Below are 71,265 nucleotides of genomic sequence, written 5' to 3' on the forward strand. Positions count from 1 at the left end.
ATCTTATATTGCAGGCCCAGCGGGTCTGCACACCTGTCGGTCCGGGGATAGGATACCGGGTCAGTGTCACATTTTGCCGAAGAAGGAGGTCGTATGACAGAAGTCATGTGACACACATGGAGACAGGTCGGGGGGAGGAAGGGTTCAAACCTTCCCTTTTTTCCAAGAGTACATGAGAAAACAAGATGGATTTCTTTAAATAAATCTACCCATGTGGCTTTTAGTGGCTCAATTTAAGGCACCTTACTTTTCCTACGTTAGGTGAGGCTAAAACGTGACACTGACACGCTTTCCCGTCGTGGACTGACACGTGTATCAAATCTACATCCGCAACCACGAGACAGACGGATGGATGGATAGATAGATTTATTTTTTTCTTTGACGTCGGCGGGAGTTGTGCATCGTTGAATTCGTCCCCCCCTCAGAGTCAGACTGTCAACGCCGAGTTCCACCGGGACCCCTCCGAGGGGGGAAAAAACAGTCGCTGCAAATCACCTGAACGTGTGGCGCCACGGCAACAGGGAGCAGTCTCCGAGCTTATATTGAACTTCTCCACCGTCTGCAGGAAGCATTTGGAGATAAATTCTTTTTGCAAGTGCACCTTATTTAAGACGCACTTATTGAATGACCCCCCCCCCCCTCCCCCGGAGGCTTTCCCCTTCAACTGAACTGACACAGAGGCGGTTCGCATTTCCCTCGGAAACAGGAACAAACCTATTTGTCTGGAATTCGATTAAAAATGACAAGAATTTTTAAAATATTGGATTTGAAATTGTTCTCAATATATATTGAGATACCATTTTTTTTATTGGTATATTAAAACTCGAGTTTGCAGTAGAATAGAAATGTTTAATTTTTCTGTTAAAGAGAGAAGACTTTTGCACACGCAGTATTAGGAAAAAAAAAAAGAAGAAGATTTGTTTTATCTTTATCTTAATTTTAATAAATCGGAAATGTCGAGAACGATGTATTTAATCTCGCCTTTATTCTCAAAATACCATTTTGAGGATAAGGATGAAATGTTGAGAGTACAGTCAAAATGTTGTATGCCTGGCGCCGACACTAAAAGTTTGACTTTATTCTCGATATTTGCACCTAAAATGCAAAATTAAAAAAAATAAAAAATAAAAATAATGATAAAGAATGTATTTGTTCTTTCAATTTTTTTTTATTGTACCGTTGTTACAACTAAATCTGAACCCGAGTAAACACGACCCGACAGCTCGTCGTCTAATAAACCTTCAACAAAAGTCATGTCAAGTAATAAATACTTTATTTTCACATTAGTAACAAAAATGCAGTCCTCCGCAACGGCCCACTATCTCCTGTGTGCTGTACAGCTTTAAGATGTGAGACAGACATTCATCTTCCTTAACTAGCGTTATGTACAGCAATCCAAAACTGTTCAAGAGAATTATTCTGTTTAAATTAAAAAAAAAAAAAAACAAGTTGCTCATCGGCCACCTCCATTGGCTGCTCCGCCCCCGGCGCCTCCTCCTGATTGGTCCTGGGCGCCGGACATCATCAGGAAGAGAACGAGCGGCACGATGTACATCCACTGGAGGAGAGGAGAGGAGACAAAGAGGAAGGTAAACGCGACAATATCCGTTTTCAACATGGCAAATGAAGTGTAATCACATGACATGTACTTCCAGATTGGTCATCCCAGATTTAGTTCTGAACAGAAGAGAAGACAAAAGGTAAAGTGCACAAACAGGTGAGAGACTGTAGCGTTAAATAAATAAATAAATAAATAAAGATTTCAGGGTCAAACACCAAACACACTGAAAACACGTTAACGCGGACAGTTTGGATTCAGGGTGGACTGACGCCTTAACGTGCAGACTTCCTCAGAGGAGTCGCTTTCATTTGATAAAAGTTTGATCTCTGCGTTTATCAGCCTGAGATGTATTTGGTATTGGACCTGGAAAAAAAGACTAAAACAGAGTAAAAGGCGGGAAAAGAAGGAACGGAGACGGTTTCTGTTAGTCACCAAATTAAAGACAAAGTGCGAAGGACAGAGGATGGAGTGAAGGAGGGAGGGAGGGAGGGAAGGAAGGAAGGACGGAGGGACAGAGGGAGGGAGCCACAAGTAAAAAGACTGTACTTTAGTGGGAATCAGCTCTGCTCTCTGTCGCCCCCTGCTGGGGGCTGTGCCGAATTGGAGACCATGAGGAAGATTGCGCCTCCCACAATCAAATACCACTGAAAACACAGCACAGCGCCGAGTCAGCACACGGTCACAGGAAGCAGCGCAGCGCAGCACACAGTCAACACAAGACAGAGAGATCGTACAAAAGCCCGGACGAGCCAAGTCGCTTTAAAAAAAAAGAAGAAAAAGAAAAGGAGAATCACGATCTGTTCCTCGCTTACGGTGGCGTTTGAAAGTTTGGTACAAATCAGACCAAAACAACATCATCAGGACTTAAAAATACATCAGGAGCCGAGAGCTGATTAGAGTTCGCTGGTGGAACTCGGAATTCATTGCTGCATCAGCGGCGACGGACCGACCGGACCGGACCCCGACCGGACCGGACCGGACCCGACCGGACCCGAAACATCGGCGTGCTTCAGACAGGAAAAAGCTCTCATGCGGTCCTTTTTTTTTTCCTTTTGTCCAAACACAACGCTTCTCATTTCAACCAAAACGTTTTGTTGTTGTTGTTGTTGTTTTTTTTTGTCTCATCCATCCAAAAAACATTTAAGAATCCGAGACTGTCGGCGAGAGAAACCAGCAGTTGAAGTGGACGTACTGTAACGAAAGCCCCAAATTATTACACTACGCTCCTCTCGCTCTGTAACGGACTGATAAACAACAACAACAACTTATTCTCCCTATTTGTCACTCGGATCCAAAACGATGGTGAAACTCGGCTCCAGGTTCACTTTAATATTTCAGCACAAAATGCAGCTTTTTACATTTTTTTTGTTAAAGTACCGTTTGTCATTTTATAACTCACGAATCGTCTCAATTCATAATATTCAGAATCAGTTCGTTACTTCTTGAGCTTTTTTTTTTTTTTTTTTTAAAGATAAATAAACACAAGCTGAACAGGTAACTGCGAGTTCTCGAGTCTGAACCGGCGTCCAGGTGGGATTAAAGAGAAATAAACAGCGAAGCCCACGTAGAGCAAAACCAAAAGGAGCGACCGTCATTTAGACCCACGAATGAAATAAATCCCAGGACTGACGTTCCTCCCGTTTCTTAACGTTTTTCAACTATCCGTTAACCGCGAGGGGGAATTACGATCGTCGCAGCACCGGTTACGGGAGGCGGAGAAGCAGATGTCACCGGCGGCTTTCGGCGTGCGTACTCACATATTTAGCGAAGAAGGACTTCTGCTCTTGTGGATTCTTCCCTTTCTTCTCCGTCTCCAGCTGTATTCGCTCGAGGAACAGGGTCGTCTCGGGCCTGCGGGGAAGCACAGGAGTTCAAACGAGGAGGCGGAGCTTAAACCGAAGCCGTCTTCGAGGATACGTTTCGGGAGGGGGGGGGGGGGCACTGACCCGGGCGCGTTGACCGGCGCCACGATGCTGAGCGTGGTGTTGAAGACCTCCAGGTCCACTTCGTCCTCGACCTCGGTGCCCCTGCAGGCGCCGGGCAGCGTCACTATGGAGATGGCGATGAGGTAGCCGGAGACGTCGGTGTGCAGCGCGATCACGTCGCTCAGGTGGGACTCGACCATGGCGCACTGAGGACCAGAGGTTCCCGTCGCTCAGCGTCAACTCAAACACGTTTTATGATCTCCGAACTAACGCTTCTTAAATATCTTTCCGTTTCCTTAAAGTGATTATCTGCCTACACAATGCCTGGAATATAATTCTCGTGGAAACGTCGAATAACTGCAATTATATTTTTGCACAGAAGTGAGACAAACACAAAGAAACGCAGTTAAAAAAACAAAACATCTGGAAGAAGGTTCGGTCAAAAACTAAAATCCAGATCCATCACAGATCCTTAACAAGTGCATCTGGAAGTTGAAACGTAAAACTCCTCAGACATTTTGCTTTTCTTTTTTTTAAATAAGCAATAATTTAATCTGGTTTAGCCATTTAATTCACCTCACTGTAAACCCAACATTTTTTTAAATTTTTTTTTATTTTATAAAAGAACAACAACGTTATAAATGTATTATTAATGAAATAAAATCACCCCCCCCCCAAAAAAAAATAAAAATTCAGTAAAGTGGAAGTGAAGAGAAACTCACGGCTCTGACGAACGCCGTGAGGTGACCGTCCACCTGGCGCTCCGTCTGCCGGTCGGCCTGCAGGAAAACACGCGGCACCCGGACCCGGTAGAGGCCGTCCACCGCCGCCACTTCCTGCGGAGTCACGACAAACGAGGTTCGATGGTGCGATTACAGTTATCACACTTTTATAAATGACCCGCTGACTTCACGTTTTAGGGCTCGTCGCTTCCTTTCAACTTTAACACCGGATGATTAACTGTATTTGCTGTTTTGTTTTCCTTTGACACCTCGCAGCTCACCTTCAGCTTGGTTCTGTCCTCCTCCGACAGCTGGTTCTGAGTCAGCGAAACACTCGGCTCCCTTCCAGCTTTCAACACCAGCGCCCCGCGCACCCGAAACTTTGCTATATCATCTGAAAACAAGAGAGAAGACGGAGAAGAACAGACATGAATGGATGAATGGATGGATGGATGGATGGATGAATGAATGAATGGATGGATGGATGGATGGAGAGCAAGCATCATATCTCCACTTTAAAATAACATTTTCAAAAGACAAATCCAGGAATAAAAAGAGTATCGCATTGGCAAAAAGTTTTAAATGAAAGTTATTTGGAGCCCACGTGATATAGCTATAAACTGTGTGTGTGTGTGTGTGTGTGTGTGTGTGTGTGTGTCGTAGCAGGTTACTGTGCACGCCGGATTTCACCGAACACGATGGCAGATCTCTAAATATCCCCACATACGTCGCACGAGGTTAACAAACGACCGACGCAGCAAACAAATGTCGAATTGACAGATTTTTCAATGGAGTCCGGCGGGTGGACTCATCCGTTCGGACACGCCCGCTCGGTCAGCCGGCCCCTCGCATTTGGCAATGACGTTTACACGCCTTTACAATCGCGGAATAACAGCGACGACACTTCCTTACCGACTTCAAACGAGTGCTCGAGGGGGACGGAGAACCCGCTGAACTCAGCCTCCGAGGCGTCACCGACCTGCGGAGGAAAAACACAAATCTACCGTCAGCCTGGAGCCGCTCACACGCTGCTAATGCTAATCACGCAGCTAACAGGTCCAGCTTTTAAAATGCGTTTTTTTGGGTTTTTTTTTTTAATTCACCACGTGTCACGCTTACCCGTCGGCCATTATTACAACGTGCAAAATCCGTGCACACGACGAACAAAATAATAGAAATAACAGCTAAATTAAAAGGCAGTAGACGAGCCATTTTTAACAGGAAGAAGTACCGGAAATGTCGATTGGACCACCCGTAAAATGACCACTTCCGGGAACAACAAAAGCATTTCCGCCCTTTTCTTTTCTTTTCTTTTCTTTTCTTTTCTTTTCTTTTCTTTTCTTTTCTTTTCTTTTCTTTTCTTTTCTTTTCTTTTCTTTTCTTTTGTTTTCCCGCTTTCCTTTCCTTCTTTTAGTAACGTGTTTAATTTTTATTCAGGATTTTTTTTTTTTTTTGTTCACACCTAATTATTAATGATTATTTTTTTTTACATTTCCTTTAATTACCTTTAAATTTTAAAGCCGTTGAACAAAAGGCTCATAATGTTTCTGACTGTCATTTTAAGCTGAGCCGATGGCTTCATCACTCATCATTCAGAGCAGCTTTGTTTACAACATTCCTGTAAATGATTGGCAGCCTTGCACAGGTGAGAAATGTTAGTCACACACACACACACACACACACACACACACAACAAACACACGGTGTTGATTTTCTCATGCTGAGCTGTTTAAGTTATGTGCTGACCTACTTGCATGCATGTTGTTTGTGCAACCTCTCATCAACTTTTCACTCCTGCTGCACAGGAACACCGTCCACTCTTTGAATTCATTTTTTTTTTTTTTTAGCTTTCTGTTATTTACAGTATAGTTCCCGTGTGTGTTGACATAACGCCGCTGATGAACCAGGTTTGTTACGTGTGCTGCTGTCTTGTAACGTGTCAGCTACAATTTTCTTGGCAAATGGAAGCGCTTCATAATTTTTTTTTAACATTTTGGGCTGTCAACATTTTAGCTTCGTTTCTTTATATTTACGACATATTTAAATATGTGCTGCGTTGACGGCTTCACGCCGGCGTATTCGTCAGTTCATGGCACAACATGTCAAACACCATCTCACTCTCCTTTGCATCCCTGAACAGAATCACTGAAATAATCATGATGCAGATTTGTTGTGAATATTCATGTAGCTCTGTGAATATTCATGTGATGTGCTTCTGCGTGCACCGACACATCCGCGGCCAGCAGGGGCTGCTAACAGACCAGAAAAGCCCCCTTCAACTTTCCTCTCGCCCCCCCCCCTCCACCCTCTGAAAGCCCCTAAAAGTGCCATTTTTATCAGCTGAATAATAAATATTTGTGCTGTGATGAAGAGGGTAATTCATGTTTCTAAATCCTGTAGTCAGCATTCTGTGCTCCACCTCAGCCAGCGTTGTGTTTACCTAAAAGTCCCTTTTTTTTAAGGGGTGAATCTGCGCCCGGATCAGTGTTTTTACCGTCTTGTGTTTACATCAAGCTGGAATGAACAGCTGTTCACATCTGAGATCAGAAGGCGACCCGAGTGACCATGTGTGATCAGATTTTATTTCTTCGCGAGACTTTCTTTTTTGATCTGTGGAAGCAGAGACTTTTTCTTTTTTCTTTCTAGTAGTTAATAGTGGCTTTAAAAGTGGAGAAGAGGATTGCAGGGGTTATTTGATACCTTACATCTGGCTCTGAAATGGCCCATATTGTTTTTGTATAGACACCTACTGTATCGTACTGGGAAGCTCGTAAAACTGTCCCGCAAACAGCGGCCTCCTGGTGGGTTCGAGACTCTGACCGTGACATCACAATGTCCCTGGTTTGACAGCTGGGTCCTTTGATTTATTTCTCAATTTTAAAAAAAAGTATTTATTTATTGTATTTCTAGGATGTGTCTTTTTTTTTGGGCTGTTTTTGTAACTAACAAGTAACACCAAATTCTATTCTATTCTATTCTATTCTATTCTATAAAGGCAAGGATGAAAAGACAAAAGATAAATATAGGAAGAGCGATTACATGAATGCTATACTGATCGTCTGTTGTAACGTATTTGAATGCACACTTACAGTATTTAGTCTAAATGAAGCATCAATGATTTGACCTCTGTGTTCTTCATGGTTTTGGGTTCAGTCACACCCTCATTTAACGCTCCCTGTAGGTGATAATTTAACATTTTAATGCTAAACTGGACAAATCCTTTTGTTTTCCAGAGTGAATGCACATAATACAGTTTTTATTATGGAAATGAATTGTTAACTCTCGGTTGCAACGCGTTCGTTTTTGTACCCATGTTGTATAAACCCGCGGTTCTCGATTCGGTTTGTTGTGTAGTGAACAAAGACTACGATATGTGGCACTTCAAAAACAGAGTTTATAATTTTTGTTCTTCTTCTTTGAGTCTGCATGCACTGGATCCAGCTTTGCTTGCTAATCTAAGTTGCCAAACTGCTGATAAACAGTCCACGAGCCCAAAAATAAAAGTACCAAACTTAAAGAAAAGAGAGATCAGCTGCAGGTTTCTGCCAAATGTGATTGATGTGATTTATTTCTCAATGCTTATTCCTGGCTGAAGAGTTCTGCTGACATGCAATAAACCCTCAGTGGGTACAAGTGAGAGGCATCCATCATTTTAAACTTCAACATTTCAGCCCCGAAGTGCTGAAAAGGAGTTTTGAATCCAGTGTTAATCCGTTAAAGTTTAGAATATCAAGAAGTCAAGACTATTTTATTGGGACTATCTAACTTGTTTTAACCTTTTTCTGCTAAAACAAAACAAAACAAAAAATCAGTTATTCCAGCCCAGTCGTCTATTCAGACTCTGTAATCAACCAACACAGTATCACGGCAAAGCGTGAAATAGACACGCCTGTCCACTCCGGTAAAGCATTTTGGTGCTGTCCATGCGGGACGAAGAGGTTCAAATCCAGAAGGTAACAACTTTTTCTTCAATCGCTTTTTGCTGCCGAACCTCAACCGTGTACTTCTTTAGTAACCCCAACTACGTGGTTTTGCTAAAAGTAAAATTTTCCTGTGAATCATGTGGCTCTAAGCATGCAGAAGGTTTCATTAGTAAACGTGTAACTTTCACGCCTAGACAGCCCAAAGCGTTTCTATTTCACGCTTTGCTGTGACACCCGGGTTGAATCAACAGGATATATGTTACTTTAATGATGATAATTTAATGATAATACCTCCGTTTAAAAAAAAAAAAAAAATATTTTTAGTTATTGTATGACTGTTTGATGGAAACAGTGGGCCTTTTCTCTGTGGGCTCCTCTTCTCAGTTTAAAGGTGGCGGAGCCGTGCATGGAGCATATGGTGAGTGAGGCATGTGATTCCCCCGGGCTACAACTCTGAAACTATGCAGGCCAATGCAGTATCTGCCCCCCCCACACACACACACACACACACTTTACTGGGAAAGCCCATTACTCTCTGTCACCGCCCTAAACAACAGTGTCACCTTACTATTCTTAGTCAAATATGAAAGCATGTGTATATATGTGAGCTGACAGCAGGACTTTCACTTTGAAGGAAGACGCTGTCGCGAAACGTCTGCCCGCGTTAAAAAGGGAGCATCGTGAAAAATGAGACAGAAAGTCAACAAAGTGTTTCGAAACACATGCAAAGTTTTTAATATGCTGCCGCAGTTTGGGGTTAATGACAGGAAAATAATTTTCTCGTAAGCCTGCAGATAGTCTGAAGTTTTTCTAAAATAAATAAATATTTCATGATGTTTCTGATCAAACAATTGCAGCAAATTGTTTTCAGTCTTATTGTCTTATGACCCCAATTCCAGAAGGAGGAAGAAACTAAACTTATTGAAGGATGTAAGACAACATTTTTATCTGAAAAACATTTTTGCGTAACACCTGCTCCAGAGTACAAAACTGACATCCACCTCTCACTTGATGAAGTAAATATTTTAAGCACACATTGTTCTTCGCACATCAAACATAATTTCATCACGTAGAGCGACAACAAAAAGTAAGTAGGAGCAGATTTACAGTCATTCAAATGAAATCTCTTTTTTTTATGTTGGCGTAGGGAGCTTCTTTGTTAACAGCTCGTTATTTATACATCCGATGAATATAAAGCAACATCGCCACTCGCGTATAGAGTAATGATTCGGTCCACCTGGTGTGTGTAAGTCCTTTTTAGCTTCTGATCTATCGTGAATATAAAACACTTATTAAAGATGCTTTGCAGTAAACCCAGTGTGTGTTCGCGGATGCCGAATAAAAAAAACACGGTTTGACCTCGATCTTTGGAAACATGCTCAAAGTGATATAAGCTGAGGCCTCACGGTTAAGAGGCTGAGCTCGACACCAAAGGGTTGCCAGTTCGATTCCACTGCTCCAGAGTAGCAGAGCAGCCAAAACCAGGCCGAGTCGTTCATTAAAATGTAAGAAATGCAGAGAAAGAGTGTCTCATTGTATTAATGCAGGTTTTTAGTTTCTTTCTTTTCACTGCCACAATCCGTCAAAACTTGTTCACGCACTACATTTAGTCAGTTATGCTCCAAAGCTGTGGAACGAGCAACCTGTGAAGCTCCGTAAGTACTTTAAAAAAAAAAGAAAAAAAGGTTAAAACCTTAAAACTTTAAACTAGCCACACCTGAAGCTCGCTCGCATTTGCCAAAACCTCTGCACTCCTGCACCCTTAAAAACGACATTTTAACTCCATTGTATTTTATAATTTTCTTGTGTTTATCTTTATCTGCTCTTATGGATTTTATTTCTTTTTTTTTAAATGACATTTTATCTTGTTTTCGTGTTTCGTTTACGTTCCTCTGTTTATACGTGAAACACTGCATGTGATATTCTTTGAGCTGCATGTCTCGTATGAAAGGAGCTATAATAATAAAGATTATTATTTCTATTATGAACTACCGCACTTACGATGCATTTTGCTGTCTTCAATACGTTAACTCTTTTGTATTTTATTAGTGTGTTATCTTGTGTTTAATCAAGATGCATTTAGTTTTAATTTTCATTTTTCAATCACATTTGACCATATTTTTATGTTCCTTTTTTATCTGCTACATTAAATGTTCTTGCTGTAAAGCACTTTGAGCTGCAGGGTTTTTTTTTGTATGAAAGGAGCTATACACATTAACTTTATTATTATTGATATTAAATTTTACTTCTGTTAAAAAAAAAAATCTAATTCAGGACACTAAATTTTGACGATAAAAAGTACAGATTGACAGTTTTAATGTCTTAACTGGTGTGCGACTGTCATGTTAAGGGGACCTGCTTCAGTTAGCTTAACGTGTACTTCGGCGAGGCATAACTAATGCAAGCGTTAAATAACTTACTGGATCATGTAGGACACCTATAGTTAGTCTCCTATATCCACTTTAAATCCAAAATATTGGAGTAATTTCAACCTATTCAGAGTTTAAATCACCACTGATGAGCTGCGAATGCATCCAAAAAGATTCTTTAAAGATAATTCAGCTTCAGTAATGTAAAGTTATAATTTACAGTCGGTCTAACAGACTCGAGGACCTTTTATGTCCCATTCAGACGGCTCTCTGTAATCTTCCTCGAGGGTATTTTGTTCTCCTTGAGCATCTGAATCTCAAGTTGCACTTGCCTTAAATAGCCGTTCTTCAATCGCCGCCTCTCTTTCTGACTGAAGTTCTCTCTCCAAAATTAAAGCTTCTAACAATGTTTATTGTCTCGGCCGAGGTTGTGGGCTCCTGGGCAATCTGCGCAGCGGGAAAAAAAATTCAATAAACGCACCACCGTATACAGGTGAACGCGCGGCGAGTGAAACGCTTATTAAATGCATAATTTAACACTGATGTCTTGTAATTTCCATTTGTTGGCTGAGAAGAAAAAGGCCGGTGCCGTGCTTCGATCACCAAAACGTTTTCATTTTGCTCAACATATTTATTCCACCAACACGCGACGAACACCAGAAGGCGAAATGAGGTCGGCGACCTCCCTCCCGCCGAATGCGACTTTGTCCCTGGCATCCCTGAGTGACCTCCCCCCCCGTTGACAGCTCCCAAACAACAACTGCTGCTGCTTCGCTCTCATTGGTCCTCGTCGGCAAGACACTGAGCAAACATTACTGAGCTGAGGGAGGGAGGGAGGGAGGGAGGGAGGGGAAAGGGAAGGGGGTGAAACTTGAGTTCAAAATCAACTGCCACCTCGAGGTTACTGATACACCAAGCGCCGACTCGTCAGCCGTCGGTTTGTGAGCGTTACGACGCCTCCGATTCAGATTCTGTCCGTCACCACTTCCACCAGCCTGCGCGTTGTTGTCATGGCAACACTGTCGCAAGGTACACGCGCCCCCAGCGTAGCTGCGAGTCGACAAAAAAAACCAAAAAGCTACCTGCCCAAAAAGGTCTACTTGCGCGAGAGGTCGTTACTTCGGAGGACGTCTCAGCGACCGCCGGGCCGCTCTTTCACTCCGCAGCTGAAGACTTCAGCCAACACTTGTTCCCCGAAGTAAAACACATGCTGAGCACGCATGATGCCGGCAGTTAACTCAACACGATGCATTTAATGACCGTCGGCGTGTTGCGTTGCAGAATGAAAGCGAGGCTCTTTGGGCAGATCGCGTTTGATCGGTATGAAGATCCCCCGTCTATCGTTTCTCCATATTGACGCATCAGATCGTGACAGAAAGCAGAAGCGTGATTGCGACCCCAGAAACACCATTTCTGATCCGTCCTGATGGTTTCTGGTCTTTTCTGCGACAAATCCAAATCAAGTTTAGATATAAACAAAGTTCGGGTTCTTGGCGCGGAAAGTGTCTCCCGTGTTTTCAGCTCGCTCTCTCACGCCCTTCCCCGGCGAATAACGCCGAAACGTATCGGCAGAGTTCGGCCGCCGCAGCATCCCCGAGCGAAGCTGTCAATCACGGCCGATTAGCATCGGTCACTTCGTTAATGTTCGGCCTCCGGCGCCTCACGAGTTAATCAGCCGGCGACTTCTCCCGAGGGCCGGACTTTTCTTCTTATGGCTTCGAACCGGTTTTACCGCTCACGGCGTCTTCCTTCTGCTCCTCAACGCCCCCCCTCCACCCCACCACCCCTCCACCCCCCGCAGATCCTGCCAAGGTTTCAAGTAACCACCGTTGTCACTCTCGTCCCCCCTTGTTGAGGGGTGTGTGTGTGTGTGTGTGTGTGTCTTGGAGAGGGAGGGATGGGGGAGGAGGGGAGGCGGAGGTTTGGCGGAGGTCATAAAAAGGGGATGAAGGATAAAATGCGGGCAGATTTACTCACAAGCAGGGAGGAGGACGCGTTCAGAGGAATCACTGCAGACAGACAGACATGCCTGAGCCCCAGAAGCCAGGTAAGCCGGTCCATCCCGCCGGATTATTATAGGAAACTCACAGATTAGAAATAAAGAATAAAAAGTGTAAAATTTAAATGTTCAGATGTGTTAAAAACAAAAAAAAACAAAAAACAAACAAACAAAACAAGGACAAACTGTTAACTCGTTCTTCAGTGTTGGATAAATGAGGCTGTTACTGCGTTACTGCATCATGATGCATCCCAGCTGAGCTTTTAGAAGTTCATTAGCAGTTTATTAGTCCACCTGTAATAAAGCAACACAATCAAAACTCTTCAGGGGAAACCATGTCAAGATTGTTCTTTTTACTATTTTACCCCCTCCCCTCCTCCTCCTCCCTCCCGCCAATAAAAAAAAAAAAACCAACCTCTGATGAAGACAGGATTTGCGAAAGCTGTTGAGCAGCAGTAATCTGTGGTACGAGTCGTGGCTTTCATTAGCTGGTGTCTTTAATCTGCTGCTCTCTCTTTCCGTCACAATGTTCTCGAGGAAAGTATTGTTCAACAATTGAGGGCAGAAACGGCAAAGATCACAGACACGTTATTACAGATTAACATATTTATCATGTTTTCAGGGTGAAATATGATCGTTTGTACTTCTCTCTTATTTCATTAGATATTTCAAAATAAAATGATGGCGTCGAGAGGCGAGCCGTTAACGGTCGCGATCGCGGATGTCAGTCGCTCTTAAGGGGGGGGACAAATGTGTTGAGTGTGGGGAGGGGGGGGCGTAGGAGGGGGAGTGGGGTTGGGTTGGGGTTGGGTTATCCTCTCGGGCTTCATTAAGTCGATGAAAGCAGGAATGCTGAAGGGGCAAAAGTCGGCACACTTACGGAGACGTTTTTAATGTTCAAGGTTAGAAGTGAAGAAATCTCTCGTTACGCGTGATCAAAGAGACGAAGTGTGTTTGCTTTGTGTTGATATCTCAATATATTATTATTATTATTATTATTTCGCCGATGAGGTGAAATCTCAGACTCGTCCCGTTTTCATTCTCCTGTCACGCAGTAATTCCATCCCTGCGTTTCATTATATCTCGCCAATGTGTCGCCCGATCCGCAGCGCTGACATCACACATATTAAGTTCCTAACACCACATTACTGTCTTCTCTCGGGCCTCCTCTTGTTCTTGTGTTTCCACCCGTCCCCGAAATCGCTTGCCCCTCTCTTGAACTTCATCGTGCTCTCTCAGCTTTGGTTCCCCCCTCCCGCCCCTCCCGCCGCCTGTCGCTCAGCCGGTGACAGCTTCATGATGTGACTCGCCCGCTGGCGTCTTGCTCTCTGCCGCCCCGGGACTCTAGAAGCCGAGGCGATCAAGGAGGAAGCACGCATCCCAATAAACAGCCACAAGAATAGTCCCGAGGCTTCGTGGAACCCGGTAGAGACACCTCTGGAGACGGGGCGGGGGGGGGGCGGCGAGTTTACACTTTATTAGACCCAACTTTTTAATTACCGGTTGAACTGGCAGCGGCCAGCGTCTCTAATCCAGACGCGCCTCCTTCTTCTGAATTCGATTAACGTGTCTGGAAGAAGATGTTGATGTTCCCGACGGCCTCATCGTTCCCGTCCGTCACGGCCGTCAACGGCGTTGCTGTTGCCGAGCAACGGCGTTCTCATGACCTAAACCCACTTGAACGCCGATCACACGGCGCACACGACTCCCCCCGTGTTGTAACCACGAGGCCGCGCACGTCCTGATTATTTTAAATTGGCACCTTTTTCAAAGCAGGAAAATATGGCCGACTTGTGTAACGACGCCGAGGCGCTTGGCGCCCGCTCGGACTTCTTAAAGTGACTTCTGATGCTCCTCGGGACAATTTTAAACAACGAAGCGGCCTTTCATTTATACGAGCCGTGTTACCGTGGAAACGCGACTCTCAGTTCTGCGTTAGCCTGGGAGAAGAGCGGCTCCTGAAGATTTCCCGAAGCTGCGTATCAACGAGCGTCTCAGGCCGGTGCCACGTCCCGGTTTTATACCGCCAGATGTTTTTTGCCTTTTGCATTTAAAAGATTATTAATATATATTTTTTTTTACATGTAATTGTAACAGTTTTTTTCTGAATTGCGAAACATTTTCTGCTTGAATTTCAATGACTAGAATTCATACAACAAGAGCTCGGCAGCTTTGCGAAGCAGATGAGCCGATGTCTCGCCACTGGCTTTAATTTAAGCCGAGAAAAGTAAGCTTCAGTAAAACTTACATAGATGTGAGAGGCGGACTCGGGACATCTTCGAGGTCCACCTCCTTGTTTTTTTTTGCATAGTCGCAGTTATTTAGTGGAAGGTTAAACCCTGCTGTCACCCCTGTAGGCTGCAGGGTAGAAGGAGGCTTAGACGACCCCTCCCACCCGTCTCAGTGGGTCCAGTGTAGCGTTACCTCATACCGAGGCCGTCATCGAGTTCCCACAGGTATGCACCGGCCGCTTGATGGATTACAGACAGATGGAGGGCCGAGCAACTGCGCCGCGAGCTCCCACAAAGAGAGCGTGAGAAGTTATCCGAGCCCCGATGTATCGTTAACAAAGGCTCTCTAAACGCGAGCCGAGCGCCGCGATGCGCGGAGGATCCGCACCAAGAATTTACCCACGTTTTTTTTTTTCTTCTTTTCCGAAAAGCTTCCTCTTGCGATCTCCGACGAGGCCGCGGCCTCTCTGGAAGCGCGCTGGAAGACAAAAAGGAAATGAATGGAAAAGCTGAAGTGGATGACAGCTTAATGCGCTGCTTAAAGCCGCCTTTGTTTACCGAACACCACAGATTCCTCATCCCTAAATTAGAATTGCATTTAGCGATTGTTTTCTTATGTTGAGGCCGCTTTACTTGCATAATGACAATTCATTCAGATTGTCAGGAGAGCTTACAGCAGCGCTATAAAATCTAATCTTCGGCTTCGCACGCCTCCTTTTATTCCTCTTTCAACTCTATTACCAAATCCTTCCCGTTCTCCTCCCTTGTTCTGCCATAAATCTTCATTCTCACACATGGCGAAGAGGCGGGAGGGGGTGGGGTTTTGGGGTGGTGGTGGTGGTGGTGGGGGGGATCCAAACAAGTCATAATTCTTATCATCATCACCATAACCCGGCGTTATGGACTCTCACGCGGCCTCCGCGGGCGCGGCGCGGCGAATCCCTCGGCAGCTTCAGGCCCTTCGTGGAAACGTCTCCGTGAAGGTTCTTGGTTTTTCTGAGCTCGAGATGATGAAGCGATAATAAAGCGGCGCATAAATCACACGCCAGCTCTGGAGGAAAGAGGACGGCGGAGGAACCCGACCGAACCGCCGATCGTCCTCGGTCTTCGGCCAATGTGACAGCTCTCGGCTGACACCTTCGATATTATAATTTTTTTTTTTTTTGGTCACATCAGTCTACTGTCATGGAGGAGCGTTTGAGAGGCTGGTGGCGGTAAATTAAAGGCGGATTTCTGTTGCCTGTTTTTCATAAACAGCAAGTTGTGAAGTGAGTTCATCACAGTTCGTCACCCGAAACCAATAAACTCGTCACAAAAAGATCTACAATGACGAGTTTCACCAGTCATCTGTAATGAATCAACCATTTCTCATTGTCTTGAAAGCAATAATCATAATCTACGTTTGATTAATTATGATCAATACAAAACGTGATAATTAAGATATATTGTAAATGGTTTGAGCCACGTAAGATAGAGGACACAGTCTGAAGGAGACTGGGTTCAGGAGAAAGAAAAATCCTTTAAAATATTAAAAATATTCCTTTTTTATTCTTCCTCTGACTAGCTGAATCTCAGCAGCCAAAAACAAAAAGTAGGTCATCCAAATTTGCAAAGACCTCTCCTGTTTTACAGCTCGGTTAAAAATGCGAGTTCCTGTTCAGCAGGCAGAAGAAAAAAACCTGCTTTTATTTAGAAGAAAAGTGACACTTCATGAATCCAAATCAACAACCGCTGGAAGTAGTTTCTGTGCATCAGAAAAGCTCGGAGACCAACGTAAAAATAAAATCCGACGTAAAATAACAATAAAATCAATCTGCCCCACGAGAGCTGTAACTCATCTTCAGTTTACATTTCAAATACATTTTTGGCCACACTTTGCCGCTTATTTTTATTCCTCGTGCCAGTGAAACAAAAGATCTTTTTTTTTTTAAATTTGAAGGTGACCTAATTTAAATCTGTGTCAGGAAACGGATTTCACAGAAAGCCGCGCTGCTTATTATTTTCCGGCCTGAGCAATCGCTGGAATTACTGGAATATCTGCTGTCTTTGATGCCCCCCCCCCCCCCCCCAAAAAAAAAAAAGCCCGTCACAAAGCAACTCTTTAGCTGCCACTCCGGATTCATCCCGTTCAGCCTTCCCCTCCTCCTCCGACGGGGCGACGCTCCGTTCAGCGCGCCGTACAGCTGCGAGGAAGATCATCAACGCTGTCAAATTATCTTGGCAAATGATTGAGTGATGGGGAGTGATGGGGAGGGCAGAGGCTTAAGTGTACCCTGATTCTGCCGACAGCGCCGACCTCCATCCTCGTCATAAAACGGTGAAACTCCATCAGGCACGCTCTGACCCCCCCCCCCCACAGCGTGGATGCCAGCCAAGTGCCAATAATAACCATTGATACCCACCCACACGCTCCCATTTATAAATAGACTATTTGAATATTAATCTTCTTCCTAAACCCTCCCCCTCCTTTTGCCCCCCCCCTTGCCGCCGCCGATATTCTGCGTTCAGATATATATTTGAATATCGTGCAAACACAACGCCGCCCTCCGTCACGTGGTTCCAATACCAATTTTTTTTGGTGTTGCGTTACCAGTGATGGTGACATTATTGGAGTTACTTTTTCAGACTTTAGAAAGTGACAATCGGACCAATGGATGCTCCTCTAAAACGAATCCTCTTAGGACTTTTTCTTTCGTTTATCGCAACCTCAAAAAGAAAAACCAAGACGACACGACAGCGGAGTGGTTAACGATTACCGGTTTTGACACCAAAGTGTGTAATAGATCCGTCAGTCTGTCTCAGAGTCACGTTTTGCCTCGTGAAAAACCACGTGGTCAGTTAGACTGCATATAAAAGTGGACGTCGCTTCCAGGTCAGAAAAGTGAGGCCAATACGGAAGTAGTCATTAAGTGCAATACCACCGAGGTCCACTAGAGGCCGGCTCCAAAAAGCCTCCGGCTCCGTAGACTCCCATTCAACTTCTCTCGTTAAATACAAAGTCAATAATTGTTTTTAACAAGTCGTTATCGTGTCATCTGTCGTTCCCTTTTTTTTCTTTTTTTTTCTCTTTCTGAAAGTCCATCTGAAAAAAACAAAACCCCGTCCTTATTTAAATATTCGGTCACGGTTGGTTGTCAAAGTGGCTCTCGGAGGAAAAAGGACAGAGACTCCTGGTGTAGACGATGTCAGCAGTAAGTTCCCGGTTGTATTCCTAACCGGGCAGACCTTCACTTCAAGTCATTCCTCTGCTCTGTTTCCCAACATTTTTTAACAAAGGGTGAAAATGCTGAAAAAAATTGCCCATAAAGAAAAGAGAGAGAGAGAGAGAGAGAGAGAGAGAGAGAGAGAGAGAGACACCATCTGAATATCAACTCTAAAATCTCAAAGTCGATTCTACTTCTGTGGAAATCAGTCTTCCTCAGATGAGAGAATCAACTTTTATAGACTATAGACACACTGACGTGAGATTTGTCTGATGTCGTCACGATGCACAGATGGCGCGATTGAGATCTGAACAGTTTTTTTTTTTAAAGTCTACCTTTCTAGGGTTGGGAGGGGGGTGAGGGGTTGGGGCGGGGCTCTCTTCAGTCAGATTCTCTGATTTGCCATCCCTTTCAAAAATAACCCTTTTCCATCTTAAGGAAACGTCACGTCTCACGAAGGACACAAATAACGCACGGATGTATCATGAGATGCATTACGAGAAAGATCCTTTGGCTCCGGGACTTTGAGGTTTCACTTGAACCGGTTCGCCTGCATGAGCAAGTCTCGACTCCAAGAAGTAAACTTATCACTGCAACAGGCTGCTCGTTGGATCCGTTGTATATACATTTACAGCGCTGACAGACACACGTGGAAACGCGAGCTCACAGTCCGTCCCCCCCCCCCCCGACACGCTCGTCCGGCGCGACGGGTATCGTTGTGTAAAAGGGCACCGGGCTGCGTTAACCGAGTCTGAGCGGTGGGAATATGTTACCACCAACTGGCGACGGGCTCCCTCAGAGAGAGGCCGCGGCGGCCCCGGTCTCTAGTTAACACTTCTACTGTTGTCATAGCTTACGGTTGTAGACCTGCTAAAGTGACTGCGTGCATTCGGCAGTCCTCCACCTTCAAACGACACCACATGCGAGGGAGCCTCCTCCCGCGGCGGCGGCGGCGGCTGCGGCTGCTTCGGTTCCCCGAGTTCTTAAAGCGACAGCTGCTCGGTATCTGCCGTCAAAACACACTTTCAGACTAAATGCATGAGGAAAGTACGCGCCCCCTCCCTCGCCTTTTTTTTTTTAGGGCTTTGTTCAGCGACGACAGAGAGAAAGATTTCAAGATTCAAATGTTTGGCTTGGCCTGACTCCTTTGGCTTAACTGCCTGAACAAGCCGGAGACGTAAGGCAGCAGGAAGACGGGGAAATGTCAAGAGAGATTAACGAAGTGAATTCCACAGAGGTTACCCTTCAAAAGCAAAACGGCGAGCGCAAGAGAGACAGAGAGAGAGAGACTGTGTTGAGGATGAGCACAGCAATGTTCATCTACTTACCGTTTATCAGAATTATAAAGAGTTACTCTTATTTGTTTTCCGGTTGCATCACAAAAACAGCACAGAAACATCCCGGTTGTTGCTCCTCATTGTAAAATCTCGAGCATGTTAATGGATAAATCAAGGTCTGCTCTTGCTGTATGTGATATTATATCTAATAACATAATAGAAGAAATAGTAATAAAATAAAAAACCTGCGAGTTCCTGAACTGTCTAAAGAGACATTCTTTCTGGTGCTGTTGGTTTCACGTCCTATAAAGAGTGCATTAGCAGTGGAAGCTAATAGTTGGCAATAGTGGCGGGCGGCTCACTAGCCGAGTATCAATATTGATATTAAATCTTGTTTTGAAGCCAGTATCGATGGGATCGATGAAATAGGAAAAACGGATCTGTCTCGAGTTAGATCACACGCTTCTCTGCCTCAAAAATACAAAACAAGTCACCGAATTGTTATTTTTGTCGTTTGACCCTGGTTTTACTTGTCAATCTATTTTTTTTTTTTTTTTGTAACGCCAACCCTGTAATCCCAAGGCTGATCAAAAAAAGGGACACCACCCATAAAAACCCCAAAGCTTATCGTCAGAAAATCCAAGGAAAACAGCAAATTAGCAGGCGACAGCCGTAACCGGAGACGCAATGTTTTCGTGTTGTTTATCTGTCCAACCAGTTCCTCTAAAAGCAATATCTCTACAATGCCTTGAGGCAATTTCTTCAAATTTGGCACACACGTTAACTAGGACTCAAGAATGAACTGATGAGATTTTGGAGATGAAAAGTCAAAGGTCACTCCTACCTCACGTCGACTTGTGCGTGCAATGTTTTGGGGATTTCTTCAAATGCTTAAGGTTGAACTCGACAGACTCCATTTTGGTGGTCAAATTTGGCACAAACGTTCACTCGGACTCGAGGTTGAGCCGAGTAGATTTGAGGGGTCAAAAGGTCGTAGATCATCGGTCAAGGGTCCCTATGAGACATTTCACACAAGTGTCTGATGGGATATAATGGCAAAAAGAGCCATTATTCCGCACCACAACTCAGGAACAATATGTAGGTTTTGTATTCAGATCTCGTTTCCGCTGCTTCCAGGTGACCAAAAAAAATTAAGTTATTGCAGATTTAATAAAATGCAAAGAACTTAGTTCTACTTCACAAATGGTACAACAACCAAATCACAAAACGACACCGCTTCAAAGCACAAAATTGTGAATTAAATACGTAAACCTGCTATATATGGAAGATTACATGGCTTTTGGTGAATGCTTATCTTTTAATCAGCTTGATAAGTCAGGCGTGTAAGCGCTTTTAGTATCTATGGTCAGAAATACATCACCTGGCAATGTTAGTGCTTCGCTCCACTAACTAACCTGAAAATCCCCTCTACGTATCGACTTCTGCTATATTACAAAATCAGTTTATGGCCAGAGCGATATTATCAGGTGTTAAAGTATCCAAGAGTTTAAAATTATATTAGCGATAAGCTTTTGGAAATAAAAACGGTCTATAATTATGACTGCAGAGAGTATCAAAGTAATGAGTGTATTTTAAGGAAGTATTGACAGTTGCAGGGTCAGCGAAAACCAAGTAAATAAAATCCCGTGTCAACAAGCAACCGCACATGGTATTCGTTAAATATAAACGGTGTAGCTTATGTCTCATCTCCTCCTCTGAAGAACCCAATCCTCCAGCTCCTTGACCCCGGTTGGCCCGGCTCATTGTTCTTCTCTCTCCCAGTTTTAGCCGGGTACTTCCTGCTCTCCATTCTGCTCAGCCCCCAGAAGAGGAGAGGAATCAGATTAAAGTAGGACAAAGAAATTGTTGGGACGAGAAAGTGCTGAGACTGCGGATTTGCATTAAGCAAAAAAAAAAAAAAAAAAAAGGGAAGACGGAGCGGAGAGCGCAAAAAGAGACGTTATCCATTTAACGGATACCTGGAAGACACGGAAACAGACGTCTGTTGAGGGAACTTATCTAGGCCAGAGAGGAGCGTGGATGGTGACGAGAGCGAAGGTTGGATCAGTTGAGCATCACCTGCAGGATTAGCGCAGGCGGTTGAAGTCGGGCTTGGTTGCGACTTAGCGTCTTTTGCGGGGCGGGACAGACGGAGATGCGACGGGAGGAAAGCGCTAACACCAACGGGAGGGAAGATCCCGTGACGCGGCCTGAAGGAGAAACAGGTCACTCATGGATAATTACAGGAGGATAAAATCGTCTTTTGGTTGTAAAAATACACCCACCTTATCGGCCTGGATCGCACAGCGGCGCTACGACAGAGAACAATGTCACTAACCTCCACTAATTGAGATGCTGCAGATTTGCCGCATCTCCCCGAATTAAATATGATCGTCGGGTATGGGGTTACAGTCTGCCCTTCTTTTCTTAAAGCAGAGTGCAGCTTCCTGTCCTCCCCAAGTACAACCAGCCCTGCTGGAGTTCAGCTCTAAGGATAGATTGGGCTGTCGTGCAGTTCAACCTCTGAGGTCCAAACTGAAATATCTCGACTATCCCGAATATCTCAGGCGATCTCGGGTCAAGAAACTTTGCGATTCTCTACTTTTCCTCCGGAAGATGGAGAGTGAAATATCTGGACAACTATCGGATGCGACGGCGCAAAATGAGGTACAAATATTCATTGTGACCCGCTGAGTCTCCCTTTTGTCCCAATTTTCATTCATCCTTTGAAAGAAATGCGTCCATCCGCCCCCCGTTCTCGTGAACACGATATCTCTACAACGCCTTCAGGAAATTTCTTCAAGTTTGGCACAAAGGTTCCCCCGGCCTCTGAGATGAACCGAATAAATTTCGGTGGTCAAAAGATCAAAGTCCAAAGTCACTGTAACCCCACGTCTACCCGTTTTTACAATTTTTGGAGGGAATTTCGCCAAATTTACCCTAGGCGGTAATTACATTTTTTTGTTTGTTTTAATTAGATATTTTCTTTCGTGCGTTGTATAGTAAGATGAAAAAAAATGAAGTAAATATTTTAAATCTAAATCTTATATTTTTACTTGCTAAGTACCAAATCTACAAATGCCAAATTCAATGGTACTGAACCGTCATTTCCTATTTTTAAGAATTCAATCAGTGAATAAGCGGACAGCGCAAGATATTCAGAGAACTCTACAGCTATGCCGACTATGCTATTATTACCACCTCGGTGACTCGCTGGTCTGATACTGGAGATTCTTTGACTGATGTCGGTGTTATATTAATCTTTTAAAAGAAAAGCCCTGCTGGATATATTCTCCCTCTTTGTCTGTAGAACTGGTTCTTGTGTGGTCGACGTTGTATTTTGAGCATATTTTATGTGTATTATATGTATATGCTATTGCTGTAGACCTTTTTCTGGTTGCACAACTCTATCCAAACAAAAAGCAGCCACTGAATGTAATTTTAACTTATTAACTAATGAGCACAAATTACAAAACCGTCTCTTAAACAGACGGCCTCACAACTGCTTGACTTTTTATTTCCATCTTCCTTTGCCATCCCTTTGTAAACATGCATTCAGTGTGTCTTTTACATATCACACACTGTCCTTGTTTTTGCTGGGTATTCAAATTCAAATTGGTCTCTTTTTTTTTTCTCAGACATTTACCGCTCATTGCCACTCGGAGCTGCCAACACAAAATGCGCCTTGAACAGCTTTAAATATTTTCTCTGCGTGGTATTTTTGATGTTGCGTAATAATTTGCTTTGGATTTTTATTTTTTTTTCCCTCTAGACATCTGCGTAAATGTTTCACCTGGGACACACAGAAAAAAAACAACAACTCTCAAGCACTTGCCAGGTTCCCCAAGCTCACTGTAAGCTACCTAAAGGGGGGGGGGGGGGGGACAAAATAACTGATACAGAGCGAGGAAAGTTTGTAAATTAGAAATGAAAGGCGGATCTTAATAACGTGTATAAAAATCCCAGCGTAGTCAGCGGTGACCTTGACGGTCTAAAAATGATTTTGCAGAAACTCAATTTGCTGCACAAAGAATGTTGCTGGAAGTAGAAGAAAATGCACAATGATTGCCGCCATCTCCGTATCTTGCCTCCTCACGCTGAGCTGCATTGTAAAAAGATCTTGTATGTTCTGGTTTTTTTTAGTAGCCTACGGTGTTTCGTCGTCATATTTTCAAGTTTTCATTAAAGGAAAAGATCAGTTTGGAATATGAATTTGATTTATTTTTTCAAGCATCTCCAAGAAATTTACTCATCAAACCTGGTCTGTTTATTTTTTTGCAGTTCATCAGATTATTTTGTTTTTGTTCTCGAGAGTTTTCCAAAAAAATTTGGAGACTGCATTATTTTGCATCAGCCACAGTGACAAGAGTTTTCTGAATATCGTTCCCTCATATCTTGACACCGGTGAAGCAAAACTCTTATTTGAGATCCTATATTTTTGTGCAGCCGCTCCGCTGACGATAAATGAAGCCGTGACGGCGCATTCGCACGATGACGACTGAAACTTTTACATCTAAGGAAGCTCGACACGACCAGCTTTTAGTCAGGGAATGAATAATTTCACTTTTTTTGGTCTTTTAAAAAAAAAACTACAAATACACTAAAAACTTTTTTTTTTTTTTGAACACGACACTCTTCTTTGAGCAAATACTTTTTATTGTACTTACATGTTATGCTAACTGCTTGATTAGCATTCACGAGCAGTCTCTTTCATACGAAATGTTCCTCTCTGACACTGTAATATTCCTTTTAGAGTAGGAAGACACCAGCGGGACCGTTTAAAAAAAAACCCAAAAAAACCGTTCACTCGTCTTTGGTGAAATGGTTATATTATTAATCATAACAGTTACTCAATGCCCGGGTTGTGTCTCTCGGTTGACGATTGTTTCTCAAAAACAAAGAGATAAAAAGTCCCCGCTACCGAACATCAAGGTGTAACAGCGAAGGAAATACCGCAGCGATACCAAATCCGGCGACCAACTTTCCTCTGATTTACAGCAGAGACGCGGGATAGCCGGTTCACCGGGAACCTAAAGGAAGGTTGTCCCGCCTGGTGCGTCACAGATCCTCAAATTGAAGCGCTGAGAGCGGGACATTAACAGATTGCTGCTTGAAAAACAAACCTTTATCCAAAATAGAAGTGTTGCCTCCCCACCAGTGTGCCAGACATAGTGCGCCGGCCGCGATCGCGAGCCGAGCGCCAAGGCCGAAACCTTGATATCTAAGACCCGCTGGTAAGTAGGCTCATGGGACGCTTTGCAGCTCCAGTTGTGGCTTGTTGGTGGTGGTTCGAAGAGGGAAGGAAAAGGGGGGGTTTAAACATTTAAACGGCGACCCTAATGAGGGCGCAGACCTGCCAAATTATTGAAAACGGCGGTTAAAACGTGACTGCCTCTGTAGCTGAGTTATTACTGTGCAGCTGTGTGCGCTTTAGTTTGTCTGGCAGACAGAAATTCATACCTAATCTGCCATCTCATTAGACACCCTTGAGCTTCTTAAGTAACCCAGATCTGGGATCCTGGAACTTTGATGTACTTATCCTATCAAAAGCATTTTTGTCTTGAGGCCTGCCCCTTTCAGAATTTTTTTTTTAAGCCCAATTATTCCTCATGATCTCTGAAAAAAAAAAAAAAAAGTACTTATATTTATCTCGGCTCCGCTGTGTCTGTAAACCGTGGCTCATTTAAATGGTGCGCTACTCCCCTGCTCAAATCCAATATTCCCTCTTTCTGCCAGAGGCGAACCCTACGGAAAATCGAGAAGGTGCAACAAAAAGGCACGGCTCCCCGAGTGTAGTTTCCCTGTGCGGCGGCGGCGGGGTACTTCTCAATCTGTGTTTATGTTATTAAAATGAAACTGTTTATTTAAAAGTGTATTTTTTTTTGTACGTGTTTATGTAAAAGGGTGTCTGATCTCTATTTCTGGAATATATATTTATATTTGGAAGAGCGCGTGTGTAGCTGAAAACTATCAGAAAGCACATTTATACACATTCATCATAAATGTATGATGGAGAATGATGGTTTACAACTCAGATAAACAGAGTGATAAACAAAGCCCCCCCTCCTCCTCCGCCCCCTCCAGTTATGTAAAGAAGTGATTATTAGTTATTGTCTCCGGAGGATACGGATCACAAGATGCGTCTCTTGAAGCAGTTTAGCGAGTCTCAGGCTCTTAAAGCCGTGACTATCCACAACGCTCCGCTGCTGCTGGTGTTGCTCGATATGAAATAATGAGGATGTACAAATTAAATTACATAATTGTTGTTTAATTGCAGCAGCCGAGGGCGATAAGGCTGCAGCAGCCCCTGCTGGTTACTGCCTTCACGACATCTAATCTGGGCCCACAAGCTGTGCTCCAGTCATCCAATTTATTGCATACAGTAATCTGCTCCTTTACAGTTCACTGGAATTACGGCTGAAAAACAAATATTTTCATATAAAAGCCTCTCTGTTTAATTTTCTGATACGCTTTCGTCTTTTCTCTCATTTCAGACACGAAGGGTAAGAAACAAACACACACACACACACACACACACACAGTGTTGGTTTTGTCTACGTGTCCCCTTGATGTAACTGTCCGTAGATCCCCATCCTCACCATCCTCTTCATCCTCACCCTCGTCATCCTCACCGTCATCACCATCGCCAAAATATCGTTTCTTTTCCGCTCGTTCAGACCAGCCGGAGGAGGAGGAGGAGGGTAAGAAACTCCGAGATGAAAGAAACACAGAAGCGGTTGAGCTTCTGTGGTGATGGGACTTGAGCGTGGAGATGCATGACCCCCCACTGTGTCGCTGCCAGATGCATCACACACACACACACACACACACACACACACACACACACACACACACACACACACACACACACACACACACACACAATACTCTTTTATTGGCACTAAATTATGAGTTTATTTTAAGCACCGCGGATGAAATAAGGTGTTAAAATCAGGGGCAGGTGTTGCATTTATGGGTCAGCGTCACACTGCTGCGTATGAGTGAGTCTCTGGATGTGTCTTTTACCTTTGGTGTAATTATTACTGCAAATTCATAAAGTTCATGCAAGTTAACAATTCATATTTGCCCCACAGCTACGACTGTAAAAGTTTCTTAAGAGCTATGCTACCGTAACGAATTTAAATCTAGACAACAGCGATTCAAAGTTGAATTAAATGCAAAAAGAGTGATTTATTAACCACCTCTTTTACCTTGTTTTTTTTATTTGTTTTTTTTTTTTATAGATGTGTTTTTTGTTTGCCATCATGTTTAAGATGTTAAAGAAAGCACTCATTAGCGACAACATCTGTTACGGTCCAAAATTTTGGTTTTGGGTGTCTGTCCCTTTGGCATCCAGCAGCAAAACGAAAGAACACGAGTACGATGCGTTCAATGGCGACGTGTTCACAAAGGCTCCGTTGTGATTAGAGCGACTGGCCGCCGCTCTCGCCGGCTCGCTGGCGGAAAGTCAAACCAAGCTTGTAATTGGGACACGAGTCGTCTCCAGAGACTATTTGTTGTTCACTTTTGTTAGAAACACTTTTAGACAAGTGGGTTTGAATTTGAGCAAAAATGGGTTTATTAGTTTGTCATTTTTTACTTTATTTTATTTCCATCAGAGCTTTCCTGGATGGTGAATTTTTGCTGATAAGTAAATGACAATCGGAGGTAAAATATTGTAGATAAAGTCCACATTTTTCAGCTTGAACCGATTTAAAAAAAAAAAAAAAGGTCAAATTTGATAATTACGTGTTTAAAGTAGCTATGGAAATATAATCCATGCAGTAGTTTGGTAGTTCGAGCGACTTTCCTCAGTTTCACTGGTTTAGATAGTTCAGTTTAGATCCGATGCCGGATGGATAAACGTATAAACTGAATCTTTGGAGACAATCATGTAGAATTACATAATGAGCTGCGATATTTCACCTTTTTGTTGTTGTTTTTGTTGCCGTATATTAACGTCGATAGATATTTCCTCCGCCAGCCGCCCATTAATAGCACAGTCGTAAAAAATAACGAGTCCCTTGGGAAGTGAAATGCTCTTTTGTCGTACGTTTATGCGAAGCAGCTATTTGCGTTTTGCACGTGCGCGGTTAAGAGTTCCCCTCGCTGACGTAAATGTCGGTTCGTATTACGGAGCAATAATTGAGAGGGCGTGAGTAAAAAAAAAAAAAAAAAAAGGAAAAGAAAAGTTGTACATGTTGCATGTGTGCAGCTTCTGTCACTCAAGATGAATTATTGCGTCGCTGAGTGATTAAATGTGTGCGGATATTGTCCGCTGCCGTTGAACGGTGGACACCAGGGGCCCGTTAATGGCCCGTAAATGGCCCCTCTGACTACGCGGCTCTGCTGTACTGAATATAACTCGGGTCCAGTCGCTCTACTGGAACTCTGGCGGGTCGATGGAAATGCGTTCGTTAAACACGGTTACATCGGATCCAGCTGTCAATCAGGATGCCCGTTTTTTTTTTTTTTTGCGGCGTTTATTCCCTTCGTTCAAAAACTCTTCAGTGACATCCGTTTGCTTACCGGCTTCGGGTCATCCGCGACTCGTCCCGCATCTAAAAACTAAATACGTCTGTACGCGGCCCGTCGGTGTGTTTTTTTTTTTTTTTTCATATCTCCGGTAACTTACGATATTTTCAGGACTGTCAACAACGAGCGGCGTCACGTTTTTCAACACACACACACACACAAACGCTCATTTTACATAACATATGCCGCTTTCATTGACGGTCACGCAGCCTGCTGCGGAGGACGAACGAGCTCTGGAGGTGTGCGTGCTTGCGCCCATTGTAGCTTTTACTCGTCCGTTAAATTAAAACGCGTCGATTTAACTCTGAAATCATCAATTAAAAACTCACGGCGACGCGTTATTCTGTCGCCGCGCGTTTGTAAGCGGGGATGCTTACGGCGCATTATACCCGCACTGCGACTCATTCGGCGCAGTTTATTTGCCTTCACCTGTGATTGTTCTGCATTAAGAGATGTTAACAGCCTGCATTTGCTTTGTCATCACCCATGTGTGTGTGTGTGTGTGTGTGTGTGTGTGTGTGTGTGTAGTTCCAGTCTGTCTGAAGATATTGTCTCCGTCAATAAGCTCACACATCGTCTTTAGTCCAATTTTTGTTGAGCGGCTTTTTCATGCGTAATCACACATGCTTCTGGAGACTGAAGACACCAGTGAGGCTCTGTGGGAAAATGTTTTAACCTATTATCGTCTCCATGACTAATTTCCATGTACCCTCCCCCCTCCCACCTCCCGTCTCCCCCCCAACGCCGAAACGCTTCCTCCCCCGAAGGATCGCTCTGGTGCTAGCCGTCGTTGCCGCTTCAGATCTCTGGGTTTTATTTTTTCAAAGAGGATACAGCCTCTGAGATTTTTCCGGACATTGAGTGCAATAACGCTCATCACTTTTATTTATGTCGCAAGCAAAAGTGACAAAGAAACAAAAAAAGCGCCTCGCGGGAAAACAGATAAAGGGATCTAAATCAAAAGGGTGAAAACAGCGCAAAGACGCAACTTAAAAGCGACTCGAGTCGCAGCGAATTCATGTGATAAACTGTCAGATGAAACAAGATGACGGTGAAAGAAGTAAATAAAGTACCAGATAACAGAAGACGCTTCTGACAGTCTCTTCCAATGAGGAGTCTTTCAAAGCGAGTCAAAGTCTAGTCGCTGTTAAGATTGCTTCCACCAAAGCATCCGAGTGAACGTTTGAGTTTTCTAAAAGTGAAATGAACTGACGAAGGCCTGGTTTATAAAAAAAAAAAAAAAAAAAGTTATATATCCCGCTGGATATATGTCATCTGTGTGTGTGACGTGCTGCTCTGTACTTACTGCTGCAATACTGAAGTGAAATAACACGGGGAAACAATCGAAAACGTCTTTTTGTCCCACAAACTAAAATCTTTACACAAATTTTGAAATCTGTTTTGAAGTTTTTTATTCAAAAGTAAAGCTGTTGTAGCGCAGATCTACACAAAGGCCTGAAGTACACTCTGATGACGCGTAACAATATTCTCCATAACATCTACTTGCTGTATATATTTTGAGCATATATATATATATATACATTTTTTTTTAGGATGGCCTATGTTTTTAAATCAGCATTGAACTATACCGCCATCTACTGGACTTTAAGGTTTACGCCGTTCGGCAGGCTAAATGCTGTATCTTTGCAACGTTAACGAAAGTGAATCCGTCCCGTGATTTGGGTCCCTTTCAAAATGCGATGGGACGTTTCCTGGCCTTGAGTTTTTGCCTAATTTTCCTTTGCAAAAAAAAAAGGTAAACATGAGGGATGTTGAAAAAGACTGAGAACATCTCTGCGGGAAAACAGCGCTCTCGACGCCGGCTATAAAATCATTTCATCTACTTTTTGGGGGAACAATCTCGTCATCCCTACGGCCCCGCCTGATCGTTCAAAAATACATCATGGGTCTAAAAACAGGGCGTGACATATCATAGTCCCATCAGGCTTTTTTCCAAAATTTTCGGACACCCGCTCCCCAAAGCCAAGGACAAGCGTGCGGAGGGTAAATGTCATGGAGGAAACTCATCCCGGCCGCCGCAGGTAACAGTGTAAGAGCGTAAACATTCAAAGCGGTTCCCCCCCCGGGCCCCGTTCCTGGATCCGTTTTACCCACTTAGCATTCCTCAGCAAACCTTTTAAATCATCCTGAACATCTGAACTTGGATCCGTCCTCAGGGGTACTTTTGATTAAAAGATCAAATTAGCCGAGCCCATAAAAGCAGCGAGGGAGAGGAAGAGGAAGAGGAGCCGACAAGCGTGGCTCTCTGGATTTGTGGAGGCGCATGACCTTATGTGACACCCCCCCCACCCACACCTTTAGCTCCATAAACCCCTCTTTTCCCTTTAAAAAAAAACAAAAAAACCTACAAGTAGTAGTCGGAGTGATTTTTGAACTGGATTGTTGAAGACGTAACTCATTAACAGCTGTGTTTCTTTTAAGGAGAAGAAACTGGGATTTGTTAATTGGAACCGGAGAGAGAAAGACGTGCAGGGGTTGTTTGGTTTTTTTTGGTGGGGTTTTTTTTTTTGGAGCGTGAGAGCACGTTGATTTAATGTGAGAGTTTTCTTCACCTGAAGTCGAGGTTATCGTCGGGCCAATTAACGCTGGTGTTGAACAGATACTGTACAGACCTGACTTCTTCCTCGCTCTCTCCCCCCCCCCTTTCCCCACCTCCTCCCCCTCCTCCCCCGATGCAGAGCTGCCTCCTGACGGTAAGAGAAATTGCGTTTCTGTAAAGCATATCAACTGACAAGCAAACACCTGACAAAAAAGGTTACGTCGATTCACTCGCAAAAGAAACAAGCGAGCGGATGAAAGCGGCTCATTTAAAAAAAAAAGAAGTTTTTATTCTTTTTTATTACTAAGATAAGACCGTAAAGCTTTTCAGCTTATGTTCTGCCGAGGTGGCAGATGATCGCAGAGAGTCAACTGTACTACGACGTCTTCAGAGGCGATCTGAGGAGTTGCTGTATTCCCTGTTGGCCAGTCTGCTCCAATGTCGCCCGCCGTCGTTTGTCTGAAGGTCCCGAAAGGTTTATTCCGCGAAACAGCTCAGGCATAACGCAAAAAACGGTTTAGACTCACAGAGAGAGACTGTTGCTCCGTCTCAGCGCTCAATAATCCCGCAAAAGACATAAAAACCTCTGAGTTTTTTTTTTTTTTTATCCTACAATTACACCATTTTCCCAAATGATCGTCAAATCATCAAATGGGCATTTTACCGAAGGAGTACAGACGGTTTGAGGGGTTTGCTTGGTCGCCTTTGTCTCCTGTTGTTTGTCTAAAATCTGTGCCGCTTCCGTCAGAGATCGTCTTTTCCTCGTTGTAATTTTGTCCTCCGTCCCGACCGCCCGTCACAGATGCTGCGCCGGGGGAAGGCGCTCAGCCGTCCGAGCCGACCGGCATTTTCGTGGCGAGTCCGGAGAGCGTCACGGCGACGAAAGGTCCGGTGAAGAAACGGCAACCCCCGAATCACATCCAAAAATGAAAAGGCCATTTTACCGCCAAATCACAGTTCGAGCATGGCCGATTAATCGCCGCGTCTCGTCTTCGTTCTCGGCAGGCAAGGACGTCACCTTTGTGGCGAAAGTCGACTCCTCGAAACTGACGAGGAAGCCGGTCATGAAGTGGCTGAAGGGGAAGTGGCTCGACCTGGGAAGCAAAGCTGGGAAGCACCTGCAGTTCAAAGAGTCCTACGACAGGAACACCAAGGTACGCGGTTGTTTCCAGGTGTCGCTATGACCTTTGACCTTCAGGAAGCTAACGACGGCTTTTTTGACGTCCCGAACCGATCTCTGGTCTAACCGCGCCTTTTGGGTTAGCACGTAGCGCGCATATATCATTTTCATTTAGTTGCATATCACCCCCCCCCCACCTCTCTCTCTCTTGTCAGATCTACACTTACCAGATGAGCATCATCAAATTGGTGGACGGAGACGCAGGTGGCTACCGCTGCGAGGTCACCGCCAAAGACAAGTGCGACAGCTGCACGTTCGAGGTCTCCGTGCAGGGTAAGGTCTGCGGGACGGACGCTTAATCACGTTATTCACATTATTGTCATCTTCCATTTGCCGCATCCGCCGTTCGCCGCGTAACCGGCTTTGTCAGCCAATAAAGTCGGCGAGTGCGATTGCACGTTGGGTTCCATCACTTAGCGGCCCGGCGAGGTCGCCGGGTCCTTTATTCCTTTTCCTTCGACCGCCCGAGCTCTCACCAGCCTTCCTCCTCCTTCTGTCCTCCTTCTGTCCTCCTTCTTTTTTTTTTTTTTGCAGCCGTGGAAGACGACCACGAGGACAACATCTTGGAGGCGTTTAAGCGATCGTGAGTGTCGGCGAATGGGGGAGGGAGGGAGGAGGGGGCGACTCAACGTGTCAGCCGTCACACTGTCTCCAATGTGTCTCCTCTGTACATCGCCGCCTGTGGGCGTCTTGTCAGTCTCAACCCGTGTCTGTCTGTCTGTCCGTCCGTCCGTCCTCTCGCTTGTCTGCCATCTTTCTCCCCCCCCCTCCTCCTCCCCCCCCCCACACACACTTTTTGTTTTCCCTCTTCCCCCGGCGTGTTTCACACATCACCCGAAGGTCCCTCCAGGTTTTTTCCGTGTTCTCTCGTGCGCTCCGATTCACACGTCTTCTCACCGACGGTCTCCGAACGCGTCTATTTACGTCTCGTCTCCTGCGTCGCGTGCAGCGTGTCTACGCGAGCGTCCCGCGACTCCGCCGCTTTTCTAATTAGCTTTTTTTTCTTTTCCTTTTTTTTTTTTTTCGATCTCAGCTGTTCTCGGTCCTGAGCGCCAGCACGTACCAGCTGAAAAAAACCCTCCGACACCTTCGATGCTCCACATTTTGTAATCCCTGGGTGGGGGGGTCGGGGGGGGGGGAGAGAGGCAACGTGCAAAAAAGGCAGCGTCGTATTGCGGCACGTCCGATAGGAGCGAGGGAGCGAAGGGGGTCGGTCGCTCGGTACGCGTGATAAATGAAAAGTGAAAAGCTGGTTAAAACCCAAATATGTTGGCGGAGACGCACGAGCGTGTTGAACACTTCGTTACGTGGAGGCAAGCCGCAGCCTCCGGGAGGTGAGAGCGGAGGATCCCGCTTCATGCAGAGGACGTCTGGCAGGCGTCCCGCAGGACGCTCGCGAGTGTCCGTTCCGCCTTTTGTATCGCGACAACGTGACGCAGACACGAAGGCCAAAATAATGGACTCGACCGACGAAGTTATTGCGGGGTGGGCTCCGATTGACTCGTCTTATTTCTGCAACAGAACAGTGACGCGGAGAAATAAAGGGACGCAGTTAAAAAAAAAAAAAACAACAACAAATAGACGAATAAAAGCTGTGAAGGGCCCCCCCGCGGTGTGTCGCTTCGGTACTGCACTCATTAAAGTTTGCATTTACGCGCGTGAATATCCCTCGCGTGTTCGCCTGCGCGCATTTGGTCACGCTGCATTCGTCACGCCGAAGACGTTTCTTGGCCGTCGCCGCTCACGCTCCGACCGCGGAGCGTCTCGGCGACCTGCGATCCGTGCGACCTCTCGGTCCAGCTTTTCACATCGATGAGCTTTTGTGCAGCTTCTGGAAAAAGTGCTTTTAAACGAGTTAAAACCGCGGCGTCCCGCTTTCCATCGTTCGGCGGTCTGACGACGGTCGCTACCCCCCCCCCCCCACCACCACCACCACCACCACCTCCGCCCCCTCTTCTGCTCCCATCGCTGCGGCAGAGGGTAACGTGGATGAATGCCACCCTTGGATGAACCGTTCATCCTTAGGACGAGCGCGATCACGCCGAACGCCTTTTTGGATTTATTGGCGTTTGTCTTGCTCGCCGAGGGTGTTGAATCTGGCCCCCGCCACGCCGGGAAAACAAAACCCCACGCCGGAGGAAGCTGCCAGAGCCGCTCCCCCGGGGACGACAACAAGCACTCCATCCTGCAGACATATTTATTAGCGCATGCCGCGCTGTCACCTTGTTGAGCGCAAAGAGGGTGACTGATGACTCGGCACCACGTGATGCTTCTTTCTCCCATCACCTTATACTTGCAGGTGTGTGTGTGTGTGTGTGTGGGGGGGGGGTGGGGGTAATAAAGGGTTTTAATGCAAGGGAAACGGATGCAGTTTCACCCCCCTCCCCCTCCCCGCCGTGCGTTCTCGACATTATTCCTCATGAAACAGAAGCCCTGTTCTTATTCGAGCGATTATTATGATTCTCCGTAAACAAACTGCATTTTTGGCGGCTTTATCGTATTAAAAAAAAAAAAAAAAACCCTCCTAAAAGTCGGTACACCCGTCTCTCCCGGCGAAAAAGTGCGTATTTCAGTGGAGTCCCCAAGGGGGCGTGGCCAAATGGCTCGCTAGCGCCCCCTAAACAGACGCAAATACAAAACTCAGACAAAATTGTCATCGTGTACTGGTTAGAGCGGTTGCTCTTCTCCCAGTGAGAAGTAACTTGAGGCATGTCAGTTCAGAAAAAAAGTCATACTGCAAAAAGTGATAAAAAAAAAAAAAAAAGTCATCCAAAATATCCAAAGTATGTTGTCCAAAATATTCAAAGAAAAGTCATACTATAGCATGTCGTCCAAAAAGTGACCCAAAATTCATTTTTGAGAGTATATACTCTATGAAGATGACAGTATAGAGTGTATAGAGAGTATATACTCGATGAAGATGACAGTATAGAGTATATACTCTATACTATATAGTATAGCCAGGGCGATGCGGCTAAGTTTGATGTTTCGCCGTGACACGGGAAGTTGATAAGAAAGTTGAAACTTGCGTCAGGCACCGACTTTTCAGTTTTTGAAGATGTTAAAGCCGCCAAAAAAAAAAAAAGGCATTTCTTTTTAAAGAAGAATAACGAACGAGATCGAGAAAAAAAATTCCACCTGCATGCGGGAGTACGCGGACCTCGGCGTGCTGCACGTCGGGGATCCGGCTCGCAGCTTCTTTCCGTCGTGCCTGTTGCTTCCACGTTGCTCGTCTGCTGTGATTTATTTTGTCCGTCGCCTGAATCCAGGGCACGCTGGAGCTCATCGTCCCCAAACGCTCCATCCGCCCTCCGTTCCCACTCGTCCCTATTTTTAAGGGGTAAGCTTTTAATCGACGCGCACAAATCTTTTTATTTAATTTGTTCGTGTCTTCTTTTTTTTTTTTTTTTTTTTTTTAATGGTGTCATTGAATTTCTACGTCTATTTATAATTCTGTAAATTGCGGAATAAAAAGGGGACGCGTCACCGAATGTACTGTATGTTATTGTTTTCTCGTAATCCCATTAAACCGTGTAAATAGCACATCTTAAAAAAAAAAAAAAAAAAAACACGGCGGTAAAAATTCTGTCTCCTTTCAAACTGCAGGGGAGACGCGGGCGAGGACGCCGGCGAGCTGGACTTCAGCGCGCTGCTCAAGAAAAGGCGAGTTCCTCGTCAGTTTTTCCCCCAAATGCGTCATCGACCCCCGAACGTTTGCTGACGCTCTTGTTTTTGTCGCCGCAAACCAAAGGGCGAAGAAAAAGGAAGGGCCGAAAGAGGAAGTGGACGTGTGGGAAATCTTAAAGGCGGCCAAGCCCTGCGACTACGAGAAGATCGCCTTCGAGTACGGCATCACGGACCTCAGGGGCATGCTGAAGATGCTGAAGAAGATGAAGATGGAGTCCAAGACGAGTGACGGTGAGGAGGGGGGTGAAGGGGGGGTACTGTTAGCACTACCGGTTGGCACTCTTGTGGATTATTTTGGCTATTAAAGGCTTTTTTTTTGTTTTTGTTTTTTTTCCCAGCTTTCCTGACCAAGCTGGACTCGAGCTACTCCGTGGAGAAGGGCAAGAAGATGCAGCTGACCGTGGAGGTGGCCGACCCCGACGCCGTCGTCACGTGGCTCAAAAACGGACAGGAAATCAAACCGTCGACCAAGTGAGCGTGAAATGCGTCGGCGTGGTGGAGAGGGCGACGTAGCAGTCGCAAGCGAGAAGGGCGATTCCAAAAAAAAACAACCAAAAAACAGTGCAGAGAAACAGAATTTTGCGTACTTTTTTACAACGCCGTCCACGCCGCTGAGATCGTCCTGTAAAGAGTTAACTTATCTCCACCGGTAAGACGTATGTTCCTTTTCAGCCTCTTTACCCTGCTGAGTTTTATCCGGCGTCGGTGTCGCTCTCCTCTTTGCTCTCTCGTCCTTCAAAGGCTTCTTTTGGTGTTTTATTGAAGAGGGTGCAGCTGTTACCAGTGCTTTTTTTTTTTTTTTTTCAATGGCTCACACCATCTGCTATTTCAAGAATCTTCATGTCGTTAATGGAAAGTGAGGCAGCCCTCTTCTGGTATTTTTTTTTGTTTGATTCGGGGAGGCGGGGCTTTAATCTGGTCGTCCCTGGAGGTCTTTCCAGGCCGCGACCGTTGAGAACAGAAAAAATAAGGATGTTTCAGGTTGCAGGCTGCAACCCGCCGGGATGCGGATATTCCCGGTTCAATCCTCGTCGTCTGTACTTTTTTTTTTTTTTTTACAAGCAGACGAGATGTTAATATTCAGTATCTTACCACTTTCTTAAAACTGGGCACATATAATGAGTTTAATTTAGTTTTGTCCTTTTTTTTTTTTTTTTTTACTGAGAATGCCTGTTTCTTTTTTTTCTCCCCCAAAAAAATTCAAGACAAAAAAAATAAAAATAAAACGTGAATAGATTTCGTTTACGAGCCGTTATCGCGACAAACTTTGGGCCTTTTTAGTGCCTCTTCAGATGATTATTTTATCGTGTCGTGCTGTTTGTGCAATTTGTTTAAAACTTGTGGAGCCGGAGCAGCAGTTTGAAAACGACTGTGGGTGTGCGGAGCTTAAAAAAGAAAAAAAAAAGGGTGAAGCGCAGGTTTTAGACAACGAGGCCCGCGAACAAACGCGCAGCAGCTTCATTTACAGAAACCAGATTCGCAGCGAGCGCTATTTTCATCCTGAACACCGTGTTTCGCTCCCACACAAGCAAGCCCGACCGGTCGGTTGACCGCTCACCCAGTAATCAAATTACGCTTAATACCGACGGACCTTGAAGTTGTCCGATTTGTGATCGTAACCATGGAAATCTTCCGCCGTCGCTGCCTCCCGTTGTGTGCTCGCGACGCCGCCGCCGCCGCGGCCCCTTTAATGTCTGTCACCTTGTTTCCTCCCTGCAGCCGCGAATGCGTTACGAGTGTGGGAGCTGAAAACTGAAGTGCTCTGAAGGTCTCCACGAGAAAAACAATAAATAAATAAATAAAAGAAAACAGAACAGAACAGAACAGAAAATAAATAAATAAAGTGCAGAGTCGTTGTCTCGGTCTGTAACTGTGAGTCACTGCGATGTCTTCGAGCCGTGTGGTTTAAACTGGATTTGCTGAGAGCAGTTATTCATTATTCTCCCTCTCTCTGTCTTTGTTTGCCTCCCCCCCCCCCCACCCCCACCCCCCCCCACCAACACCGCCACCACCACCACCTTCCCCGTGCGTCCAGGTACGTGATGGAGAGCGTGGGCAACAAGCGCACCCTCACTATCAACAAGTGCAACCTGTCGGATGACGCGGTGTACGAGTGCGTGGTCGGGGAGGAGAAGTGCTTCACGGAGGTTTTGGTCAAAGGTAAATGAGTCACTGTCTTCGGAGGAATCCTGCTTTCAGGAAGGATTTGTTTTTTTTATTTTGCCTTGTTCTTTTTTTTTTCTCCTCGCTTCAGCCGACGCTGCGATCCGAGCGTCGGGAGGCAGCGTCTGTCTGTCGACTGTTTATTTCCAACGCTTTCGTGCCACGCGGTCGCATTTTGAACGGCTACGTGGCGAATGAAATTCGTACGCTTTTGTTTATTGCCACGCGTCGTTGCCGTCGTGTGCCGACGCGCTGACACATTTTGTTTAGAGTTTGACGGACGCGCGTGTTTTGGAAGGATGACCTCGGCGCTTGTTCGACTGTTCCATCAAATTTGGGCGTTCAGATTTGAAAGAAGCTCAAGTATTTCTTTGTGTCGTGGAGTTATTAGTGGTTTAATGGGAAACGTGGTAAACAGGATATTTAAATAACACGATACTGTTGTCATTTTAAAATTAAAAATACACATTTTTGATCAAGGGAATTTTAGAAACTCTTTCAATATCGGCGTTAGCACCTTTTTAGAACAATTGTCGTGGTTTCCCGTCTTGGTCAGAAAAATGGCACCATGTTTTTCTGTTGTGAAATTTTGGCTTTTTAGCCAGTGAAAGTCCGGCTTAGAGCAACTTAGATGGGAAACCCTGATTACTGATGACTGATATGATGTGATGTGATTTTATTTACAGCCATGTCATTTTAGATTGAACAGGGCCCATCACACTAAGTGCTTCATGTCTGTCACGTGTCCTCAGTGTATGTTTTAATAGATTTAACTGGGTCTCCTGCTTCTATATTAATCCCCTGCTTTCCTCAGTGCGCTCGCTGCTGCCCGTCCTGCTTTCACGTTATCGGAGGCTGAAGCTCTCCAGCTCAGACACCTCCGTCCCCGCAGCTCCGGGCGTGTCTGCGCTCGCGTTAACCGGCGTTCGTGAAGACAAAAAAAAAAATATCGTTCATGTGTTTTCAAACAGCTACATCAGGAGCTTTTGCCGCTGACGGCCGGTCAAAACTAGCAGTCACAGACCTAAAATAAAATAAATAAATGAAGAAACATAAAGTGCTCGGGCTTCGGCTGTGTTGTGGGATGAAGCGGATCTCGGGCGAATGTTGTTCCACAAATTAAACACGCGTAAAGGTTTGTGAAATGAGAAACTAGTTGTAGATGCATGTGAACATTTGCACGCTGACAAAGGTTAGTTAATATTACAGGATTTATTAAAAATGACTCCTGGAGACGCGCTCAGACGAGAAACATTTTCGGCTCGAGTTAAAACGGGTCAGATACTCGTCCCAAACGACGGTAGAGATGTGAACTGGAATTTGTCTCGCCAACACATCGTTGTACGAGAACGGATTCGTTTCCACGGATTCCCTGAACAACAGGTATGGTAGTTTTGAGCGCCCGTCGTCGTCACGGTAACAACGTGGCTAAAGCTGTCGCAGTTTGGTTCGGGCCGAGGCCACGAAACTACTTGGATGGGTCAAGGAGAAGATCAATGCTTCGCGGTTGAAATAAGTACGTCAGTTACGTAACGTACGTCAAATACATTATCTTAGTTCAAATAAATCGTTGTTGACATTTGGCCTCACTGGAAACAAACAGCGGTCCTGTGTTTGATCCATCCATCTCATCCCTGCTTTGTTTCCTGACACTGTTTTTGTCTTCATAACCAAGACTTCCTCCATGGTGCCCGTCATAATTACTACGACCACTAGAGGTCACTTTAAATGTAAATACAGGTCATTTTAACACCCTTCGACAATCAGGGCAAGCAGCCAACCAGCTGGCACAAACCCTTGTTTTCCTTCTTTTTTTTTTTACGCAGTCTAACTTCATTTTTCTCCGATCTTTGTAGGTTTTTGAAGTCACGATAAATTCTTAAAGCCGAGTGATAAGTGCGTTGTTTTCGCTCAAATTGAAACGTCATGCCAAAAAAGCCAATTTTTGCTCAGTAGCAGATTACATTGAGATCCGTTGAGATTACACACAGTTGTGCCTGCAGTGCATTAAATCGAAACACGCTCAGATAAACAGGGAGTTACTCCGTATAAAACACCACACGTATGGGATCACGTCATCAAGTCGTGCATTTCATTTTGTGTGGTGATATTTCACGGTCAGAGTTAAACGCCAGCCCCCCCACCCCCTGAACGCCAACCGGGCTTCTTCAGTGCCAAACTTTTCCAGCTGTGTCTCCTGAGGGAAGTTGCATTTTTTATTTTTATTTAAAAAAAAAAAAATGTGAACGACTCATTTCACAAAACTTTTATGGAGGCGCGCAGTCAAACTGTACACGTGTGTGAGGTTCAGAGAGTCTGTGAACCGAGACGTCCGGAGGGGGGACTGGATGCTGACGATGACAAATAGCCGAGGCTCGCGGAGCATCAAGCATCACACCATGCGGTTGCACAATGTGACTCTTGAGCACCTCGGGGAGACTCGAGGTTCCTCCCGCCTCTGCGAGACGGGCGCGTCTGGTGGCTGCGATAAGGACTTCAGGAGCATATCGCGCTGTTATTCAAATCTGAATCTACCTCCCGTCCACTGAGGAGGACGGAGTACTAAAATACCTGAAGCACAGACGTGCGTTTACCGTCAAATAAAACAGTGAAGTTGGAGCTCATAGAGATGAAATCAATAAATTGTATGGAAATATTTATCAAACAAAGAAATTGCTGCTTTGATTCTGAATAATTTTGATATCCAGCAAGCTGTGTTTTATTTTTAATATCAGACAAAACTGCGTTCAACCAAACTGCTGTACCTCTATTTGTTTATTTATTGGAATTGAATTATAGCTGATATTAAAATATATCCAGCACACTCAGCTGCTCTTTCAGTAAACTACACTTAACTGTGTTTGACTTAGATGATAAAAACAGACCATGTTTTAGTGGAGATCACGCGATAGCCGTCTGCTGTTCCGTTTTCGTGAACGCAATATCTCAAGAACGCTTTGAGGACATTTGGTCAAACTTGGCAAAAACATTCACTTGATACCGAGGATGAACTCGTAAGAGTTTGGTGGTCAAAGGTCAAAGTCACAGTGACCTCACGTCCCCCTTAATTTGTCTGTCCCGTTCCTGTGAACGCAATACGTCAAGAACACCTTGAGGCAATTCGTTCAAATTTGGCAAAACCAATCACTTAGTACCAAAGATGACCTGATAAGACTTTAGTGTTTTAAGGTCAAAGGTCAAGGTCGCTGTCACCTCACATTAACCAATGCCTGTGGACACAATTTTTCAGGAACGCCTTGAGGGAATTTTTGCAAATGAACTGTTTAGATTTTGGAGGTCAAGGGTCAAGGTCACTGTGCATTCAATAACTACACGGGTTCAGACAGATATAAATCTAAACCACGACTCCAGTGGTTAGCGGAGGCATACAACCTCTAGGCGGTAATTCTAGTTTGTTGTAGTTTGGCACGTATAAAAGCATTACTCACTCTACTAAAGAGCTGCGAGCTTCCAGACGTGTTTCTTTTATCCTCCTCTCATGTTCCTGGTCGGTGTTACTCTGGTGATTTAGGTACGTGCGGCCGATTTCCATCACACACTCGCACGGGTGTTTAATGACTCAGTGCCCCTCCGCTGTCTTAAAGGAGGTTCGACTCAAAGCCATCCGTTTGTCCTCAGAGCCTCCGGTCACCATCACCAAGCTGCTGGATGACGTTCACACCGTGGTGGGAGAGAAGGTGGAGTTTGAGGTGGAAGTGTCTGAGGAAGGAGCCAACGTCAAATGGTGAGCTAATGCGCCCTTCGGTGTCCTCTCTTATATGATATGAAAGTCATCGTCATCCCTGTATGACTGAACAAACGGTCCCCGGAGACAGTAGGTTCGGAGGCCATGGAAAACAACAGCAGAGAGTGTCGAGTGTGAGTACGCACTTTCTATGAGCAGGACTCGGTGGACTTAATACATAATCCAGACTAGATTATATGATAGTAAACATCTTTTTTTTCTTTTTTTTTTGCTTGTTGAAAATTTCTGCAGCGATACGACGGGTAACTTTTCACAGGAAATTTTTCTCTGAGCTGTTCTTTAAATTATTACACAATTCCCGAAGTGTATTTGAAGAAGTGCTCACCTCCTGCACCATTTTAAACTGTGCCAAAAGCTTTGTGATCCCTGAAGGCTCCAGCCATGTAGAACATTGCCAACATGTCAATCAGTGGCCCTTCTTCCCTTCCCGGTGCTATAATGTGCGTGTCTGTGTGTGTGTGTTTTCTCCACAGGATGAAAGACGGCGTTGAGCTGAACAGAGAAATGGCAGGTTCAAAGTACAGGTTTAAAAAGGACGGGAAGAGGCACATTTTGATCATAAATGAAGCTACTACGGAGGATATCGGGATGTACTACGCGTTCACCAGCGGCGGGGAGTCGAAGGCGGAACTGGAGGTGGAAGGTACTCGGTCCTACTTTATCCTCCAGTGTTTACCGTCTGAGCTAACCAGGTTTAAAACACACACACACACACACACACAAAACTGGCAACACAAAAAGCCAGAAAGCGATACATCATTTAAAATACACGTTAAACTATAAATGCTTGAAGCAGTGTGTTAAAATGGAATCGGCTGTTTTAAACTTGATTATTTCAGACACGACTCCTCACTTAGCAACTTAAAGAAAATTGAATCAGCGCATGTTGATGTTTTCCATTCTGACAAGCATGCAAAGCCATAAATTAGTCATTACTCATGTCATAATTGATACTACTTCATTAAACCCTTGTATCAGCAGTTCATCACACTATTCGTCATACTAATTTTCTCGTACACCTCCAAAATTGGTATCGGGCTCCAGATATCGAGGCCGTCTTGAACACTCGCCAGCCAGACGAGTCTCCCAAATTGATTAGAGTGTGAGAGAAAGGCCGTCCTTCCTCCTCAGCTGAAGGATGGGGATGCAGAGAACAAAGTAGACGTAAGTTACTGTGAATCAGGTGGCTGATAAAACATCAAGATGGCTAAATAGACGGCTCGCGATGTAGCGGCACCTCATTATTGCAGCATCCCACAGTGGTGCTGACATCTATAGGTTCATCATTTCCTCAATTATTTTCCCGAGATAGATGAATGCATGACCTTCTTTGCCATTAGTGTGTGAAGCGGTAATCCCTTCATTATTCATAATAGTAAACGTTTAAAAGGCTGAAGCTACATGCATTTGTATTATTTTTTTGGAAATGAGCTTTTTTGGTTTATTGTGGAAAGTTAGATGAGAAGATCTTTAATACTCTGGTGTCTGAGAATGAAGCGACAGCCGAACAGCTCGCTGGACTGGATGCTTGGCCAAGAAATATATTCCAGCACATAATGTTCTGTTTGTTTGTTCGATCTAACCGAGCGCCGGCTGGTCGATTCGTAACCATTTTGATGAGCTAATAACTCTCCGCCGGTTTCTGCTACGATGAGACTGACATCAGTCATCTTTCACTGTGCTTATAGTCTGGAAACCCCGTTCGTATGAAGGCTTGTTCAGCCTCTGAGTGGTGGACCAATCAGTGATCAGTGGGCGTGGCCAAAAGCGATTAAGCTGATGTCAAGCGCTATGCTTTCAAATGGCGTTTCAACAATGGCGGTCGGTGGTAGAGCGAGATGAAGCGAAACAACCGGCCGTCGCAACGCTGGCAAACATGGAGGGACTGAACCCGCAGTCATTTATTGGCAAATCGTATTCTTGATGAAAGGATGCGCCAGTAGTTTTAAAATTAACGCAAGGTCGACATCGAGTAGGATGCAACGAGGGGAAACAATCCCTGATTGGAGCGTGGCCAGATGATGAATGTAGGTCTGGAAACACCAGACAAAGCAGATTTCTCAAAATGTTAAACTCTTACTTAAAGTCAAGAATTACAAGGAAGGTGACAGAATTCAACTTAGATTTCAATATTGTTTTTTGTCAAACACCGAGAATATTTGTGATTTTACTCATCGCCGCGCGACACGGGGCAAAACGGTCCGCGTCGTGCGCCTCAACAAACGTCCGCAACGCTCGGACATTCGATCGACCCACGTTGTGTTGTGGCTGCAGAGAAGGAGCTGGAGGTTCTGCAGAGCATCGCCGACCTGACGGTGAAGTCGGCAGAACAGGCCGTGTTCAAGTGCGAAGTGTCCGACGAAAAGGTGACGGGGAAGTGGTTCAAGGACGGCGTGGAAGTCCAGGCCGGCGACCGCATCAAGATGACTCACATCGGAAGGTATTCAATCACAGCGATCTGCAGCCATTGGGAGAGAAAGCTATTGTTTCAAGCGCTGCATCGCACACCACCGTGTACCGCTACACACATTTAAACACCTGCGCGCGCACACGCATACGCACACACACACACAGACACACACACACACACACACACACACACACACACACACACACACACACACACACACACACACACACACACACACACACACACACACACACACACACACAACATCACAAGGCTGTGACAATAAGCACTGTCTGCCACATGGCTTGGCAAACTATCACCACAGGGCTTTCTTAGTCGTTTGACCCATTTTATTTTAGAAGGCGTCAATCTGTGAAGCTCTAACCTCTAAACACACACACACACAAACACACTCACGCACACACACACTCACGCGCACACACACACACACACACACACACACACACACACACACACACACACACACACACACACACACACACACACACACACCCTCACGCACGGCCTCTGCGCCCCGAGGGTCTGGGGTTTCTCTCAGTAATCCCTCCATCAGAGAGCCTATGGCAGGAGATGTGCAGAGGCGACAGCGGTCGCACAAGGTGAAAGCCATTTAGTATGTTTCTCACTCGGCGATGTTGCCTCACGGAGTACGTTGCCAGGGCAACCGTCCTTTGCATAATTGCGGGTCATAACGAGTGTTGTCTCCTTGGTAACATCTGGTAACGTGTCCCCAGGACCCACAAGCTGACGATTGATGATGTGAAGGCCTCAGACGCTGGAGATTATACCTTTGTCCCCGACGGCTACGCACTTTCTCTCTCCGCAAAACTCAACTTCCTGGGTGAGAACGACGGGCGAAGTCAAAATATGAGGATTCTTCTGAATATAGACTTAAGCGCGTCGACATTTTTAATTAATAAGGCTGATTTGGATATTTTTCTCCTCAGAGATCAAGATTGAATACGTTCCCCGACAAGGTGAGTGGTGTTGTCTGTGAATATTCTTTTAATCGTTGTCTTGGTCTACAGTTCAGGACACCTACAGCCAATAGGGTGAAGGTTATTTCATTATTACTTTAAAATAATGTCGCAGAATTCAACGTAGCCTACGATTTATAGTTGATCTATTTTAAAAGGATTTATAAAACATACTGAAGCGGTAAAAGATGCCCCAGCTTGCTGACAAATGACCAAACCTCCTCCACGCCTCCTGATTAAAGATCCTCCCAAGATCCACCTGGACACCGGCTCCGGCAACAAGAACGTCATCACGGTGGTGGCGGGAAACAAACTCCGCCTGGACGTGGAGATCACCGGCGAGCCGGCGCCCACCGCCTGCTGGATGAGAGAAGACAATGTGAGCGAGGATCCGCGTCGTTCACCTCGTAAACACACTCACACACACACTTCTGCATCCGCGCGTCGGTCCGAGCACCCGGCCGCTGGTCACCGCGGCAACAAAGGGAGGGCGGATGAGACGTGGACCGGAGTGGGAGGTTGAATCGGCTGTCGTCGGCGTCCTCCTCAGCGGTGTCTTTTTACAGGTGTTGGCTGAGGCCGAGGGACGGGTCCGCGTGGAGACCAGGAAGACCCTGAGCACCTTCGTAATAGACGGGGCGCAGAAGCAGGACGAGGGCCACTACTCCATCACCGTGACGAACCCCGCCGGAGAGGACAAGGCCAAGCTGTTCATCAGGGTCGTGGGTCGGTGGCTTTTTCTCTCGTTTTGTACCTTTTTCCTTTCAGCTCTCGCTCCCGTTCAGTTCGTTTTATATTTCTGGCCGGCTGAGAGATATTTAGACTTTGAACTGAGATTTACCTCGAAATAACGTAGATTCTCCGCCGTCGGTCTTTTAAAAACCTATAAAGTCTGGATTTGAGTTGCATAGCGGTGCTTTTGCATGTGTAAACATGCTACAGGACTGTGACTGTGTTAGTTTTTTTTTTTTAAGGCACTGGATTTTGCATTCTGCGGTGACTTTGCAGATCACATCTGTTTCTATCTTACACCCTTAAAAAAAAAAAAAAAAAAAGCACTTCCTCACACCCAATGCCAGCGCTCATTTCTCTCTCCGTTTCATCTTTCCCCACGCTTTCCATTTTCCAACCGTAACCTGCCTCTCCAGATGTGCCCAACCCTCCCGGGAACGTCAAGTGCACATCGGTTGGCGACGACTGCGGCACGATCACGTGGGACCCTCCTGCTTTCGACGGCGGAGTTCCCATTAAAGGTACCCCGCGAAAAAACGCCCGCGTCCAATGTTCACATCTGATGTCTGGCCTCCTCCCAGGAGGGAACAGCAGTTTAGAATCCACTCTGTTTATTATGGCGCCGTGTGCTTGTTTTTATTTTTTTTTAACTCTTTTTCCAAAGAGAGATTTTTTTATTTTTTTTAACGACTCGGGCCGTATGTCGCTGCTGCTCTCTGCAGGGTATCTGATGGAGAGGAAGAAGGTCGGCTCGGACAGATGGACCAAGCTGAACTTCGACGTTTACGAGTCCACCACGTACGAGGCCAAGAAGATGATCGAGGGCGTCCTCTACGAGATGAGGGTGTTCGCCGTCAACGGCATCGGCATCTCCCAGCCCAGCGCCAACTCCCCGCCCTTCATGCCCATCGGTGCGTTTGCCGCTCGCCGTCAGCCCGAACGGTTCATCAGCGCCGGCTTTTCACGCCGATGCTCGTTTTGAGGCGGCGTAACCCGCCAACCCGATTGCAAACCGGGTATTGACGCATTAATTCGCTGCCGTCTCTCTCTCTCTCCAGCCCCCACCAGCGAGCCCATTCGGCTCACCGTGGACGATGTGACGGACTCCACCTGCGCGCTCAAGTGGCGTCCCCCGGAGAGGATCGGAGCGGGCGGCGTCGACGGCTACATCATCGAGTACTGCAAAGAAGGAAGTAAATACGTGCGGCACGAGCGCGACACGTGGTTTTGCGACGAATGGTATCGGTTCGATCCGCCGATCAGAGGGCGAGTTGAGCCACCCCTTGTTTCTCGGCAGCCGTACGCAGAATTGGTCACGTGACCACACATTTAAGTTCAGAAAACCTTTTTCTTTTTACCGCATGAAGTGATTATTATTTTTTTTTTTTCCCATGTTCAAAGAGTCATGAGTCTATTTTCAGAACAATAACAGACAAGTCTGAATAGTTGTACAATTGTACGGTTTGTTTGTCAGACTTGTAAAAGGAGACTTTGGGAGTTCAGCGAGTTTGCGAGGCGATGGTTTTTCTAGCCCTCTGGAAGAAAAAAAAAACACGAGCCAAAAAGTGCCAGAAATGGATTAAAGTATTGACCTTTAGAGCAAACATTTTATTTTACTTATCACAGTGGTGAAAGCACTGCTGGAATTAATGATGGCTCAGCATGCACCAAAAAAAGGAATTAATGCACCTGTAACTTTTGTAATCTCTCATTTATAGTCTTTTAATCAGGTGAACAATATTCATACCTGGTCCGACTCGCCCCTCAGGTGACCAGTGGGTGCAGGCCAATGAGCAGCCAGTCGGGAAGAACCAGTACCGGGTGAAGGAGCTCCCGGTGGGGGAGAAGATGCTGTTCAGAGTGGTGGCCGTCAACATCGCCGGGCGCAGCCCCCCCACCACGCTCGGCCAGGCCGTCACCATCAGAGAGATCATGGGTCGGTGTTGGAAAATACGTAATAAATCAGGAAGGAAAACACCTCGTTATCAAGCTCACCATTTAGTCTTTTAGAATAAAGCTCATAGATCCTTTCTCAACCACCAACTGTATCTCGAGGACTCACACAGACAGAAAACACAACATCCAAAAAAAAAAAAGCTGTGCCTGCTGTACATTTTAGAAATCTCTACGCCCCCACAGCCACCCACAGTTTCTCAAATCCGTCTCCGTGTCTCCTGTGTCCACCGTCCAGAAAATCCAAAGATCCGCCTGCCTCGCCATCTGAGAACCAAACTCATCACGCAGGTGGGCGAGAAGGTGAACATGGTCATCCCCTTCCAGGTTGGTCCAAGTCTGGCTCTCCTCTTCTTGTTGTTGTTGTTGGATTTTTACACGCAGAAGTTTCAGATTATATATATAAACCAAGAACGCTCAGACTGTGAAGCATTCAAAATTACATTTTTTTTTTTGGTTTGTTTGGAAAACGGACCAAAAAAGAAGGAGAGTGAATCCTGAAGTGTTTTTTTTTGTTTTTTTGTTTTTTTAAATCGCAACTGGGCTGAAAAAAAAGACTCAGAGAGATTTCACACACTGTAAACAACAGTGGATATCCAGCTTTAATTCTGTGTCTGAAAAACAAATCCAAATGCATTGTGCTTGTGTGTTTTGAATGGTGCAAAGAACCAAGAACCAAACCCCCCACCCCCAAAAAAAGCTAAAAAATATGTTTATTTTAACAAAACTAAAAAGGAGCTTAACCTGCGTGAAAATGTAAACAATCCAAACGAGGTGGAAACCAAAGGAGCCCACGAACTACCACCTTATATAGAGGAGCCGGACCAGGTGAGCTGAATTTCCATGACGACCTGACTCCGCCCACCAGACTCCTGCAGGGAGCGTCTGTGTTTCGATTTCTTTGGGTTTTCAGCACCAGTTACGCTTTTGTTACACTTTGTTTCCTGTTTCTAACAGTGCATGAAGGTATTGTGTATTACCGCACTTTTTTTTTTCACAAAATAAGTGTCTCAAAAATGTAAATAATTTGAGTTTCGACTTAATGCCGAAGAAAACAAATATCCCTGAGCTCAGACCAGTGTCAGGACCGCAGCATTAAAAATCAACATTCACGTGACCCTTGATAATCAAAAGACTTGATTCACCAGTGAAAAACTGCATTTTCTCACAAGTTCCTTGAACGGATCGTTGAAATATTCCCGCTGATTCCTCTCCCTCGCTCCGACTGCAGGGTAAACCTCGTCCCATCGTGACCTGGCTCAGAGACGACGTCCCCCTGGAGGACAAAACGGTGGGTTTCCGCACCAGCGAGGTGGACACCATCCTCTTCATCCGCTCGGCGGAGAGGATCCACTCCGGGAAGTACACGCTGTCCGTCCGGATCGAGAACATGTTGGACAGCGCCGACGTTGACATCCAGGTCGTAGGTCGGTCCCCCGTCGTCTCCACGGCGACACGCCTCTCAGCTTGCATGTTCTCTCGTTAAGATTATAACGCAAGGTGCACCGTTAATATGGAGGATGATGACTCGAGCTCAGATCAGAGTATTTTTTTTTTTTTTAAATTTGATGATAATTCCTCAATTCATTCTCCCGGGGGGGGGCAGGGGGGGAGGGGGGGGAGATCTGAGACTCCAAGCAGCAAATCATCAAAGTGCCGGTTTAATCCTGCCTTCCTGCAGCCGCCAGCTCAATCCTCAATTTACTCCTCGTCTCCCTGGGTCAGGGTTCTGGGTGGATTATTTCGGAGCTCCGCTGAGATTATTTTCTCGTAGACTCCGATTAGGTTTCGTTTTTTTTTTTTTTGTTAAAGGACGGGGGTGGGAGGGGAGGAGGAGAGGGGGGGAGGGGGGTTTACTCTGTCACTTCCCTTCCGCTGAGAAGGTTGAGCTAACGAGAAGGCTGTGATCGGGCCCTCCTTCCTCCTTCGGTTGATCTGTCACCGACGGTACAGGAAGGATTACAGGGGCGGAAAACAGCAGCGGAGGAGGAGGAGGAGGAGGAGGAAGAGGAGGAGGAGAGAGCGAAGAGCAAAGATTAATCCGCCGCTGCGTCGTACGGTGTTTCCGGAGTGCGCTGCGGGCCACACACACGAGGATCGATGACGAACGCACTTTCTTTGGCAGTTCTGTGCCAGTAATGTTTTTCTTGTCTCGTAATGTGTGCAGCTATCGGGCTCGCCTCCTTGATCTTCTGCCTGCCGCTCCGCTAATCTGTCAATCTTTCTAATCTGCCTAATCTGTCAAATCTCGAACCGGCTCAACCAGCTAACTGCATGCAATTTTCTTTCGAGACCGTGCAGCGGAATTAAACGCCGTCTCATCAGCTGTGTCTCGACTCCATGTCTGGTCTCAGAGAAGCCCGGTCCTCCCATCGCCGTGACGGTGACGGACGTGTGGGGCTTCAACGCCGCGCTGGAGTGGAAGCCGCCCAAAGACGACGGCAACTGCGACATCATCGGCTACACCGTTCAGAAGGCCGACCGGAAGACGAAGGTACGCCACGAGGGAAGCGGTGCACAGCTGTCAGGCGAGATCATCCGTAGCCACGTCGTACACTGTATCAAGGAAGTGGACGTAGCTTCCTGGTTGCGATACCGCCGGCTGCCACTAGAGGTCGGCTCCAATAAGCCTTTGGGCTTCTCGTAAAAGTCAATAAAATGCCTCCGCCAGTTATCTCGGTGTTGTTAGCTAAAGTCGCTCCTTCTTATTAGTTTTCTGGAGGTCCATCTGAAAATAATCCCTCATTCATTAGAAAAGAAGATTCAAAAAGACCTGTTTTTGGGGGCGTGTCTGTTTGATTGACAGGCCTGTGGTGCAGTCAGGTTACAGCTATCGGTGGGCGGGGCGTAGTATCGTCAAGGTTTCCAATCAGATCCACTGCTGGCTCCCCCCCCCCCCCCCGAGCTCATCCAAATATGGTCACTTCCTGCTCCGAACCAGCAAAGATGGCGACGGACAGAATCTGAACCGGAGGCTTCGTAACGTTCACAAACCGACGCGGTGACGTCACCGCTGGTTGATGGTTGATGACATCAACCATGTTTTTTGAGCAACAGTGTCTGCGACGAGTATGACGTCGTTACGGTGTGATTCAGTGGAAGTTAGGCTGCTTGTGATGAACAGTAATCCCAGACTGACTCCGTGATGTTGGGATCGGGGCCGCCGACGGGGCGCTCCGCCTGCTGCAGCTCCGAGGACACTTCTTAATGACTCTGCCTGTGTGTTCGGGCTCGTTATCTCGTGCTGCCGAATGATGAACGTGGGATGATCAGACAAACCCTTGATTTTATTGCGTGCGGGGCGGGGGGGAAGGGAGGGGGGGGAGGAATCGGGACACGGAAAGAAAAAAAAAAGGCCTAAAACGCAGCACGGCATGCGTCAACCCGCGAAAAAGTGTAACGTTAACGTGTACCAACAACACAGTCCAGCTGAGGGCAGTTTTTATGTTGCGGGTGAGAAAAGGAGTCTGTTTTTTTTCCACCTATGGTGTCAAATCCTAAATGCCTCCTCACGACCTTTCAGGCCGGGTGTCTGTTCGGATTATCTGTTGATCGAGGCCTGCAACTTTTTTCATTTAGCAAAAGAGCAAATACAGTCCAGGTTACCGACGGTGCATTTCATAAACCCGCCCTGCTGGAGGACACTGCACTGCCCGGTCCAATTACACAGCATCTATTATTGAATTCAGGCAGATATTTTACAAATTGAATATTTCATTTTGAATATTTCATTTGAAATTGGCTACAAGTGATGTGGCTTATTAATAACGGTAGAGGAAATGACGATAGGTAGCATGAGAGGATGATAAAACCCGAAAGATCCCGCAAAGATCCCGCAAAGAGCCCAGATCCCTTCAAGCCTCGTCGCGCCGTCACGGTCATTACGTCGAACGAATCGATAGGTGGACTCGGAGGAACGGGGATGTCGGGTGGTGGGGGGGGGGGGAATCGGAGATTCTCCAGTTTAGATAGATCTCAACCTCCGGCCGTAAGCCTCTCCTCTTCCTCCCCTTTTTGTCTCTCGTATCAGGAGTGGTTCACGGTCTTCGAGCACAACCGCAGGCCCAACTGCACTGTGTCCGACCTGGTCATGGGCAACGAGTATTCCTTCCGAGTGTACAGCGAAAACATCTGCGGCCTCAGCGACGAGCCCGGCGTCAGCAAGAACACCGCCGCCATCCCCAAAACAGGTAATGAAATCAGAAAAACATATAAGGGAGCATTATGGGATGTAATGGGTACAATACTGAAAAATGAAAAATAAAAGAGAGTTGTATCAAGGATGGTGATTAAAACTGCACATGCAAAAAAAAAAAAAAAAGAATTTGACTTTTAATTACTTGAACATAATTTAGAGGAATATTAATTCGCTCTGATTGTGCGTAACACAAATATTCCTTGACAGAGTGTTAAACAGCGTTTAGTACCTGCCGCAGATTATGAAAGCAAACCAGGCTGGGATATAAACACCTGCCACCAGCCAAATGCTGCTACTGTTTTTTGTTTTTTTTGTGTTGTTGCATTTGCTTACTTCACCAGAAAACATTTGGCAGCCGACCAGCCGATCTCTTTGTGTTCCAAGCAATAGTCTGGTGTGTAAAAACTGGGAGGATTTGTTGATCGCAGCGCCCACCTGACACCGCAGGACAAAACAAAAGTCCGTTTCCTGGCGCGATAATTCGAAGGGCAGCCCGCTAATCGAAAAATAATTTGCTGGTGTAGCGGGATGTGGGCTGGATATGAAAACAGTCCCAAAGCAGCGGAGAGCAATTACAGTGTAATTAAGCATTTCCTGTTTTATACATCGTTTTGTGCAGATTTGACTTTTACAGTTCGGCTCGATCGTGCCAAATTATTTTGTGGTGTGATTTAAATTGAGAGCGTAGGCTGTGAATAAAAAATAGATAGGGTGTGAAAAGAGAAGCCAATGCGAAAGTGCCTTGAAATGCAATACTACTAGAAGCCACTAGGGGCCGCCTCAAAAATATCTCTTGCCCCGACAAACTCCCATTCAAAAACGGTCAACTTTTCCTTCTGCCTTAGATATTAGGCCTCAGAGAGAGCTCTGTTTAAGGCCTGAGGAACAGTCAGCTTTCCCAGTATAGGCGGCTGTAAACAGTGGACTGGGGTTCGGATAGCTCCCCCCCCCCTGCTGCACCCTCTTTTTTAAATATGAGGCTAAAAAATAAAAGGTGGATGGACAAAATGTTTGCCGCCCAACCGATACACGTCCATTGAAATTCAAACACATCACTAATCTTTTCTCCAGTACGTCATCCATTCACAGAAACTTTTTCCGATATCTGACCTTCATTTAAATGTCCTAATATTGACTTCTCCTCCCCGTCCAGGTTTGGACTACGACCCGGCCCCCTTCAAGGAGATGGACACGCACCGCTCCCCCAAATTCACAGCTCCCCTGGTGGACAGAAGCGTTGTTGCAGGTTACACCACGGCCATCAGCTGCGCCGTCCGCGGCAACCCCAAGGTATTTCCATCTTTCACATAAAAGGGTGAAAGGGTGTGTGCCGGCGGAACGAGCAAACATTTTTATGCTTTTGATTGGAGTTCATTTCCAATTGAAGCAATTTTTTTCCACTCTGTTTTCAAGATTTTAAAAAAGACTCCATATATTGACCTGATATTTGGTGGAAAGTTGGTCCACGGGTGAAGAAACAAGCTATTATTTTTTTGGTGCAGATCCGGTTATAAAAGATGTCTTTTTATTCTAAACACTGATGAAATGACTCTTTTTTTTTTTCTTCCTAAAATGAAGCGCGCATTTTTTTCATCAATGTGCAATTTGATGCTGATTCGAATGCAGAATCCAGATTGAAGTATATCAAAATAATACAAATATCAGTCCACATTAGAACATTATTATAGAAGATATTTTTAAAGTGTGCTTTCTAGTCTATAAATACAATATAAGAACGGGGTAAAATGAGGTTAAAGTAACAGTAAAGTGAGGATGATGAAATCTGCTGCACACTAAAGAAGCCACTGTGAGCAGAGACTGTCATGTAGCATAAAAACTGGTTGAAAACACAGAAGGAGTCCTGCACACACGTTTACCTGCGTTGGCCCCTGATAGCTGCGCTGCGAGGGTTCGCCTCAGATTTCATGCTTTGTGTTTTGTTTTTTTCTTCCAGAGTGAGCGTACAAGTTTGGAGTGTCAAACAGAGAGTGGAGAACAGTCAGGGAGGGTTTTGATGCCTTTGCAGCAGGAATGTATTTTTATGTCTGAAGCTAGAACAAGAGGTGGAGCAGGAAGTTCTTTGAACACACTTTTTTTCATGCCACCGAATCGGCAAAGATTTGTCAAGCCGAAAAATGTTGACCTAATTCCCCCCCCCCCCCGCCTCCCCCACCCCGCTCTCTGTTTACACGCTCCCTCCTCCCTTTGCATCCCGCCTATTTTTTTTTTTTTTTTTTTTTTTTTTTGCCTCCGACTCCCTTGTCCCTCAGCCGAAGATCATCTGGATGAAGAACAACATGATCATCGGCGAGGACCCCAAGTTCCTGATGCAGAACAACCAGGGCGTGCTGACTCTGAACATCCGCCGGCCCAGCCTGTTCGACGGGGGCCGCTACTCCTGCCGGGCCGTCAACGACCTCGGCCAGGACGAGGTGGAGTGCAAGCTGGAGGTTCGAGGTACGTCGCCCCGAACTTCACTTTCACTTCCCGTGATCTACCCGCCCCCCCCTCCTCCACTCCCTCCCATCGGCTCGAGGTCCCGTCCTCGACAAAGCTCGGCGAAAAGACAAATCTCCATCTCCACTCGTTTTTTTTTTCCTGAGCTCCCGCTGCGAAACGTCGCTTGAAATGGATCCCGCCCCTAAATAATAATCACCTTGCTGTATTTGTCGGTTAAAACTTTTCCGACTGCAGTTTCTTTTTCAAACAGGGCGGGGGGGGAGGGGGGGGATGAGCCTCTCGGGCTGATCTGAGTTTTTCTCTTTTCCCTCCACAGTCATGCAGGAGAAAGGAGGGGAGGCGAAGAAGTGAGCGACGGCACGAAACGGCAGACGAAAGAGTCGAACGGGAGTAGTAATGGATTATGTGTAACGGGATAGTCATGAATAAATATGATTAGAATAGACCCCCCCTCCCCCCCCACACACACACCCCTCCCCTCTACATATGCCCGCCTTTCACCGCTGCCATTTATGCCGTAAATTCGTCCAGCAAGCTGCCACCTGTGACCACACACACAGATGGTTGCCCTTCTTATCTGTGAAGTGGACCTGTCACTTCAACACACTTATAAAAAAAAACCAGCCTTTTCATCCATTACGGCTCCCTGTGTTGTCTGTTTGTTGTTGTTGTTGTCGTTGTTGTCGACCCGGACGTTTTTATAGGTCCCCGGGTAAGAATTTACGATCGCCATGCCGAAACCACCGCAGTGTGACCGACCGACCGCACACCTCTGCTTCCTCGGTTTTGGCGGTGCGAGTGTGACGGGGTGAGCGAGGAGGAGGGGAAGGTGGTGGTGGGGGTGGTGGCGGGGGGGTGGTCCCATTCTCGGCCCAAGCAACGGTTCAATGGAGGGATCAATATTCAGCCAGGCGTGGACGACATCATGGAGCAAGCAGGATTAAAGAGGTTCTTATATACACAGAGACGCTCCATCCGTCACACACACACACACACACACACACACACACACACACACACACACACACACACACACACACACACACACACACACACACACACACACACACACACACACACACACACACACACACACACACACACACACACAGAGCACACGCTCCGCCTCATGCTACACTGCTGCCGCCGTGACCTATAGTGGTGGGCCTTTTACCGATAACATGACTTACACTCGTGCACATGCAAAACACACACACACACACACACACACACACACACTCCAAATCAGGGTCTCATTAGCATCGCACACTAGAGACTAATTAATGCACCCATCAACACTGCCCTAATTAGCTCTCCCACGTCATTACTGAGCAAACGAATTACTGCTAATTTACACACCCGCAAAACAAACACAGCATCGTCTCTGCTGGGAGAGGCCGCCTCGCCGCGGCTCGCCTCGCCGCGGCTCGCGCACCAAATTAAAGCCTCGCCGACGCGGCGGCAGACCAGACTGCCGTCCCAAGTGGCCCCTTCCTCCCCTTTCCTCCCTCCCCCTTCCTCGAGCTCGACCGTCCGACCGAAGGAGATCGGGAAAAGAGATGGAGTGAAAGCAGAAGTTGTGTCGGCCTGTAGAACGAACACACACACACACACACACACACACACACACACACACACACACACACACACACACACACACACACACACACACACACACGCGCGGACCCATCCTTGTTCCTCCCGAGTCCACTTATCCCGACTCAGACCTGTCCCACCAGCGACCGGAGGTCCTGGGTCTCGCGTCTCTCCAGCAGAGGGGGTCAGAGCACAGGGACAAAGACCACCGCTGACCGGCGGCGGCGGCGGCCCGCGGTGTGAACGCTGAGCGGCACCTCGCGCCTTAAAACCCGACTCAGCAGACGTCCTCCTTTTCCAGCGTTGGAGTTGGAGATGAGCCGTGAGTCGGGCGAGGGCGGGAAATCCTCCAGATACCTGAAAGTAGGCCACCACCGGTTGCACGGCGGACCCGCAGTGCAGCACAACGCTTCCACTTCGAACCCTGTCGAGCTGCAAATGACTCTGCGTGCGTGCGTGCGTGTGTGTGTGTGTGTGTGTGTGTGTGTGTGTGTGTGTGTGTGTGTGTGTGTGTGTGTGTGTGTGTGTGTGTGTGTGTGTGTGTGTTGATATAATCTTATCGTCAGTTAACCCGAGACACAGCGTGGCGCGTTCACTCCGCTGATTGACACATGAAAGGCGCCGCGTGCTACTTTGGCACGCAAGTTTTCAAAAAAAATTAAAAAAAATAAAACAGGTTCTTCTTCTTCTTAAAAAAAAAAGCCTGTGTGTAACCTCGACGCTCCACCCGAGCTTCACCTCCCTCCCCCCTCTCACTCCGCGCTCCCCGAAAAAGTGATGCTCAGTCGCTCAGGCAGTCAAACTAATTGTATCTGCTGGCATCATCCGCGAGCCTCGAGAAACTTTCCAAAAACAACAAAAAAAGCCGGCTTACGACGCGACTGTCGGTGTTTTAATGCGCGCAGCCCCGAAAAAAAAAAAGTTAAAAAAAATAATATTAATAACGGAGCATTTTGTTTTCCCTCCTCGTTCCCCGTGACACACCTTAAGGCTCTTTAAGTTTGTGATGTGTGCATGAATAATTAATGAGGACGGGTGGCAGCTCGAGGAGCGAACCACCGGCTCCTCCGTGCGCACTGTAACTGCTGTGCCGGCTTTCCAATATTAGAACAGGCCGCCGACGAAGACGAGACAAAGGAAAGTGACAAGACAAGTGTTACCAGCAGGCGGGAGGGGAGGGAGGGAGGTGGTGGTGGTGGTGGTGGTGGGGGGAGGGAGGAGGGGGTGCGTGAGAGTTTGTTGTGTCTGCGCGAGTATTTGAGAAAAGGGAAAGAGAACAAAAAAAAAAAAAGATACGAGATACCGGAGACAGAGAAAGACCTGAAACAGTCGGACGAGGGAACTATAATTATGCAAGTAATTATACATGAAATCAGACTTGGGAGGGGAGAGAGAGTCTCAGCCACCTAATTACAGTATAGCAACGAAACCGAGCGCACACACGTACCGACTGTACGTTTCACCACACACACACACACACACACACACACACACACACACACACACACACACACACACACACACACTTTACCATCATCGTCTGTTGCTCTGGGTTTTTTTTTCCCCGACGGGGATGCTCCGCGAGCGGCGGCGTGACCTAACGGGGTCGTCCGAAGCGCGCTTTCCTGAGTGCAGCGAATTTTTTTGATTACGTTTTAAAGTTTATTCTGCGGCCGGTCCAATCCCGGCGACGGGACGCTGTTCGCCGACTGGTCCGCCCTCCGGAGCGGCCCGCCCGAACGCTGACGCGAGCCGAGTCATCCGGAGCTGCGAGCGACGGTCGGCGCGGCCGGTGAGGGCTACGAGCTCGGAGGGACGGAAGTCGATACTCAAGGTCAAGTTCCAAGGTCGAAGTCAAATGTCGAATTCAGTGACTTTTATTGACTGAAAAGCTAAAAAAAAAAAATCGAGAGAAAAAAAGCAGCTGCCGTTGTGCTGAGCAGACAAAAAAAAAAAAAAAAACTGCCACGTGTCCCTCCTGTGGCGCCGATGGTGAAATAAAATGACTACGTGGCAGTAAAGAATTGATCTAACAATAACAGTAATTAGCTCGCAACCTAATAAGCTACATTTTCAAAGGCTGTCAGTGAGCACTAACGCTACCAAACATACTCACAGACAGTAACTACCATTAAAGATATATATTACAATTTAAACAAGTAAAATAAAAATAATAATAGTAAATCCGTGATATTCCATGACTTTAATTTAATCAATTGAAAATGCCGTGAAGCACTCAGTCCGTATTCAAACCAGGAAAGTGTTCAGAAATGATGTATATTATCAATAACGTGTGTTTAATAGTTGGGTTTTCTCGGAGGTTTCGACCTTTCAAAATAAAGCAAAGCGGGTGTTCCTGAACTCAATAAATATGCAATACTGTAAATTCAAGCAGAACTTAACACTAGTTAAAACCAGCTGGGGAACTATTTCACTTTATCTGAGTGTATCATCCTGGGTTTTTTTTCTCGGTGCTCTACACGGGGAGGGTCACGGGGGTGGTGGTGGTGGTGTGTGTGTGTGTGTGTGTGGGGGGGTGCGGACGGCCGCTTCCTCAACCGCAACTCACTCTTCCCCGGTGATCCCACAGCAGCCTCCTCTCAGGTCAGATGGGACATATATATATAATCCCTCCATTGTGCTGCGGGTCTCCCTCCTGGTCGGGAACGCCAAGAAATCCTTCCACAGTGAGGCTTCCGGATGAGAGGCCTTTATAAGAAGAAAAAAAAAAAGCAGAGGTTTCCTCTCGGAGGCTGAGCCCTGACCCACATAAAGAGCCAAACGATTCGGGCCGGCTGGATTCACGGTCTTATTGTGCAGTCAAAGTTAATGGCCAGAGGTTGGAGGAGGAGGTGGGGAGGAAGTGGTGGTGGTGGTGAGGGGGGCCGGGTGTAAATCTTTGGCTTCTCAGTTTTCTGTTCCTCAGGACACTAAACAGTCGTCCCTGCCGGTAGGACATACCGACCCTCCTCAATCTTGAACACCACTACGCCCGCCTTAAAACAATACTCACACGTCTGCGTGTAAATGTAAAGAGTTGTTTGTGTTTTTTTAAGAACAAAATTCTCTTCACGGAAAACACCGTGCAAAAGAAAGACAAATAATTCACTTTGACGAATAAAAGAAATCGAACCGGTGGCAAAAACGTTTCAATGTTCAACACCGGTTGTAATGTGCCTGATTATTCTTACCAAAGTTTCAACAGCTGATTTTTAACCGGCTGCTCTCAAAGCCGTCCGGTACGCTGATTGCTCTCACTGCAATGGAAGTGGATGCTGAGTGTAAAATTTGGTTAAAAAACTGATTAATATATTTCGAGAGAAAAAAAAAAAAAGGCGGGGAAGAATGTGGAGAGCAAGATTCGAGTTTTCGAAAATGAATATATGTACGTTTGAAATTTGAGGTTTTCCGTGTGCCAACGCAGGTTTGGGTGATAAATATAGGCAACAGGAGGTTTCTCATAAGTGACGTGTGGGTGCAAACACGCATGCATATGTGTGCGTAGGTGTTCAGTGTGCTGACACACACGAATGAGTCACATATTGTGTATGTAAATCGGCATAGTGTGAAACAAATAACAGTTTGTGGAATCATAAAAACATAAAAACATATGCAAAACATAGACAAACTGCACCGGTGATCGACAGAGAGGCGGAGGCAGACTGAACGAAACCTACAGCCCCAGAAAACCCACATTAGGAGCTCCTCCTGGTATTTTTCGGCATTACCGCCTTTCACATGTAGTCTGGTAGTACGAGTATTGGAACGCACATTGAGACTTTCAGCGAGTGCACACCCTGTTTCGTCACGATGTCTCCACACTCCCACGCAAGACTTTGCAAATATGCAAATTTGGGTATTTAAAAAAAAAAAAAAAAGTTTTTTTTATCACAGTTGAGTCTTGGTTGTCCTCATGCCGCTGCAGATCGGATTGCGGCCCACGGCGGGTCGTCCATCCGAAGTGTGAGACGGAGGCTCGTGTGACGGCGATTCTCGGCCAGGGGAACCGTCTCCCGCAGGCCGAGGGGGAGGATCTCGCAAGCCAGTGAAGTAGCTCAGACAGATAATGATTTAAAGTGTAAACCCACACACCGAGTCGGCTTTAACACCTGACCGGTGCTCGAAGTAAGAGAGCGTAAAAGTGAGGTCGACGCGAGCAGAATTTCTAAACTGTCCTCTCGGATGTAGTGAGGAAATAGTCGGATTAAAGTGACGGAAATACGTGTTGAAACAGGACGGGATGAATGGAAAATGAAAATGAATGCATGGAGGCTGGAAATGTTCAGAGCTGCCACTCAAAGTGGAAGAAAAATGATCAAAACTTTGCCAAAGGGTTGCCATGGTGTTGAGCCTGAGCCTGCCCTAGCAAGGAGTCTGGAGCCCCCTGGTGGTGGGTGGATGTCAGTGGAGGTGGGCGCTCGTGAGAAGTGTTCGTAGCTTCCAGGTCTATAAAATGAGGCCGATGCAGAATCGTCTTTAAGATGCAATACCACCGAGTGCCACTAGTGCTCCAAAAAGCCTCCGGCTCCATAGACTCCCATTCAACTTCTCTCATCAAATACAAAGTCAATAAAATGTGTCCATCAGTTATCTCGGTGTTGTTAGCTAAAGTCGCTCCTTCTTATTAGTTTTCTGGAGGTCCATCTGAAAATAATCCCTCATTCATTAGAAAATAAGATTCAAAAAGTCCTGTTTTTGGGGGGCGTGTCTGTTTGATTGACAGGCCTGTGGTGCAGTCAGGTTACAGCTATCGGTGGGCGGGACGTAGTATCGTCAGGTTTCCAGTCAGATCCACCGCTGACTCCTCCCCCAGCCCGTCCAAATATGGTCACTTCCTACTCCAAACCGCTCCGAACTAGCAAAGACGGTGACGGACAGAATCTGAACTGGAGGCTTCGTAACGTTCACAAACCTCATCGTTGAACTGCAGTAAATGTCTAAAAAAAAAAAAAAAAACAAGAGACGGGCAGACAGTGCTCGATACAGGACACCATTTTGAGCCACGAAAAGTAAAAGTATTTAACTTTTTGAACTCACTCCGAGATGCTCGGATGTTTTTTTTCTTGCTTTGGACCCGTTTCCGTGTTTTGGAGAAGAATTCACCGTCGTCAGCGTCGTCTCAGCCAGCAGATCTAAACATCGTCAAACTTTTTCATCACGGGTTTGTTTCTCGCCTCTCTCGTCCCTTAATAACTTCTTGGAGTGAACCGGGAAGCGGCATGAAAGCGTCGCGGGGAGGGGGGAGGAAGCGAAAGGGCCGGCCGCCCTCCTCGCCAGCCGCTTGATATTCACATATTGTTGGGACGTGTCGATTTTGTTCTCTCTTGCGTGCGTTTGATCATCAACGTCCTGAACCTCCGCCGGCTCCTCATCATTAACTCCCAGGAATCCTGCAAAACCCTGGAAGTTGGTCTGCTGCCTGACTGTCACCGAGCAGATTGGTCTGTTACAATCACACACACACACACACACACACACACACACACACACACACACACACACACACACACACACACACACACACACACACACACACACACACACACACACACACGACTCCCCCGTGAAGAAGAAACCGGCAGTGCTACCTACTAATCTCTGCACTTTGGGAGTTTTTTTTTCTTTCCTCCCTTTCCCTTCGCTGTTGAATTAGATTTGCTTACTCGTCTTCACCCATCTTCAAAGGACTCAGATAACTGAATATACCTTTTATTCATTTCACGGCACTCTGTAATTGTTTTTTTTTTTTTTTTTTCACCGAGCAAATCCTGAGCAGGTCTTTGGGGGAATAGACTCGTGTATATGGCTGTGCTTTCATCTGCATTATGTTTAGTGATAGTATTATTATTTTAGGGTATTGTTGTTGTTTTTTTTGTTCTTCTTTTTTTGTTGTTGTTGTACTATTTGTACTATTTTTTCTGCTTTTTCTTCTCGGCTTATTCGCCGGTTTCGGGGACGAGCCTTGCGCTCCAGATGAAGGTTGGGGTGGGGGGGGGGGGGGACGGGACTCATCTGCTATCACAGGCTGAAAAAGAAAAAGGAAAGAAAAAAAACAAAAACGCCTGGAGGTCTTTTCATTAAAACAATTACGCTAATGTTACTTTACTTCGCTTGCTTTATTTTAGGGAATCCGAGGTTGGAAAAACTGCAAGCAGAGAGGTAAAAGTGCACACGTGTTGACTGAGGTTGTCATGATTCAATGAGAATTAAAGCTTTGCGTATGTTTTTGTTTGAAACAATAAGAGCAGCTCAACATCAAAGGGAAACAGGGACGTCTGCGCTTCCTTCTTTATAATTAAGGTTGAAAATTCATTGATATGCCCGGTTTCACGTCGAGAGTGATGTTATTAGTTTCTCCCGTGCTTGTATGACCACCGCCTTACAATTAGATCTTTCAGATAAAAAAAAAAAAATCAAAGCCTACTCGCGCTCTGTGAGATATAAATTACAACCGACACGATCTGAAGTAGGGCACGTTAAGTTTCACAGTTATGGAATTAAAAAAAAAAATCACTAAAAAATCTGGGCCCTTTTCGGTTGCGTTTCTGTACGACATCTCGTTTCTCCGAGCGCTGTCACATTCAAAGCCCCCAAAAGTGTTGAAGAAACTACTGTGATAAAAAATAAATGAATAAATAAACAACTTTTAATAGCTCTCAGATGATAAGTCAGATGAACTCACGGCGGTCCAGCCGAGCTGCGTCTTTCGGTAAATAAAGGAAAACTTGTACAAAACACACACACACACACACACACACACACACACACACACACACACACACACACACACACACACACACACACACACACACACACACACACACACACACACACACACACACACTGTCTTTACTCTGCTATCCTGATTCGGGACTTATCAGAGTAACTATATTGATGATATACGCATGATTGGCAGAGGTTCAAAGGGACTATTATCTGCTGCGCTGCTGTAAAAGGAGCGTTGCTTTTTTTTTTTTTTTTTTTTTTTTACTAGGACTGCATATTTCAGTTTCTAATGCTGAACGGTGCATTTTTAGGCTTTAAATATCATATCCTAGGTCTAAATGGGAGGTAAGTTTTGGGCAGTTTGCAGCGTGATTTTATCTAAAACGTTGTAGCCTTATTATTATTATTATTATTATTATTATCATTCTACATCAAAGCTTACGTGTAGCACCTAATTTGAAGGTCCCGTTAAATAGCCAGCATCAGTTGTCATAACTCCCTTAAATACGGTAGAGACTGGACAAACTGCAGTTATTGTGCGGCCTCTAGTGGTTGAAGTAATAATAACGGGAGCAAAGGAGAGCATTAAGAGTTACAAAGTCCACGTAGGGAGGAGGTTGGGGTGGATGGATGGATGGATCAAACACGCTTTCACCCATGAAACAGCTGTTTGTGTCCCTATGTTTATGTTTAATATGAATATTTAAACCATTGACTACATTTAAAAATGTGGACGTAGCTTTCGGGTCTGAAGAATTAAGACAATATGGAAGTGCAGTACCACCGATGGCCACCAGGGGCTGGATCCTTTGGAAAAAGAGAGAAAAACCCGGTAGACTCATCAACTTCTCTCTTGAAATATATACTCCATGCATTATCTAAATTTAATCCTTCTGATTCATGTCTGAAAATAACTCCCTCATTAATTAGAAATTGGGCCTCAAAGAGAGGAATTTTTGGGGGCGTGCCCCTTGTTCTTCCCCTGCTCGTCCAAATACGGTCATTCCTGCCTCCAAAAAAAACAAGGTGGCGACGGCCGAAATGTCCGGCTCGCTGCCTTCCTCATGTTGTGGCTCTGCAGCTGATAAACCAACTCTCTGGGGCTCTGACATCCCACATTTTGATTTTATTTCTTGAGCTCGCTGTCATTTAAATTGAAGATGTTTGCGTAAAATATATATTCATTTTGTCGGTATAGGTTTGCATAACAAAACATTGGGAAAAAAAAAAGCAGATTTGGTTTTTTTTAAACCCACAAAAAAAAAAAAAAAAAGAGTTAAATCTTTACGCCGGACGCTATTGTGATTGAGGCACTTGGCTTTTCCAACTGCAGCTTTAAAATCAACCCAGAATTTCAACTTTTAGCTTTCTGCCTGGCTGGATGTTTGCGGAGTCTGTGACAGAAGCAGCGGTCGAGCCGGGTCCAGTCAGGACTCAGCGCCGCTGTGACTGGACTCCAGTCAATTCAGTCTTACTTCGGTCCACATCATCAGGCTGCATCCCAGGGGGGGGGAGGAGTCAGAAGCTTGACAGACAGGCGTGCTGCTGAAACACTCGAGAGGACAAGCTCAAGGTAAGTAGTGGGGGGTGGGAGGGGTGGTTGGGGGGGGGGGGGGGGCTTATAGGCGATGGGCACTCGCCCGTAATCATGTTAGCTTCTTGCAGAGAGCGCACAGGGATGAGATACAAACATGCACGGACACGCACACACGCACAAACAAACAAACAAACACACACACACACACACACACACACACACACACACACACACACACACACACACACACACACACACGTCCGAGACAATCGGCTCACGCAGCTGCACGGCCAGAACAAAAAAAACAACCATCGAAGCTCAAATCCAGGCAATGAAAGTCCACTCGGGCAGGTGCAGAACAGCATGCTGCGCTGCATGAAAAGTTGGACTCAGTATGTATAAATACACACACACACACACACATATATACATATATTTATATATATATATATATATATATATATATATATATATATATTTATATATATATATATATATATGTATGTATGTACTATACATCTGCAGGTATACTGGAGAGAGAGAGAAAAAAAAGGCCGAGAGTAAAGATAGCACGAGGGAGAGAAGAGGGGACGAGTGCAGCAGTTTTGAAAGCGCTTGGCTCCGTTCAAATAGTTGCCATGGTTTCGAGATGTTTCCATGGAAATGCTAGCTGCCAATAAAATGAATTTGAGGAGGATCTTTTGCAGCAGGTTGGCAGGAAGGTGAGAGCGACGTGGGAGAAGAGGGGGGAGACGGGGCGACAGAGTGGGGGAGAGGGGGGGAGGGGGTGGGGGAGACTTCATCGTCTTCCTCATCGTGTACCGGCGACACGCAGCCGAATGAATGGGGAGCGTTTTGGGGGTAAACAAGGTGAGTGGTGGGGGGGGGGGGGGGGGACGACATGCGGCGCAAATGGAAAAGCAAAAAGGCACCGAGACTATTTCAGTCTGGATGGGTTGTCATGGTAACCGTGGCCTCACAAAGCAGCAGAGAGCAGGTAAATACAAGATTAACATGCAATCACGTGTGTGTGTGTGTGTGTGTGTGTGTGTGTGTGTGTGTGTGTGTGTGTGTGTGTGTGTGTGTGTGTGTGTGTGTGTGTGTGTGTGTGTCACTGGAAACACTTTCCACTAACTCTCTTTCATGGAAGCGACTCTGACACACGTTTGTTTACGTGTTTACACGAGTGTGTAAGATCACCATGTTTCTCTCTTCAGCTTCTCCTTCGAGGGCTAAACGAGGCTTTTAATGGGCGCTCAGCCGATGAGCCATGTCTGCTTCCTTCCTTCCTTCCTTCCTTCCTTCCTTCCTTCCTTCCTTCCTCACGCCCTTTGTCTCCTTCCTTCTCTCCCTTCTACTCTCTCTCTCTCTCTCTCTCTCTCTCTCTGAAGGACAGAGGTATTCCCACATTTCTCGGTCGCCATGGCAACGCTGCAGCAAGAAAGAAAGAGAGGCCGCAAGAGGAAGGGGGGTGGGGGGTGGTGGTGGGGGGGAGGCTTGGGGGAGGAGGGAGGAGGAGGCGAGGATGGGGATGTGTGAACAATGCTAATGCTACTTCACTGATCATCGATTGTGGGTCGTCCCCCCCCCCGCACCCTCACCCCCTCCCTCCCCTACACACACACACACACACACACACACACACACACACACACACACACACACACACACACACACACACATACATTTACTTCCATCTCCTTTTCATTGGTATCGCTCTCTTTCTGTCCTCATTACTCTCTGGACCACCAGACGACCCCCTCCCCCCACCACCACCACCACCATCACCACCACCATCACCACCATCACCACCACCATCATCATCATCACTCCCCTCCAACCCCCTCCCCCCCACCACCACCCCTCCTGTGGTTTTAAAACTCAATCGCCACATAGTGCTGTCATTGTTATCATTATTATTAATATTATTATTGGGTCATTTAGCAGGCGATGCCGGTATCCACGGCAACCCGGAGAAGAGGCACCGGTTCCTCGGTGAATACCAATATAGACAAGCATCCATCAATATCCCAGCGACTCATTATCAGTCTAATGGCGAGGCCGCCGCTGTCACACCGGACTATAAATAATGTTGTCTCATTAGGCCCCGCTGCTGCGCCTGCAGCTGCTGCAGCCCCCCCCCCCCCCCCCGCCCTCCCTCCCCCGGTCCGACGCGTGAACAGGTCCGCTTTTTTGTGTGTGTGCAGGAGCAGAGGTGCAGTTGAGCCCCCCCCGCATGTTCAACAACCCCCTCGCTGATGCACCGGGCTGCGGAGCGGCTCGGCTGCAGCAGAGGTCGACTCAATAAACCGGCTAGTGGAGTAAATAAGGCTCCTTCACACAGGCTCTGCCCCCGTGTCTGCTGTCCCTAGCGCGACACACACACGCACGCACTCGCGGTCCTGCAGGACCGCAGTGGCTGCTGCCTGTCAGTACTCCTCTGTGGCTAATCGATGGATTGAAGACGCTGATGAGACTCAGAGAGAAAGAGAGAGATTCACCTCAACTATTGCCTCCTCGCCTCAACTCATTACCGCAACTACTCTTCAATCGTTTAAGCGCTGCAGCGCGGGGACGGAAGGAGGGGGAGGGGGGGGGGAGGGGGTGCCCCACGTGCACGAGCGAAAGGTTGCGTGGCCGCACACGCACGTAGTGTTGGTTCACCTTTTTTTGGGAGGGGGGGGGGCGAACACAGCACCTTTATGTAACCAGGAGACACAGAGCAAAGCGTTGGGAGGGGGGAGGGGAGGGGAGGGGGAGAGGAGGGGTGGTCTGACTCCACTCCACTCAAGGAGCAACTGTTTGCATGTCAATCAATCATCTCCAACGTGTCGAAGAAAAACCTGAGCGGACTCTTAATTCTCCGTCTGACGCATTCACATCATCGCATCATATTTGTTGGTACAGATCGACTCCGGTCTGGAATACTGAACTTCCTCCAGACCATCGTCACGGAAAGCAGCCGGGGGGAGGGGGGGGGGGGGGGGGGGCGACGGTGTAACACCACCAGTCACTGCGCCTCAGACCAGGCTCCGCCTTTTAAGAGCTTTTATTTAACAGGTGTTTGTGTGTCGGTGTTTGTGTAGGTGTTTGTGTCGGTGTTTGTGTGTTGGTGTTTGTGTGTAGGTGTTTGTGTGTTGGTGTTTGTGTAGGTGTTTGTGTGTAGGTGTTTGTGTGTAGGTGTTTGTGTAGGTGTTTGTGTGTAGGTGTTTGTGTGTAGGTGTTTGTGTGTAGGTGTTTGTGTAGGTGTTTGTGTGTAGGTGTTTGTGTGTAGGTTTTTGTGTGTTGGTGTTTGTGTGTAGGTGTTTGTGTAGGTGTTTGTGTGTAGGTGTTTGTGTAGGTGTTTGTGTGTAGGTGTTTGTGTGTAGGTTTTTGTGTGTTGGTGTTTGTGTGTAGGTGTTTGTGTAGGTGTTTGTGTGTAGGTGTTTGTGTGTAGGTTTTTGTGTGTTGGTGTTTGTGTGTAGGTGTTTGTGTAGGTGTTTGTGTCGGTGTTTGTGTGTAGGTGTTTGTGTGTTGGTGTTTGTGTAGGTGTTTGTGTGTAGGTGTTTGTGTAGGTGTTTGTGTGTAGGTGTTTGTGTGTTGGTGTTTGTGTAGGTGTTTGTGTGTAGGTGTTTGTGTGTAGGTTTTTGTGTGTTGGTGTTTGTGTGTAGGTGTTTGTGTAGGTGTTTGTGTGTAGGTGTTTGTGTGTAGGTTTTTGTGTGTTGGTGTTTGTGTGTAGGTGTTTGTGTGTAGGTTTTTGTGTGTAGGTTTTTGTGTGTTGGTGTTTGTGTAGGTGTTTGTGTGTAGGTTTTTGTGTGTTGGTGTTTGTGTAGGTGTTTGTGTGTAGGTGTTTGTGTAGGTGTTTGTGTAGGTGTTTGTGTGTAGGTGTTTGTGTGTAGGTGTTTGTGTAGGTGTTTGTGTGTAGGTGTTTGTGTGTAGGTGTTTGTGTGTTGGTGTTTGTGTGTAGGTGTTTGTGTGTAGGTGTTTGTGTAGGTGTTTGTGTGTAGGTGTTTGTGTAGGTGTTTGTGTGTAGGTGTTTGTGTAGGTGTTTGTGTGTAGGTGTTTGTGTAGGTGTTTGTGTGTAGGTGTTTGTGTTTTGGTGCTTGTGTCTACAATTTTGTGTGAAATCTCCAGATTTCAGGTTTTTTGCGAGAGGATCTTTTGCAATTTCTTTTCTGGAAAGCTGATTGAGGCTGGCAGCTCCAATCTCGGATCAGTCAGCAAATTATGGGACGTGGTTTAAACGGTGATGACAACCGGCGGCTCGGGAATTTGAGGTGGAACTGAATGCCAACTCGACGCATCTCTGCTCCAGACGTTAGTGAGCTAGCTCGTTAATGTCACTGTGTACGTTTGGAAAGCATTAGCGGTCACTGACAGAAAATCTAAACGTAGATTATCAGTAACAAACATGACGTCACCACGTCGGTTTGTGAACGTTACGAATCCTCCAGTTCAGATTCTGTCCGTCGCCATCTTTGCTCGTTCGGAGCAGGAAGTGACCATATTTGGACGAGCTGGGGGGGGGGGGGAAAGCCAGCGGTGGATCTGACTCGATCTGATTGGAAACCTTGACGATACTATGTCCCGCCCACCGATAGCTGTGACCTGACTGCACCACAGGCCTGTCAATCAAACAGACACGCCCCCAAAAACAGGTCTTCTTGAATCTTCTTTTCTAATGAATGAGGGATTATTTTCAGATGGACCTCCAGAAAACTAATAAGAAGGAGTGACTTTAGATAACAACACCGAGATAACTGATGGACACATTTTATTCACTTTGTATTTGATGAGAGAAGTTGAATGGGAGTCTATGGAGCCAGAGGCTTTTTGGAGCCGACCTCTAGTGGCGCTCGGTGGTATTGCAGCTTAATGACTCTCCTGCATCGGCCTCATTTTTCAGACCTGGAAGCTACGAACACTTTTACATTCAGTCTGTGTTTGCGAGCTAATTACCGTTATTGTTAAATCAATTCTTTGCCTCTGCAACCGGCATTCAGACATGTACATAGTTTCTTTCTTTCGTGTGTCAGCATGTTTTTGCCGTTTTGTTTCTTGCCTGCTCAACACAACGGCGGCATGTTTTTCCGTTCATTATAATTTCAGCTTCTTAGTCCGCGAAAGAACAGCGCGCTGCACGTATGTTACACGGCCGGACGCGTGTCCTGATGCAGTATGCAGGACGTGCTGTAGGTTGTACGTGTCATCCTGTCTTCATCCTCTCGCTCTCTCTTACACCCCCCCCCTCCCTCGCCCCCCGCCTTTCTAATCAATAACTCATCTCTCCGTGTCGATTCCCCTCTACCCCCACAGGAAAACAAATGTCCTTCTACGGGACAAACAAAGAGAGGGGGACGGGGGGAAGAGGGAGGGGGGTGTAAAGAGGTAGAGGCAGATAATTGAGAAAAAAATACTGTAAACCGAACGAAATACCTAAATAGCCTGTTGCAGTGAGGAGGAGGAGGAGGAGGAAGGTGGAGGGAGGATGTGGGAGGAGAGAGGCAGCGAGGTGGAGGGAGAAGGATTAAAAGGGTCGGTATGGGATGGATGATTAGCCCCTGTCTCCAAGGTTACACTTTACAACTGTATCACTGTGGAGTTGGACAGCGGCAAAGAAGAAGAGGAGGAGGAAGGTGGAGGAAGGGTGACACGGACCGTTCATCACACCCGACTGAATTAAAGAAGACAGAGGCACCTTTTTTTTTTTTTTTTTTTTTTTTTTTTGCTGCCTCTGACCTTCACATCCAGGACTAACGCGCAGCCTTGACCTCCAGACGGAGACCAGCACCTCGACGCAGCAGGGGGAAAAAAACAAAACAGAGACAAATGGGCAAGCAAGGAGGAGGAGGGAGGAGGAGGAGGAGGAGGGAGGAGGAGAAGGAGGAGGAGGGTGACATGCGACAGGGCCCAGAAGGGGGGGAGCAGGAGGGGGGAGAACTCACTTAGATTCCAGCCAACTGCAAGAATTGGCCTTTTCATGAGAAGGCGGGAGGCGAAAACGGAAACAAGTTTGGTGCTCATCATTAGGACTCCCCCTCCTCCTCCTCCTCCTCCCGCCTCCTCCTCCTCGAATCTCCCTGCTTGTCCTTCCATCAGCTTTTATTTCTCACTCACAGTTACCCCCTCTCTCTGCTGTTTTAACCCAACTGGAGCCGAGAGAGAAAACGGATCCCCGTGATCGAGTTGCATGTTTTTCCACCCTCACTTGTTCTCACTTCTAAATTGCCCTGGATTTCACGCAGCCTGTTCTAATCCGGTCACCCCCCCCCCCCCACCCCGCCCCCATCCCCCGCTCGCCGTTCCCCGCGCGTCACGCAGATACTCGTGTTGCTGAGGTGAAAATGAGAATTGTTAGGTGTTGTTTTTTTTTTTGCAGATCTCATATAATTCAGCGCCACCGTCGGAAACGGCAACCGACGGCGGAGGGCGCATCAGCATTTTGACTCCTGGCTGTGGGAAAGGGCACTCGCTGATGACCCACGATGCACTGCGGCTCGTGCAGCCGTGCAGAAAAACACGTCGCACTTCTTTCTTTTTTTTTTTTTTTCAAATTCATACAATTGGAAGCTGTTTAACATGAATTTTGCACATGCACCCTGCAAAAGAGGACAGAGCTTGTTTGTCTTTTTGTTTTGTTTTTTTGATGCTGTTCCTCGTGCGCACACCCACACAACGGCTGGAGGAGTAATACATAATGTGTAACTGGATTACAATAATCTGATTACAGAATTTACAGAATTTTTGGAGGAGATAAAAAAAAAAAAAAAAAAAAAAAGGAAAGGGGAAATTGTTAGATTACCAGCTTTGGAAATAATAATAATAAAAAAAAAACAGAATAAATGCTTCATGGTTTACGTGTAAAGAGCTTAAAGTTTATGCGGCAGATTTCAACAATATGCACAATTTAGAGTAAGTAGGAGAAACTAAACCGTTCGTCATCTTTCACAGATGTCTGACTTGTTTTTTATGAATGGATAGTCGGAGTCCAGCCACATTGAAAGACATATGGTCTCTAGTAAAAATGCAACACATTAAAATGACACTATATTCAAAATGTTTTCCTTTCGAAGCCCAAACTGGGATTTCTGAACATATAATGACTCACTTTGGTTCACGCTGAAATATCTCTACGACTGCAGACGTTTTATGGTCCAAAAAATGTTTGTGATCCGCTGACTTTTTATTGTTTTGGCACCATCAGGTACATTTTTGTCGTTAAGAGTGAAATGTCCTGTAGATAAACCGATTTATTTGACATAATTTAAAACATACTTTAGAGCCAGATCACAAACGATACACTTCAAGTTGAAAAATGCACAAAAAAATACACAATAAAGCCTTGTGTCTTATTTCCACTGTGGTTCTCTATTTAAGTACAAGGTGGCAGATTACGGAGGAAAGTGTCGAGCCGGAGTGACAAAATCAAACTGACATTGCTGGGAAACGAGGTTCTAATCCAGGAGGTGACAAAAACATTTTTTTTTAGGTGTTTTCTTGTCGCTAACCCCAAACGTGCTTATTTCGTGCCCTCGACCGCGTGTTTTTGCTAAAACTTTCATTTCCCTTTAAATC

At 46.1% G+C, this 71,265-nt stretch overlaps 2 protein-coding genes across 3 annotated transcripts; one reads left to right on the forward strand and one right to left on the reverse strand.

Moving 5' to 3' along the window:
* Positions 1 to 1,259: 1,259 nt before the first annotated feature.
* emc10 (ER membrane protein complex subunit 10) lies at positions 1,260 to 5,463 on the reverse strand. Of its 2 annotated transcripts, XM_069708978.1 has the most exons (8): positions 5,328 to 5,456; positions 5,121 to 5,187; positions 4,490 to 4,602; positions 4,209 to 4,322; positions 3,508 to 3,692; positions 3,319 to 3,412; positions 2,108 to 2,205; positions 1,467 to 1,558 (listed from the first exon to the last, which is right to left on the reverse strand). In XM_069708978.1, exons 1-7 carry the CDS (start codon positions 5,418 to 5,420, stop codon positions 2,119 to 2,121), a joined length of 753 nt encoding a protein of 250 aa, XP_069565079.1. In that variant the 5' UTR covers positions 5,421 to 5,456; the 3' UTR covers positions 1,467 to 1,558; positions 2,108 to 2,118. The 2 variants fall into 2 exon arrangements, with proteins under 2 accessions (XP_069565080.1, XP_069565079.1); XM_069708979.1 differs by lacking the exon at positions 2,108 to 2,205 and having other exon boundaries at positions 1,260 to 1,558; positions 5,328 to 5,463.
* A 7,026-nt stretch (positions 5,464 to 12,489) lies between these two features.
* Positions 12,490 to 54,285, forward strand: mybpc2a (myosin binding protein Ca). Its single transcript, XM_069708972.1, has 27 exons — positions 12,490 to 12,547; positions 31,108 to 31,191; positions 31,311 to 31,459; positions 31,641 to 31,758; positions 32,020 to 32,068; positions 35,092 to 35,148; positions 35,237 to 35,403; positions 35,511 to 35,643; positions 37,208 to 37,332; positions 40,975 to 41,080; positions 41,575 to 41,744; positions 43,376 to 43,541; positions 44,267 to 44,373; positions 44,480 to 44,509; positions 44,752 to 44,888; positions 45,076 to 45,235; positions 45,658 to 45,762; positions 45,964 to 46,152; positions 46,300 to 46,434; positions 47,010 to 47,177; positions 47,433 to 47,521; positions 48,426 to 48,621; positions 49,549 to 49,688; positions 51,225 to 51,384; positions 52,546 to 52,682; positions 53,663 to 53,849; positions 54,169 to 54,285. The coding sequence occupies exons 1-27, from the start codon at positions 12,526 to 12,528 to the stop codon at positions 54,201 to 54,203; spliced, it is 3,321 nt and encodes a 1,106-aa protein (XP_069565073.1). The 5' UTR covers positions 12,490 to 12,525; the 3' UTR covers positions 54,204 to 54,285.
* The last annotated feature ends 16,980 nt before the right edge of the window (positions 54,286 to 71,265 follow it).

This window comes from Brachyistius frenatus, unplaced genomic scaffold (assembly GCF_029030835.1).
Source record: "Brachyistius frenatus isolate BFR_SWC_R1_liver_20210118 unplaced genomic scaffold, ASM2903083v1 Contig_80, whole genome shotgun sequence".
Lineage (NCBI taxonomy): Eukaryota > Metazoa > Chordata > Actinopteri > Embiotocidae > Brachyistius > Brachyistius frenatus.

Coding starts and splice junctions, on each gene's coding strand:
- emc10 (XM_069708979.1), bottom strand. CDS start 5,420: ATGGCTCGTCTACTGCCTTTTAATTTAGCTGTTATTTCTATTATTTTG. Junction 4,603..5,120: donor CGAGCACTCGTTTGAAGTCG/GTAAGGAAGTGT, acceptor TCTTGTTTTCAG/ATGATATAGCAAAGTTTCGG. Junction 3,413..3,507: donor GCGCCGGTCAACGCGCCCGG/GTCAGTGCCCCC, acceptor GCTTCCCCGCAG/GCCCGAGACGACCCTGTTCC.
- mybpc2a (XM_069708972.1), top strand. CDS start 12,526: ATGCCTGAGCCCCAGAAGCCAG. Junction 45,236..45,657: donor GCTGTTCATCAGGGTCGTGG/GTCGGTGGCTTT, acceptor CTGCCTCTCCAG/ATGTGCCCAACCCTCCCGGG. Junction 47,522..48,425: donor ACATGGTCATCCCCTTCCAG/GTTGGTCCAAGT, acceptor CTCCGACTGCAG/GGTAAACCTCGTCCCATCGT.